Source organism: Hydra vulgaris, chromosome 15, assembly GCF_038396675.1.
Source record: "Hydra vulgaris chromosome 15, alternate assembly HydraT2T_AEP".
Taxonomy (NCBI): Eukaryota; Metazoa; Cnidaria; class Hydrozoa; order Anthoathecata; family Hydridae; genus Hydra; species Hydra vulgaris.
Window position 1 is genome coordinate 45080331 of NC_088934.1, and position 60948 is coordinate 45141278.

General features: G+C 27.1%; 1 protein-coding gene across 1 annotated transcript; it reads right to left on the bottom strand.

The window, feature by feature from the left end:
- Positions 1-6203: 6203 nt before the first annotated feature.
- Positions 6204-60702, bottom strand: LOC100205056 (3'-5' RNA helicase YTHDC2). Its single transcript, XM_065819975.1, has 16 exons — positions 59776-60702; positions 47716-48395; positions 31353-31591; positions 29186-29449; positions 27540-27707; positions 25200-25364; positions 22607-22780; positions 22187-22432; positions 18528-18677; positions 15753-15926; positions 11321-11493; positions 8421-8730; positions 8012-8348; positions 7364-7731; positions 6664-7010; positions 6204-6582 (listed from the first exon to the last, which is right to left on the bottom strand). The coding sequence occupies exons 1-16, from the start codon at positions 60412-60414 to the stop codon at positions 6298-6300; spliced, it is 4719 nt and encodes a 1572-aa protein (XP_065676047.1). The 5' UTR covers positions 60415-60702; the 3' UTR covers positions 6204-6297.
- Between the last annotated feature and the right edge of the window lie 246 nt (positions 60703-60948).

The window sequence follows — 60948 nt, forward strand, 5'->3', positions numbered from 1 at the left end:
AGCGAACATTATACTTTTCAATTTGGAAGCATTGTTTAAGATTAAAAATAGTAGTGGTCCGAGAATAGAACCTTGTGGAACACCACAGGTTATGCTCAGGGGTTCACTTTGCTTACCATCATTACTATACACAATTTTCGATTTGTTAAATAGCTTTTAAACCATTTTAAGATGTTATTGTTTAAACCATAATGTTTAACTTTTTTGATTAAAATTAGGTGATCAACCGTATCAAAAGCTTTTGATAGGTCAATAAAAACACCTAGTGTGTATTGAGATTTTTCAAAAGATTCAGAGATGTTATGTATAAATTGAATAATGGCATGTTCAGTTGAACTCCCTTTTCTGAAATCATACTGATTGTCATGAAATAAGTTGTTTTAATTAAAATAATTGTATACTCTGTTGAAGATAATTCTTTCTAAAATTTTAGAAAATGTAGAAAGAACAGAGGTAGGACGATAATTACTGATATTGGATCTGTCGCCTTCTTTATGGATAGGGGTAACCCTGGCAAATTTTAAATGTTCAGGAAAAATACCTTGATGAATAGATGCTCTGAAAATTTTAAAAAGAATATTTTCTAATTGTTCGTAGCAATCTATAACAATATTCCCGTTTATTTCATCTGCACCAGGTGCTTTATAATTTTTTAAGGATTTGAAAGCTTTTTCAAACTCATAAAATGATAGTTTGGCTGATAATTCTTCAGAGCAAATATCTTTGTCAATAGGTACCAAGAAATCATAAAATGAGGTTTGGGTATTTGGTATTTTTCTTGACAAAATTGATCCAATTTCAGTGAAATATTTATTGAATTCATGAGCTATTATCTGTGGTTCTTACTCGCATCGCATCTTACTCGCATCTATACGATCACTGATTCTTGTTACTCAAATGAATCTTACAACTACACTAATCTTAATTGTTAAATAATTAATAAATAAACGAAAATAATAAGAATATGATTGCACTAGGTACACCCAAATGCACTTTAAGGTTGTCCAAAAGATTGTGTAGAAGAATTTATCAAATGTTGATGCGTTTACGTTTACGCTTCCACCGACAAAAATGCTAAACCACTGTCAAAGGATGGTTAACTTCCAAAAGTATCATACATACAATATTTGTAGATACATCCATTCACATACATCAACTTTTTTTTTTTTTAATTAATTTTTTTTTTTTTTTATCTTTTTATATATTTTTTTATTACAAAATTAAATTCCATATTAAAAGTATATACCGTTCGTAATAAAAATAATTAACAAATATTACAAATTAAAATAAAAATTAAAGTAAACAAGTAAATTTTGAATCAATCTATTTGGTTTCAAGAAAAATAACTCAACTGAACATGCAATTATCCAAATTTGTACGTGAAATCTTCAAATCATTTGAAAAATTACAATATACACTAGGAGTTTTTATTGACCTATCAAAAGCTTTTGAAACGGTCTATCACCCTATTTTAATTTATAAACTTAAATACTACGGAATAAAAAATAAAATTTTAAAATGGTTTAAAAGTTATCTATTTAACCAAAAACAATTTGCACCATTTAAGAATGATTATCAAACCACTTTTCTTAACATAAACTGTGGAGTTCCACAAGGTTCAATTCTTGGACCTCTCCTAATTTTTAATTTATATAAATGACTTGAATAAAGTCTCTAACGAGCATTATGTATGCAGAAAATACAAACTTATTCCTTTCTAACTATAGTTAAAAACGAATAAGTTGTATTTTCTGCATACATAATGCATACAGGTTCGCTGACCTTTTTAAAACAGTAAACGAAGAACTCAGACATGTATAATTGATTCAAGTGTAATAAGTTAACCTTGAATAGTAATAAAATAAATTGAGTTTTATTCCATTCGATTACATAAAGGCGAAACATTACTTGGAATCACCATATTGATTATATTAATTTATATTAAATTTCATATTTTCGTATTTTAAATTCATATATTAAAATTCATATATTCATATTTTAAATTCATATTTACCATTAAATTCATAATAAAAACACATATTTACTTTAAATCAATTATAAAATAAAAACAATTAATAATAAAATATTTTGAATTCTTTTGCAAAGCATACATATAAGTTTCCATATTACTTCCACTCGATTACAAAAAAGCGATTTCTGCCATCAAAACTTACACAAATTTTTTATCGATCAAAAGGATAAAAAGAGATTACGTAATTATTAGGTGTCCTTAGTTTATCTTGATAGAAACCTGAAATCATCATATTGATTACATAAAAATAAATAATTTTATAAAATTATATAAAATAATTTTATAAAATTATTCGATAAAATTAATCTAATGAAAGAATGAGGTTTTTAAGTTTATTTTAAAAAAGCAACTAAAAAACCTCATTCTTTTATTAGATTAATTTTATTATTACTAAAACTAAAAACTTACTTATATAATTAAACTAAACATTACTACTAAAAAAAAAAATTATTACTAAAAAAAATTTTAAAATTTCGTTCTTTTATTAATATATCGAGTTACTATTAGTAGTGAAAGTTAAAAATATATTTTGGCCTACTTTTTTATTGTTTGTATACACGTCTACGTTTATAGACATGTGTATAAATAATAAAAAAAGGTTTATTCCTACTTATTTTTTTTATTTTTTATTTTTTTTACTTTTTATTTATTTAAGGTGCCCAAGTTGTCCTTACGGTCTTATTAAAGAGCAGCGCGGAAGAGCATTTGAAAGGAAGTTCACGCCTCCTTCCTAACCAATGTTATAAAACTTGCCCAGAGGTGGCGTTGAACAACCAATTTCTAGCTTCTGAGGCAAGCACGCTAACCAGTGTGCTACAGATGCTCACATGTTTGTTTATTATTGCTGTCCCACCTGTTATTGTTCTTATACTTTTACCTTTTAATTTATATGATAGTTTACGACTGTATAAAATCCTGATGAGAAGATCCACTTGATCTTTCTTCAGATACATAGATTATTTACCTTTCAATTTTGAAAAGTTTATTAATTTTTTTTTTCATCTTATCCTTGTTAAATGCTTATTTAAGGTTCTGAGGACAAGATCCTCGCGATCTTCTTTCTGATACCTTGTTTAAACTTGTTATATTTTCTATCATTGTAAGTATATATTATTATATTTATTATTAGTTATATAAATTTGTACAATAATCAACAAATGCAAAACCAAAATTAAAAAAAAAAAACTTTGTTTCTGATGACTATGAAGAGGCTCGAGTTTATTTTTGTTCGTACTGCCCCACGCAATATATGCATAGTTAATATGGTAGTGAATAAAAATATAATGCAGTTGAATTGAAGTAGGCATTCCTAAATAGCGTTTTGATTTATAAAATATTCCAAAATATTTAAACATTTTTTGCCTAATTTTTGATGTAATGGCTCCATATCAGATTTTCATCAATATAAATTCCTAATAACTGTGTATTTTAGTAAATTACACAGTATTACACAGTATTTATTATTAATTAAAAAGAGAACTTTTTTTTACTCTTTTTAAGTGAATATTATCAATGAATATAGAAGCAGCTTCCTGACATGGAGCAAACACCAAACATTTTTATGTTTATGCTTATTTCAAATAAAGATGATTTGTAAAAAGTTGCGATGATTGGAGTCTGGAAACAAAAAAGCGCGAAAAATTTTAGCCACAACTGCCCCAAACGTGAGAGCAACAAGTTAATAAAATCCTTTTTTTTACTATTCTTAACTAAAGTTAACTTCATCAATAAATTTTAAATTTCAAACAATAATCTTTGAACTTTCAAAAGTTATGGCTATATAAAATTTGTAACCCCCTCAAATTGAGGGGAATTGAATTTAAACATGACTTTTTAACTTTGTATATGTAGATAAAATTTTGTCTAAGAAAGTATACTTTCTTATTCATAATGCTTAAAATAAAATAAAAAAAAACAATTTTAGAATTTTCATTTTCATCCTATAGGATGAAAATGAAAACTCCCAAATTTTTTTTTTTTTTAAGCATGAAACAGAAGAAGACTTTAAATTCGTATCACAAAGTAACGCTTTTTTTGCCGTAGCTACAATCGTAGATATATAAATATAAAAAAAAGCAATTTTTTAGAATTTGACTAATTTTACAAAAATTTTATCAATTAAAAATGTAAAAATACAAAAACTCAATAAGTTTATGAAAATGTGTTTTTTGATTTATTTATATTTAATTTTCGTTTAATTTACATTTCTGCTTATCAGTTTATATTGTTCAAAAAAAAATATTTAAGATTTAAAAAACCTGAATTTTTCTATAAGATATATCATTTAGTTTTAGTTTTAAATTGCTGAAAGGAATTTTTTCAAGACTCAATGTTTAGAAATTGTTCCACAAAAGGTCCGCGATTTTGAATAAAATAAGAAAATAGTTTTGAACAAAATTTTGGAACATGGAAGTTGTTTTTTGAAAACTAACTAGTGTACATACGGTTAATTTATGTAAAATAGTAATCGGATACTTGATTACGAGTTAGTTTAGTGCGATTCGTGCTAGAACAAATTATGTTGCCATAGATTGAAGTGGTTGCACATAAACGAAAACAAAAAACTTTTTAAGAATTTTATATTTAGGAATTGCTTAACTTTATATATAATAACAATTTTTTTTCAATTTTTCTTTCAATTGATTTTATGTGAGGTTTCCAGGATAAAGTTTCATCAAAATTTACACTTGAAAATCTCACGGATGGTTGTCTTTTAATATAAGTTTTATTGATGAATAGTGAAGACAGCATTAGAAGGATATTTTTTGCTTTGTTCGATTTATGAAAGAAATGCGAGCTTTGATTTTATGACAGCAAAAGTTCGTTTCATATAAACACATTTAATTTCCATACGACTGTACACAGTTGATATGAAAGGTTCAATAAAATCAAGAACTACCCTGCTTGCTGAGACCGTTGCTAGGAAACTAGAAAATTATAAATATTTTTTAATGATAAATTAGATTGATTAAGATACTGTTTATTTTATCATTATTTTGGGATCAGCTGTGTCAAACTGACTATAAAAGTTAAAAATAAAAACTTTAAGGTATATGCAACCTTACTATAAATGATTGTTTTGACATTTTCAAGTTTAGTCAAAAAGTAATCTCCTACTCAGTCTAATATCTAGCCGTTGCTCTAAAAAATAGAGAATGGTTGCTATGAAAATAAGAGTGTTGAAAGTTAAGATCTAGACACATTAAAAATTAATAACGTAAAAATTTACGTTGGATATTAGGGGAAATTTGTGTACCTAGGGCCAACCCACTTTTTTTGAAAACTAAAAAGATTTAAGAAATGCTTCTCAGTCAGGTGATTATTTATAAAAATATTTATTTTTTAATCTTATTTTGATTTTCAGAGAGCGTTGTTAAGCCAAGTTATAATCGGAAAACGCTTTTGATGGTCGAAAGGAAGTTTTTGCCGCTTGTCTTAGATTGTTTTACTATCCTAGAAAAAATGCTTTACTATAAGTTTTTGTATATTATATTGTATGTTACTTATGTACTAAATGTTCAATAAGTTTCCTCTCAATCGGGGTTCGTTAATAGACGACGAGGCTATTATTTCTTGTTCCTAGGGCCATATAATTTACTAGTACCTAGGGCCATATGTGCGTAAAGAATTTATTTGATAACGAGGTAGATTGTTGAGTCTTGATTGGTGCAGAAGGTTTTTTCTCTCGCGGTTGTTTTAGAACTATCATTTCACACGTAGACTATTTGTCAGTTTTGCTTAGAATTATTAGTCAATTTTGTTATTTAATTAAGTGTTGCATTCAAGTAACACTAGATAAATTTGTTGTAAACAATCTGAGATAAAATAAATTTTAATTCAAATTTATGTCTCTACCTTTGTTGTCCTAGCCCTAGGTACAATAAGCTAGTGACCCTAATAATAATTAAAAGCTACTTGTACTTTGGGCCAATAGTTTTTAAACCCTTCTAAATGACGGACTTTTATATAAGTAATTAGTATAGAGATATGATCATATCAGTTTCGATATTTTTAGACAAGTCAAAGGTTTTAAATTTAGGCATTGAAAAAGTCCGCCCCTAGGCACACAAACTTCCCCTAATTTCGTCTCATTACACTGGATAGTTTTAATTCACCGCTCTGATCATCAATTTGATCTCACCGTACCGGAAACTAAAACTTCAGTTAAAGGTTTCTAAAATCGCTTTTTAATAAACAAATCATTCGTTTTTTAAAAAAAAAACTCAAAACGAGAAGAAAAATATAAAACTTTTTCGTCGATATATTTATTGACGATAATTTCCACGGCTATTTCTTGGATCCCAACCTTCATCGCGGTAATAATCGTGAGCTGTATTCCTACGTGGTGGTGGATACTGAGGAATGTAATAGTCTTGATGGCGGTATATTTGACTTCCAGGAGGAGCGTACATAGGGTAAGGTTGTTGGAATACTTGGGGATGACCGAATGGAGGTATATGTTGAAATTCAGGCATATATTGAGGACTAAACGGAGGAGGACTATAAAGCGTATATCCATCCATATAAGCAGGATCGTTCGACGAGTAAACCTGAAAGAAAAAGAATATTCAGTACATATTCAGACAAGATTTTTATAACCTTAACCCTAGAGAGGTAAAGAATGGTCAAACCTCATCAGAATAAAAAGCTTCTTCAACGACATTGTTTTTGGCTAAACTTGGTGAATTTAAATCTTGCTGTTCTAAATTTTCTTCATTCTGTTCTAAATCTTTAGTTAATGTACTATTATGAAGCCACATCTCTACTAAGGATTTGCCAACATTAGTTTCTAATTCTTGAGCATCACGGCTTATTTGAACTTTTTTGTTGTCGTTCCACGGATTACAAAGATGCTGAGTGTACTGAAAAGCGATTTCCTCCTGGTGAATCCATTCTATATTAAATAACCCTCCTAAATTCAATGATCCAAAATCTTCGCAGCGCCTATCGCCAATTTCAGAAGTCATTTTAGCAACGCCTAAAACACAATAATCAAAAATATAATATAATACGTTCAGAAAGTTTATTTCACGTTCTCAAATTATCACGAAATCGAACACACTATCTTATTTCAATGCTTAAATAAATCAGGCAGCGACTATCTGAAAACCTAATAAACTTTCTAGTTCCCCATAATAGTCATCAATATAACAGTTAATTTTCTAGAAATTTAACTGTATTTTCGTTTAAAACTTTTTCCCTCAAAATTTCAAATAATAATGTAACAAAGACTAATACTCTGAAATATAACACAACTTAAACATAGAAAAAGTATCAATATTCTAATTTAACTTACAACTTCATAAAAACTCACCCTAAAGAAATAATTACCTTGAAAATGTCCACTTCCTTGAACAGAAAAAATTAAAAACACTTCATCAGACTCATTAAACGCTCGATTTAATCTTTTTTCATTTCCTCTTGTTGTTGCCCATATATTTCTTTCAAATGAAATGCTCATATTTTTGTCATTATTACATTTCATAATGAAATAACTTGCAGGACGCCGTTTTACTTCCAAACAACCGGCTTCATTTTCTGAATTGATTTGTGCACCTTTTTCATCTCTTAAAAGTGAGTCATCTTTGTCGGTAACAACTTTTTTTCCGCGGGTTTGGCGTGTTCGCCAGTCAGGTATAGCAATCTCATAATTTCCAGTCTTTCTTAAGCCATCGTGTGGGCCAGACTTATAGCGAAACCTGGAACAAACGTTAAAATTAACTATTGGCTACAACTTTTTTTGGTATAGGAATAGCAAGTTCCTCTCATATTTTCCATTACCATCGTTTTAAAATTTAATTTTTTTTTGAGACAAATAAATTTGTCACTCATTTAGGCCTAATCCTATTAGATGATGGAACTTTGTGAAAAAACAAAGATGGCGGAGCTTAGTGAAAAACTTTTATAGAAACTAATAAAATTTAAATAATTTACTATGCTTCAAAATAAATGATCACACAAGTGTAAATTACTACATACTTATCAGATCGTTTTTCGTATGCCATTCTTCTATCGATATCTTTAGTAGCTGGATTCGTAACTCCAACACTTTGCTCCTCTTTGGTCAATATGTTGACTACACATTGAACAACATGGTCATCAACTTGGTTCCAAGATTTTGCAGGAATTTGAATACGTTTTGAAAACAGAGCAAGAAATTTTATTCTTAACATTGCTATGGAGTATAAAATGTGATCCTCTCCAGTGAAGGAGATCCAATCATCCAACTTAAAAGAACCAGTTTTTTCTTCGGTTGTATCTTCCTCCTCGCTGTCACTTTCTTGGAAAAATGCATCTTTAAGTTGTTCTTTTTGACCTAACACAAAAATCTATCATGAAGTATTTTAAGAATTTAATTCAACAAATTTTTTTACAATGAAAAATATACCTTGATTTTCTTTTCCAGATTTTATGCGCAAACTGCTATGTTCATAGGACATACATGGACCACACATTAAAGATAATGCAACTGGGGACAATATCGAAACACAACGAATTTGAACAGAGTAATAAAGACGTGATAGTTCTTCATAAACAACCCAATCAAAAGGTAAGCGTGAAATTGCAGATTTCATTCTTTTAACACGCGTTGCTTCACTATGTAGTTTGTCATCAACTTTAGCTAACAGTACAGATGAATTATGAATATTAACTTTTTTCGCTTGATCTGATATCAATGATAAATTTTCTCTGTCGACCTTTATTTTAAAAAAAAAGAAAAGATTTTAACAAAATGTGGATTTCGATTTTTTAAATAACTTTTTAAATAACTTTTTAAACCCTAATATACATTCATTATGCTTTAAAAAAATATTATGCATATAATATCAGGGCTTGTGATGAAGCGAGCGCGATCGCGCTCCGCTCGTAAAACGCGCCCGTAAACGGTATTTTCAAACTTTCTAGGCGCGATAAACAACGCTCGTTCAGCTTATAACGAGCGTATAAAATAACGCTCGTCCAATAGGGATTATTTTTTTATTTTCATAAAATATTTAAAAAAGATTTCTTATTAAAGATATTCTATTATCATGGCACTAATACAAAATATAAAAAAGCACTACGTCGTTCTCTTTTGCATTAACATAATGAATGAGCAGTTTGAAGTCGTTAATAGTCACTAATTTCAATTATGGAATGTGCACGTGGAAACACAATGTGAATACAAAAATGCGCAAATAAAATAAGAATAGAAAATTAGAAAACCACTATAAGAAAATTGAAACTGCAGAGTATTTTTAATCTTGTGAAAATATCAAGTAAGATTTATTTGATTTATTGTTTGTAATATTCCACACATCGTTTATAATCAAAATAAATATTAATAATACAGTAATTTTTAAAATTAGTTTTTGTTTATAGTATAGGTTTTTTTTATTAACTATTATTTATTTTAACTCAAATTTAAAACGATTCCGTTGTTTAGAACGTTCGCAATCGCATTCAAAAAGGAAACAAAGTAATGACGTCAACATTTATTAAATGGAAAGTTATTATTCTAATTTATTATTATTTCAAATTATTCTTGTGTTATTTTTTAAGATAAAAAAAACGTAATTTAAAAAAGAAATTTTAGAAAAAAATTAAATAATTAATTTGAATAAAAAATATCAATAAATATAAAAACCATTAACCGTTAATTAAGTTTACAGCGTAACATTTTAAAATACATATATCAAAACAACGAATAAAAACTATAACTAATAAGTCACTAAATTATACTTTAATACAAAATCAATAAGAAGTTGCGTTTTTGTTTGATATTATTTTTTTATAACATAAATAGTTAAAAATAAAATCGCGATCTGACAATATACAAGAAGTTTGGAAGTATAAAAATCTACTTCGTTGAAGTAGTTTCATGAGTGTGATACTAATTCAAACATTTTTTGACGAAAGAATTATGTAACAAATAAAAAAAGATAAAAAAAATAAAAAGCTTTTTATGAGCATCGCCTTCAGCAATTTTCATGATCGCGCTCGCCGACGTTATTTCGAGCGCACATAATCACGCTCGATGAAAACGTATTCTAATTTTACGAGCGCGATATAACACGCTTGACGATTTTCTTCATCACAAGCCCTGATATATTTACAAAAAGAGTATATATACTGTTAAAAGTATATTGTTAGAATATATTCTGTTAATAATTACAAAAAGAAGTGTACTATCTAAGCTGCGCTTGAAAATTTTTTTTTTTTTACAGAGAAAAGTAGAAACTGGTATTACTAGAATCTCTTAAAAAACTTGTTCTTTTTATCAATATTTCAATTTTCATGCTACGCAGGCAATTTTAGAAATCTTACAGGGCTAATATTGTCGTCTGTCAGGTAGTACCTTTTATGTGTCAAACATAGGTGTGTTTCTTGTTTTTTTAAATGCTCATAGTACTTTTAGTAAAATGTGCTGAAACACTGTAAGTACTGGTAACTAAGTACTGGTATTAGCAGTGTGTTAAAATTAAAAGAAATTGCAAAAATCCAATTAAATCAGATTACATTCTGTTAAATATAAAAAATGTTCAAAAATTAATAAATTGATGTTTCTTGAAATTAATAAATTGATGTTATCTTTTGTCTGTTGACTTTTTTTAGTTGTTTAAGATTTATGAGTTTTTACCAGTTTAATCTTCTTCATAAAAAAATGTTTTTTTAACACATGATAGAAAGTATTACCTGATAGACAACAACATATACAATTTAGATCAATGACCTGTAACAAAGTCTTTTCTGTTAAAAGTCAACATTGCTCATAGGCTTCAATGGTACAGTGCACATAAAACCTGAACTCTATGGAGACGAGTGACTTGATCTGATAAATCTTTTTTTGGCAAGATGTGCTTGAAGATTCTGTGTTTGAAGGTGTAGTAATGAAAAGCTCGAGTGTAATAAAGTCACCGTAAAGCATCATATAGAAAAATATTTTGCCACATATACTAAAGGAAAAATTCACAAGAAAAATGACAGATAAATCAATACTAGTTTTATGGAATCCATGTTTATCATACGAAACTAAGTTGCATGGAATTATTTCCAAATAATAACTACCTATTTCAACAAAATATTGATTCTAAGAACACCACAAAATAGTGAGTTTCTGACACCTACCATTGTCACTTCAAAATTTTTTTGTAAATTAGAGAAAAAAGAAAACTTTAAGAAAAAAATATGTTGTCAACAAAATTAGTAACTCCTTAATACAGCAACTTTAAAAAAAAATTATTTTTAAATTTATTTTACCTTGTGTAAATAGGTGAAATGCTAACAAAATATAAATTTTTTAAATACCTGCATTATATTTGGATACATTCCTGCACCTACAACTGCTTTTATAACAGCCCAATTTCTACTATTCAAATTTAAATCGCGAATATCACCAGCCCCATGGCTTCGCACAAAACCAAGATTTCTTAAATGTAATATTATTTGACGTCTCATTCCAGACACCATTTCCATAATACCTAAAATGAGATAATGTAAACCATTTTCATAAACAGTGGAAATATATATGCACATAAAAAGAAAAACTACTATTAAACAAAATATATAAATATTATGAAAATTACGAAGAAAAAAAAAGGTGTATGATAACGAGTGTTATAATAATAGGCATGCTAATCAACATTAAAAACAAAACAAAAACTTTGAATCAAAGTTGAAACTAGAAGTAACTATCTGCCTTATGAATTTAACAAAAAAGTTGAAAAAAAACAACAACAAAAAAAACAATGTTTGGTCATTGGCGTGTTCAAAAAAATAAAATTTTCAAAATGCAAATACACAAGAAGCCAAATTTGGGACAAATATAAAAAAAATATGATTACAAAAAAAATCCAGAAATATTAACATTTACCTTCGAGTTGCTGCTTGCTCAAGCAGCAAAATACCCCAAAAAATGCCCTAAATTGTTGGGGCATTAAAAAAAATTTTTTTCTAATGTAATCGTAATGGTCTCAAGTTTTATTTTAGATTGTTGTGTATCCTAGGTTTTTTATAATTGTTGTTTATATTAAAAAAAGATTTCACAAAAAGATAATATTGCGCAAATGCACAAAAAAAGAAATTTGCGCAAATATGCAAAAAAAAAAAGAATTTGTTTTTTTGCATAAATTATGTGAAATCTTTTTTTATTTGAAACAACAATTATGAAAAAACCAGGATACACAACATTCTAAAAAAAACTTAAGACCATTATGATCACACTAGGAAAAATATTTTTTACAAAATATTGAGATTTACCTTGCACTGAAAGCCAAATAATTTAGGAGCAATTTGGGCATTTTTCAGGGTATTTTGCCGCTCGAGCGCAAAGTAAACGTCAATATTTTTTTATTTTTTTTTGTAATCGTATTTTTTTTTAAATTTGCACCAAGTCTGGCTTCTTGTGTATTCGCGTTTTGCAATTTTTATTTTTTTGAACACCCTACCTTTGATATCCTTTTTATTATGCTTTAATAAATGTCAGCATTAAGTATCAAATATATTTATTACTATTTATCAAGTATATTTATCATTATTATCCAATAAATACTCTAATTTACAAATCAATTGTTAATGTCACTTTAACTAACTACTTATTTAAACATTAAACAAAACAAACTTTTAGTATCATATGAAATATAGTATAAAAAATACTGATATTTAAATCTGCTCATAATTTAGGAGTGCTTTTCTGAATAGAGCCCATTTTTTTCTAAATTGAGTTTTTTTTCCAATCAAATAAAAAATCTTACTACAGTTTACATGAATTGTTGATATGACAATTAAAATGACATGACTATTAAAACTAAAGGTATTAGTCAAGAACAAAAAACTTTATTTTAAAAATACAACATTATTTTTTTTAAATATTTAATTTTTCATTTTTTTAATTTCCTAAAGTTTTTTTGACTTTTAAGACTTTTATGTGAATACAAGTCTAAATAAAAGTACAAATATAGAAACAAAACGTTTATATTTGAACGAAAAAAGTTTAAATATAAACATTTATACCTAATTTACACGTGAGCAAAAAAAATACCTGGCTATGCATTAGTCAGAGTAATTTTTTGTCATTTAAAAATCACTAATAATGCTACATTGGTACTTAATTAAAATGACATCAATGCTACACCTGTTTTGTGGTATTGAATTAAAATGACATCAACTGTTGAGTAAATAAGTTACGAACCTATATGAAAAAATTAATAGAATAAAGGGTGAATAAAATAATAAAAAAAAAGGGGTGTGGAGATGGAACAAAAATATTTATACTTAGTTCCAAATTTTTTAGAACATATGATTCCACCTCCAATTTTTTCTATAATATACAGCACCCAAGTTTTTTACTCTAACTATGGCAACACTAAACATCTTTGGAAAATTTTGATTACATATTTTATGTATTAAAAAGTTTTTTTTTTGGGAAAAACTAGTAATACTATTACCAGCTAGTGCCCAAATCCCACATAGATAGATATACATATATATAGAATGGATGGAAGACCATTCCAGATAACTATTACACAAATTAATAAATTGAATAGAAAATTAAAACTAAAAGGAGCTTGAATATAAAGTCTAAACCTACTCGCGGGGTAAAGCATAAGTATCGTTTGTCTGATGGGATAGCTAGTTATTAGTGCTGATCTTCATCGAAACGCCAGTAATAATAGATGCAACTCTGAGGAGATGTTTATTACTTAACCACTTCGTTTTGGTGTATATCTTTGTTTTGGTGATGTTATAAATAAGACATGCAACCTAAACAATGCTTGCAAAAATAAAAAATAAATATTTTTTATAAAAGCTTAATATAAACAAAGATATACAACATCTTTGTTTATATTAAGTTTTTATAAAAAATATTTATTTTTTATTTTTGCAAGCATTGTTTAGGTTGCCTGTCTTATTTTTGTCATCATATGAGTACATTTTATAATATTCTTCTATTATCTTTATTTTTGCAAGCATTGTTTAGGTGTATTGCCTGTCTTATTTTTGTCATCATATGAGTACATTTTATAATATTCTTCTATTATCTTTATTTTTGTCTTGACAACTGTCAAAATAAGTTTTGTTTGAAAAACAATTCTTCTCTATTCTAATGTACTTCATATCTCCCTTAGGCGTTCACTGCTTTTGTGTGACAATTCGACAAATTTATATGCCAAAGTTTTTAAGTAACACATACAACTTTGGTTTACAGTACTTATGCTACATTTACAATATAAGCAAAGAAAGCAAACTTCAAAAGTTATATTACATTATTCTTGTTCCTGCACACAAAATTTTAACCTATAAAATATTAACATGATTAGCTTTAGTGATGACACACTGTTTAAATCTATATGCTCAATATTTATTAACAGTCTATGCATCTTCATGCATAATTAAGTGGAAGAAATTCAAGGTTTCCCTAAAATGTAACAATTATTCAAAACAGTTTGCAAGGACTTAAACATATTAGTTTTTAATTTTTCAAGTCAGAAAAAGTAATACAACAGAAGTGAATTCTAAAGCATTCATGTTCAAGATGATTTCATTTATGTTCAATAAAAAAAATCAGATAAACAAAAGATTTTTGAGCATGAAGAAAAACTTAAGAAAAAAGTAAAAACAGTAAAAAGATGAATGATGAATAATGCAGAATTAAGTTTTGGTAGATGAAACAAGAAACGATAGTACACACACACATCCAGATCTAAAAAATGCATTGAAAATGTAACTCAAACAGAAAAAGAGCATCAATAGTATTTTAAACAAGAAGAAATAAGAGATAAAAAAAATATATATATGAAATCAGAAATCATAATAAGAACCAGGATATCAGCATCAGGATAGAAACATCAACATTATTTCAACAATGGTTACCAGTTAACAACTTTTGTTTGAGATTATTTACCATTCACTGCAAGACCTTTCTTTCATAAAAAAAAAATCACAGTGAGATCACAAGACTGCAAGTTCTACTTTGTATTAGCAGTTATTGTTTTATTTTATAAGCTTTATTAGCAGTAAGTTTTAACTTTAGAGCTGAGATTGTCCAGAATGGATAATATAGATGAAAAATAACATGGGACTGAGGATAGAACCTTGTTTCCCACAGGTATTTTTTTCTAGAAATACTACATAAAGCTAATTTAGAAAACCAGCATACAAGACTTTATCAAATGTTTTTGATATGTCAAGAACAATAGCCTTTGCCTCAGCGCTACCATTTAATGCACAATAGAACCTTTCTGCTATTATACTAACTAACACACAATAGAAAAAATGGATCAACATCTGTATTGATTAGCAAATATTAAGTTGTTAGACACTAATAAGATATTAAAAGTTTGTTAATTAAAGACTCTATTACTGATAGAAAAGTGATAGGATGTTAGTTAGATGGATCAAAGCCATCTCTAGAGTTTTTTAAAATTTGGGACCGCACATCCAATTCTTAAAAATGTTATTAAGCCACAAGCCATAGGAAAGTTTAAGTAAAAAATTACTCTAGCAACTGAAGCCAAAGTGATTGAGATGTCTATCAATACCTATGTCTTTGAGATGTCAAGAGTCATTAAATTCTAGAAATGAATTTAAAAAAATTCTTTGCAAATAGTTCTCCCTGATTTCATTTTTAAACTAATATTAACTACTTCCAACAAAATTTAGTAGAAATTAAATAACTGTTATATAACATAACAATCACCTGTGAAAGTGTAAAAACTCCAATACAAATTTAATTTGTTACCTGGTGACAAAAAATTCTTGGAACAATATAACTTTTCACGACCTGCTCTTTTAGCATGCTGCCAGCCCTGAAACGCACGTAATAAACATATTTGATCACTGAATGAGTCAGCACTTAATCGAAACTTTACATTAGCTGCAAGACTCTTCTGAGATGCACTTATAGGAAGAACAACTAAAATAAAATCAATAGAAAAATAATTACATAATAAATCAAAAACATTTTAGGGCAGTGAAAAAGACTTTTCTATGTCACTAGTTTTTATATATTACTTATGAATTAAAAGAAAGGGGTAAGTTAAAAAAAAGACGCGTGCAGTCGCATGCCTTATATGACCACGCATATAATATTTTGTTTTGACAACTAGCCCGCATGTTTTAAGTTTTGACAACTAGCCTGCATGTTTTATGTTAGTTTAGAAAAATGCTTATGCCTGTTTAAAAAATGCGTTTAATAAACGAATAAAAGCTTAAACTAAAACTAAAAAAATAAACAAACTATTAACTAAAAAAAGAAATTAAAAAAATCTTAAAGAATGATAAAATGAATTAAAAAATAAACCCAAAAAAATAAAAGCATAAAGTTAATTTACTTTAATTCAAAAGAGTTTCATTACATGGAATTTTAAAAAAATTGAAGCTTTAAAAGTTTAATTACTTTGAAACTTAATTATTTTAAAATTTAAAACTTTGACATTTTCTAATGTCTACAAAGCAAATAATACATTAAAAAAAAAAAAAAATCGGTTTCTAGGATTTGAACCCTTGACCAATGCTGATATAACAGTCGCGCCTCATAAATGACAAAATTAATCAACTGATGCGCTACATCAACATGGCAATATAGGAAAAATCAATAGCTTTAAACTATTAACTGAAACACTTTTAAATTAAGTTTGAACTATTGAGACACTTTTAAATTAAAAATATAAAAGCTTTATGCTTTTATCTTCTCTGCATTATTCTTTACTTATTTTATCATTCGCTAAGTTTGTTTCTCTTTTCAGTTTATGGTTTTTTATGTTTATTTTTAATTATGCGGTATTGGTGTTTTTTATGTTTATTTTTATTTATGCGGTAGTGGTGTAGTGGTAGAGCGCTCGCTTCATAAGCGAGAGGTTCCGAGTTCGATTCCCATCACGTCCCTGGTAGTACCGTGCTCAACTTGTTTCTCCGCGCAGCGGCCTTGTTCGTCAAGGTTCGTGTTTCGGAGTTATAGAGTTGAGAGAGGGTGATAACCATAAGTAGCCTCCTCATCTGTAGTGGCCTTCTCGGCTTTGGGGAGGTGAATTATATTAAAAAAAAAAAAAATTTTCTTGTTAAATTAGTCTGATTTTTCAGCGCATTTTTTAAAACATACAAATTATCAATATATGCACACACAAAAAATGAATGCGAGGTCATATAAGACATGTGACCACATGCGTCTCCTGAGAAGACTTGATACATACATACATGCAAAAGGTAAACCATTCTTTTAATTTATTTTTAAAATTAACTCCATGTAGTGTAATTTGCTGGAGTGCATTTATCTCTTACTGATCTTGTTATATGCTTAGTTTTATAATTTTTATTTGAGTTTTTGTTATTGTTTATTTAATAGAATATAACATATAATGTTTAATAGAATGTGGCATATAAAAGACTGCCAAGCATAATACTTCACACAGGCACACTCAAATTTGATGGGATGACATATATTACCTGGGAAGCTCAGAAAGTTTCAAGGAGAAGGCTGCGGTCAAACCACTAGTCAGTTAAATTTCATATTCCTTACAACATCTCTACATCCTATAACCTTTGGCGTTGATTACATTTGAGTGAAAAAAATCCTGAGGACTTACCAAGCAATTGTGAGCATTTAATGATTTGTTTATTCATCATTTTTTTTGGGGGGTTCTTTATATTTAGTTGAGACAGTCATAAAAATAATGTCAATAATAAAAATTAACAAATAATTGCATCATAAATGATGAAATGCAAAATTGATGAATGATTATATGAACCAAGTAACATAAGTTAAAATTATACCTTTAACAACATTATCAAGTTGACCAAACACGGTTTTTTTAAACTTTGGTTGTTTTATATGGAGTATGCAGAGGCACTCTACTGACCTTATTTGGTAAAAATATTTTGTAGTATTAATGGTCCCTGTTTCCAACATTTGTAAATTTATAATAGTTCTAGGCAAGAATCTAGATTTTTTTAAATTTTTTACAAACTTATAACAAAACATTAGAAGATTCTAAAGTAAAAAATTGCCAGTTTTTACTGTAGTAGTTAATTCTGCACAAAAAATTTAAAAGAATATTTTTCAAAGAATTATCAAATTTACTGTTCAAAAAGCATGCAATCTCTCCAATAAATTTTAAATACCAAAACTTTGAGGAAGATACCAATAGAAGATTTTGTTTGATACATTTATTAAACAAGAAAATGGATTCAAAACAAAAATAAAAATCTAATGAAAATCTAGCACAAACTATGTTCCACTGCACTATGTTGCCAAGGCAATTGCATAAAGGAATAAGTTCAGCTTTGAAATACCAGAAATATGGCGAGGTTTGTTCATGGTACCGTGAACAAAAACAACAACAAAATGAAAAAAAAAAAAAACAGTAATTAATAAAACATAAAACTAAAAGAAACTAAACATAGTTAGCAAAATTCTTCATATAAGAAAACAATTATCATATTATATTATAGCAATTAACAAACTAATATATAACTTTAAACCATATATTAAAAAAATTAAATGAATGAATAAACTTACAAAGATCTTTAAATGATGAGCAACAAGCAATAATGATAGCTGGTTCTAAACATTTCAATGTAAGTCCCATTAAAATCAATTTTCCTGCCTGTGGCTCAATTGGAATTTCAACCAAAACTTTCCCAAGATCAGTCATGTCTTCATTTTCATCTAAAATTATTAAATAGTATAAATGACAAAACAATTATAACAAATATAAAAGAACCATTTATATAAATAAATAAATATATATATATATATATATATATATATATATATATATATATATATATATATATATATATATATATATATATATATATATATTAACCCTTGGAATTAGGAAAAATGAGATTGGCAATAATTTGGCAAACTCAATCTTTTAGAGGACGGCAAAAACATTTATAAACGTCGGCTGTAAACATTTATTATTTAGTTATAAGCATACAAAATTATTTTTTTTTAAGCTATTGTTATGTATAATAAAAACAATATTTTATTAATGATATTTATTATGTATAAATATTTTATGCTTTTTTTTTAATGGATTCTTCAAGTCATTGAAATATTAAAATTTTATGGATTAAATTTTCTATGGATTACTCAAACCTATAAACATCAAAAACTTTAAAATCAAAAATTTTATCAATGGATTATAAAATAAATATCTTAATCTTCTATATATATAAAGGGCAATGTGTGTGTGTGTGTTTGTTTGTTTGTTCTCTATAGAAATCCAAACCGCCGGACCGATCTCGATGAAATTTGGCATGGGGGTAGTCCTCGAGGGGGAGAAGGTTCTTAGCTGGGTTTTGACCCCGTACCCCGACCTCCGGGGTCAGGGGGGCCCAAAAATGGGCCCCCTGACCCCGGGGTCAAGGGGACCCCTTTTTTGGGCCCATTTTTGTGTACAGACATCAGGTAAGCCAGTTTAAATATTGGCCCGGGCAACGCCGGGTAACTCCAGCTATATATATAAAGGGCAATGTGTGTTTGTGTGTGTGTTTGTTTGTTTGTTCTCTATAGAAATCCAAACCGCCGGACCGATCTAGATGAAATTTGGCATAGGGGTAGTCCTCGAGGGGGAGAAGGTTCTTAGCTGGGTTTTGACCCCGTACCCCGACCTCCGGGGTCAGGGGGGCCCAAAAATGGGCCCCCTAACCCCGGGGTCAAGGGGACCCCTTTTTTGGGCCCATTTTTGTGTACAGACATCAGGTAAGCCAGTTTAAATATTGGCCCGGGCAACGCCGGGTAACTCCAGCTATATATATAAAGGGCAATGTGTGTTTGTGTGTGTGTTTGTTTGTTTGTTCTCTATAGAAATCCAAACCGCCGGACCGATCTCGATGAAATTTGGCATGGGGTAGTCCTCGAGGGGGAGAAGGTTCTTAGCTGGGTTTTGACCCTGTACCCCAATCCCCGGGGTCAAGGGGGGACCGTTTTTTGGGCCCATTTTTGGGCCTATTTTTGTGTACAGATATCAGGTAAGCCAGTTTAAATATTGGCCCGGGCAACGCCGGGTAACTCCAGCTATCTTATCTTCTTCTTCTTAATATATATAAAGGGCAATGTGTGTTTGTGTGTGTGTTTGTTTGTTTGTTCTCTATAGAAATCCAAACCGCCGGACTAATCTCGGTGAAATTTGGCATGGGGTAGACCTCGAGGGGGAGAAGGTTCTTAGCTGGATTTTGACCCCGTACCCCGACCCCCGGGGTCAGGGGGGCCCATTTTTGTGTACAGATATCAGGTAAGCCAGTTTAAATATTGGCCCGGGCAACGCCGGGTAACTCCAGCTATCAGGTAAGCCAGTTTAAATATTGGCCCGGGCAACGCCGGTTAACTCCAGCTAGTTAACTATATTATTAAATAAATATTAACTATATTATATTTCATTGCTTATCAAAAAAAAATTGTAAGCGATGAAATATAAAATAGTTTCATAAATATAATATACAATTAATAAATATAAAAAAGTCATCTTAAATGAGACTTTTAATTTACAATTAAGTCTGTAGTGATAAACTTCATTGGCTTTTTTCTTCAAAGTTTAGATTAAGTGAAACTTTTAATAGAATAAAATTGTTTTTATTATTTGGTTTTTTTATATGTGCAAAATGCACATTTATCAAATTATATAAGAATAGCCACAGTAAGTTTACATATATTGACTAATTATTAAGAATAAACACAGCAGAGTGTACATATATCAACTGATTTTTGTAGAAATTGGTGCAGTAAATGAACATGTATCAAATGAGGGGTTGGTAAGAGACAGTTACCAGAGAGAAAACAGTTTTAAGTTCAAACAGATATGAAAGGTTATACAGCTAAAGAAACAGAATAATTTATCACAGTTTTTTAAATGAGTTTTTTTACTATATACCCAAATGTCTTACTACAAGATTCTAAAAAAAAAAAGGTTTTATGAAATGCAGCATTATGTAAAGAGGTATGTTCAGGTATGAACATATTTTAGAAATGACTCTTTTGACACCAGTAAAAAATTTACAAATGTTGAGCAAAATGCCTGAAAAAATTATTTAAGTTTTATATGAGTAACATCGAAGCTTGACTGTATAGCAGATATAACAACATTTGCAATGTATTTTAAAACCTTATTTAAAAGAGAGGAACTCATTAGAAAAACCAGTTCAAATATGACAATATTCCATTGTAATCCATAGGACAAATAATAGATTTATGGAATGAATGGAACAATGAATGGAATCAGGATTAAACAAGTAAGTACAATAAATAAAATCTTAGCTATTTTTATGATGCTAACTTTGATAAAGACTGTACATACGGTTTCCATGAAAGGTCTGTAATGAATAATAATTCTAGAAGCTTTAATGTAGAGACTATTAATAATAACTGTTTCTTTTTTTTGAACAAAATAAGCAATCTTACTTTAGCCACCATTTGAATAAACAGTAGTTAAGATATTGGAGTAAACAGTATTTAAAATCAAAATCGTAAACAAATTTTTGCACATCACTGCAAAAATGTTCAACATGATGTAGCAATTGTTATAGTGACATTATTCTTGTCATGGTGACATCATTTTTCAAGTAAAGATAATAACATTTTTCATGTCATGGTAAAAACATTTTTCATGTCATGGTGATAAAATTTCTCTGTTATGGTGACAAGATTTTTCTTTGTTATGGTGACATTTTTTTTTTGTTGCTAATATTTAGATTATTTAAAAATAAAACAAAAAAGAACAAAAATTGAAAACAAAATTATGTATTAAATTTAATAAAACTTTTTAATAAGACAATTCAAAATATATGGGTACCAACAACTGTTGGTACCATTTTTCAATGGGGTAATTTAATCTAACTTTGATATATAATTTTATTCGAAATTTCCTATTTTTTAAATTTAAGAAAACCCCTAACTTTACAGCTTTTATTTTTAGATTTTTTCGGAATTCAGATAAGTTGGCTACTTATTCAACTCTTCAGAAAGACTTATGATTAAAACTTATATTATATGATTAAAATAAATTTTGGGTTTAAAAATGACTTAAAAATAAGAATTAAAGTACTAAGCTTAAAAACATTTATATCTGATCTAAAAACTATAAAACTAACATTTAAGCTATTTAATATTTAAAAACTGTCTAAAAACTTTTGTTTAAAAAAGTATTGTTATGAAATCTAATCAAAGTATACCTAAAGCACCAATTGCTTTTAAAAGATGAATTGAATTTCTAATCATGAGGATAGAAGGGGGTTCTGGTGCTTTAGACAAATAGTCAGCAATGGAAATGTTTACAGGAGCTAACATTTTTGACTGCAAACATAAACTGTGGATTGGTATACGCAGTATCTCAGCATCTTGATATAGTTGCAAATGCTGAAAGCGATCTTTGCTGAATAAATGATAACAAATACCATTTGAACAACGACCAGCTCGACCTGATTAAAAAAAATTGAACATATTTTTGAAAAACTATTTCATCTTAAAACTTTTTGTTTTTATCCACCATGTTTATCAAGAAAAACAGAAATAAAAAGTAGAGAAGAGAAAAAGTTATACAACATTGCAATGAGAGTTAAACTATTTATAAAAAATCTTAATGAGGTTATTACCTCTACGCTGCATAGCACTGGCTTTCGAAATCCAAACTGTTCGCAATGTTGAAGCACAATTTATAGGATCGTGACTGTTTTCTTTAACTTTTCCCGAGTCAATTACATAAACCACATCATCAATTGTAATGCTTGTTTCTGCCAGATTTGTTGAAAGAATTATTTTTCGCACACCTGCCATAAAATAATAATGTTAAATAAAAATAAAATACACATAACTAAAACAACTGAAACAAAAAATAAATATGAAAAACTTCCAAAAACATGTTTGAAAAAAACTCAGATATTTTTATTTGTAACTGACAGAAGTTTGATAAAAACTTGAAAAATCAAGGCACATGATCTTTTTAGAGGCTGATTAGTCATAACAAAATACAAAAAAAACATTTATTTAATAATAAATGTTGTATATCATTAATTAGGAGATACTCAGCTGTAATGAAGTTAGGGGTTTAAACCTTAAGATACCTCATGCATATGTCCTAGATTGTTCATTTCTTCACTAACATTTTTCTTCATTAAAATTATTAAATTAAATATAAAAATAATAATTTAAGTACAAATATACTTGTTCACATTTAAGGAGACAATCTTTATTTAATTAATGAACTTGTAAATAATAAAGAGATACCAAAGTTCCGAGACATTTTATAATATAAAATATTTTATTTTAAGGAGGAATTTTTCGTTATTAAATGCCTATTATAGTGTTAACCTGTTTTACAGACCAGAGCTGAGTATTTTATTTGTTCAGTAATATTAGATATATTATGTTCATTAATATTAGATCTATATGAACAGTTGATCTATTCTAAAAAATCTCTTTTGCAACAATCTAGACTTTATTTTAGACAAAATAAAAATTTAAACTTTTATTTATATTTGGATATAACTAGGTAAGGTGAACACTAACATAAGTGAAGTTCAAGAAACTGTTACTGCTATTACATAAGTATAAGGGGTTTAGATTCTGGTGTATACCTTTTCTTTTTGTTTCCTCTATTACTTTCCTTTCCTCTTTATTTTCCTCCTACCCAAATAAAAAGTTAAATTTTGGAGTTTATATCAGAGTTTTCCTTTTTCTAGGTTAGTTGCCTTTAACACAGCTAAGAAGTTGTCACAGCCCCCTTTAAAGCTGGATAACATGTTACTAGTAGCAGGGTGACCTGAGCTGACAACAATTAATTCAGGGATACAAACTCAAACAAAGCTTAAGAATGTATTTTATTTATTTACTTAACTGATATATTATTTTGATAAATACTAAAATTCAAACTATCTTCTGAACAAGATGATCTGATCTGACTGATTTCAATAAAATGATTAACTATAACTTACACTGCAATAATATTTTTTTCAAAAAGTACTTAGACTAGACATACTAGTTTTTTGGAAATATACTTTTTGAAAACATCTTAAAAATATCTATTTTTCATAGCTTTCAATAAAAACTTAAGAATTCCTTAGATTTAGGAATGAAAATCTATAAAGCTTTCAGGGTTTAAAAGTTTATTATTTTTAATTGTTGTATTTAACAGCAAACATTTCTATTTCTACTTAGTTTTTAGTTGTTTTTCTTTTTTTTTTTCCTTCAATCTTTTCATTTATAAAACCTTCAATATTTCTTTGTTCTAATTTCATTTGTTAAACTTTTCTATTCCTCGGAACTATTTTTTTTTTTTTCTTTGTTAAATAGTTGGTTTTGCTAATGCAATGTCATTTCAATATCATTGCAATGTCATTGCAAGGAATAAATGATCTTTAAACAAATATAAAACTTCCTACAAAATTTACAAACTTTTCTTCTAATAAATTCTCTTTAAAGCTTTTTAGAAGGCCTTTAATAAATTTATTGTGGAAAGAGTTTTATCATAGTAAATTAAACTCTCCTTTTTAATGAAATATTATAAAAATATATTTAATATAATATGTAGTACCTTAAATATTAGTTTTATAATAATTCATCATTTTTAATAAATTCTCTAAAAAGTAGGAAAAGCTTATGTAAAAGACAGGTAAAAAAAAAAAATTTCATATTTAACACAACCAGAATCTGAATTTAAACCACCTGTTAAAATAAAAAAGAACTACAATACTAATTTTACAACAGAAATTTACAGCTCAAAACAACATATCAAAAAATAATTAACACTACGCTTTTAGTAACAGTATTAAAATGTACATAATATTTTTATATTATTTATGTTTCACGTTGTTTATATTATTTATGTTTCACGTTGTTTATATTATTTATGTTTCACGTTGTTTATATTATTTATATTTCACGTTGTTTATATTATTTATGTTTTACGCTGCTTACGTTATATATGTATTACATTTTTTTATTATGTTTCACATTGTTTACGTTATTTTTGTTTCACGTTTATGTAATTTATGTTTCGAGTTGTTTATGTTATGTTCCATAATTAAACAACTAAAATATTTTGATATAAAATACAATAATATTTATAAAAGTTTTGATATTGTTTTTTTTTTAAACTTGAAATGTTATTTCTAACTTTATATGTCAAACTTTTGTAGTATTAAGTCATTTTGCAGCCTTTAATAACTGATGTTGTGCTGATGATCTTACCTGAAGGAGGTTTTGCAAACACTTTACGCTGACTTGATGGTGGAATCATTGAATGTAAAAGTAATATTTGATACTTTGCTCTTGAAGAGAACTCAGGACTTGTAATCAATGAATCTCGTAGAGTAATTATTTCATCATAACCAGGTAGAAACACCAAAATTGCACCTGCAAAATACATATATTAAAACAATATCATCATAAAATAGCATTATAATTGAAAATCAGTATCATTGTAAAACAAAAATCATATATTGAAAATCAGTTATCCCAAAACAAGATTTTCATAAAAAACATCATAATTGAAAGTCAATATAGTATAGAGTTTTTCAAGAGATTTTTAATACGATTATGAATTATGTATATCGTATAACAAGAATATGACCAAACCCTCAGTCCATGTAGCAGCACTCCCTTGCGGGTCAGGCTAAAAGATAGTAGATGTAGCAGCACTCCCTTGCGAGTCAGGCTTTAAGATAGTTGATGTAGCAATATTCCGCGCATGATTTACAGTAAAAAAAATAAAAATAAAAACATTTTATTAAAAAAATAAAAACAAAAACATTGTTTATGTTGTTAAATTAATATTGTTCAGAATGTTTTAAAAACATTCAGAATGTTTTTAAAAACATTCTGGTCAATTAAATTTGCGTTTTTGTGGGTTTTTTAAAAAACGATTAATTTGTAATTAAATTAATGGTTTTGACTTTCGTCCAACACGCAAATGTTGGACGAAAGTCAAAAAGTAATTAAAAGTGACGTATGTGTTGGCGTAAGAATCATTTTTTTCCTTCCATGCTTTCCAAATGCAACAAACTATAGAACTATATATATACATATATATATAATGTTTAAAAAGTCTGAATTTTTAAAAAATTCTTATTGTTTTTATTTTATTTATTATATATTTATTAGTTTATTATTTTCTTAACTAAAATAACAATTCTGATTGTTCTACATTTTTAATAAGACTGCCAAATTTAAGTCTTAGAAATGTCAAAAAATTGTTTTAAAAATAAAAAAAAATTAACCAGATAGTTCACATTTCCTTCCTTACTAATGTCTTTTATTTGGCCAGCTATAAGATTGCTTTGGAATTCCTAATATAAAGATAATTTTATGATTATTTTAAAAGTTTTACTTGAAAATAAACTTTTTCTAATGTATAACAAATGGCAACTTGTGAAATGTCACTCAACAAACACTTGCTAAGATAATAAAGAAAATTTTTTAAAAATGCAATAAAACCATTTTATCTATTAATATGATTACAGATTTAAACCCAAATAGCTTGGCAGAGCAATTCCAAATTAAATTTCCTTCAATAAAAGTTACCACAGATGGTCATATTGCTAACCTTTATTAAGATATCAGCACCACTTTTTTAAAATGACTTTAAATTTATTTTTGATTATTATCTGTGGTTAGCCGTTAAACTTTAAATTTTTGAAGATTTTTTGTTATCTTATCTTAGCTGGTGTAAACCTGTTACGGTTCGTCTAAGAATTAAATTCTACATATAACTCATTTATTTCATGGTGAAAAATTTAAAAACATTGCATCTGCATTCTGCTATTTCATAATTTTAGATGAAAAAGTATATTAAAAGCAGCATAAATTATTTTTTAACTTGTGATAAACTACTTAATATTTGCTGAACCTAACTATTAGACATTACTTTGTTTAATGGAATTATTGTTTAGAAATAATTCTATTCATGAAACATTTAATGCCATTGATACATACAACTTGTCTTCACAAATATCTTCCCAAGAAACTCTGAATACGTGGAGAGTGGTCTCAATCTAAGTATCTACTTTCCATCCCTCAGTCACTTTACCTACAATGCAGTTATTCAACCTCATCAACCAATAAAACTAAATCCAAAATGTCATTTTTTTAAATTGCAACTGATGCAACAATCAATCCTAATGATGCAACCTACCATAGTATCTTTCTAATTGATGAACATCTTGATTTTGTACCCCTAAGCTACTCAAACACATCTTAAATAAACTAGACATCCATATATATTTAGCAAATACAAAAGCAATATTCCAATATTGGGATTCAACATCCAACCTGCAAATTTAACTATGTATTTAAACACATATCCAACGAAATTTATCTACGGTCTGCATATGTTCTCTTTAGGGTCAAATGCAATGACAAAAACACAGTGCTAACTAAAGTCTTTATGTTGATTAAAAAATTATTATGTAAACAGATTACTTGAAAATATTTTAGTTTTAATAAATTCAAATCAATAGTTATTTTATTATAAAACTAAAAAAATAATAATCTGAAAAACAATAATACTATTGAATTAAATAAATTTTGAACCTTGTAATGCTGTTGTTTTTTTAGTTATTGAGGAAATCAAAGCCATAATCAAATTAATATCAACTCTTTGATCATCAAAAGATTTGTGGTACAACTCTAGTCGTCTATGATCTTCTTCATTGTTTGAACAATTGTTGACAACAGGTTGCGAATTACCAGATATGAGAGCTAAATTTACCACAAAAAATTTCGTAAAAACAAAACAATAAAAAATAAAAATAAAAAAAAACTAATGAGAAAATAAAACATATATAAAATTTTAATCAATTTTTTATTTCTTTAAATTTTGTCAACAGTCAGCTGCTAACAAACAGTTTATTATTAAAAAAATTAAAAATATTTAATTAAATTCAAAGTTTATTAATTTTATTTGGCAATTTTCCTGAGACATTTTAAATTTAATATTAGCTTCAAATACATCCTTAATTTACTAGATGTTTTTATCCAATTTGTCTTGTGTTACTTTTAATAAATTAAAGATGAACTTTTTAGCTCAATAAAAACTTTAATTTTTTAAATTATACACATTTATTTCAATAATTGCTTCTAAATCAGTTTTTATTTATGAAAACTAATTTATTTTGGTGTTTGATGAAATTTAAGAGCAAATCACAATTTATCTACAAGTAAGCAAATTTAAGAGCAAACTGCAACTTATTTACAAGTAAGCATTTATCAGTAAACCAAATAAAAAAAAAACTCTTTCATTTAAATAACACAATTTCTAATTATTTTTCTTAGTAATGGCAACCTCACTTATCTTTAGATAAAAATTAGAATATTGTTTATTTTAAATTAAAACATTATGATTAAGAAATTTTATTGCTTGAATTTCGATGTGCAACATAAATTAGTTAAAACTTTGGATATATTTAGCATTTTTCTTAACAATTTGTATCCTTACATATAATTCATAAACGATGTAAAACTATCCGGGCTAAACTGAAAAATTAATGCTTATACCACTTTTAGCATATCATAATTTGTAATTTTTTTTTCAAAAGCCAGACAAATAACATAGATAAAAAGCTCCCAGACTTGTATAGCTTCTTTAACTATTATTGAGACTTAAAAGAGACAAGTTCTTATGCCTAAGCTTCAGAGTGGTATATCGAAAACTCTTCAAGTTTTTGTTTTTAAAATACTTCATCTTCGTTAATATCAAACAATTTGATTTACTTTTTAATTTCTTGGCAACTAATCTTTTCTCTTTTAATAGACTTTCTAATGACAATTTAGTTTTTATTCTCTTTGTTTTAGTATTTACTATATTCTTCAAAATATTATAATATTTTTGAACACTTTCTAGCTGAAAATAGTATTCTAGTTTTGGATATTTTTTTAAAATTTATTGACTTTTTGTTACTTTTATATTTCTTTTATAAAAAATATATCTTTTCTTTATTTGGTATCTATCTTGTATCTATTTGGTATCTATTTATTTTATTTGGTATCTATCTTGTTGTTAGAAACTAATTTTTTTGTTAAATCTGAAAATGACGACTTTATTAAAATTATGATTTTAAAATTACAATTGCATTAATAATATATTAAAAACTTTTACAAATTCCAAAAAAAATATATATATACATAATATGGAAAAAAATAAATACAAAAAGTACAAAAATTTCAAAAATAATACATACAATGTAAGAACTCAACTACATAGTCTTGATTAAAATGACTTGCCCATTCAAATGCATCTCGCTTGTTATTGGGATCTCTTATATGTAAATTAGCACCAAGTTCAACCAATTGTTCAGTAAGGGCAAGATTTCCTCTTGCAGCTGCAACAATTAGTGCAGTCATTTTAGTATGAGAGTGTTGATAATTAATGTTAACATTCTCATTTAGGATCATATGTATAATTTGATCAAAAGCTTCATCATCGCCATTTAACCAAGCTTGAGCTATAGTGATAAAAATAATGTAAAAAAATATTTACCTGAAATTCAAAACATTTTAATAAAATTTTATCAAGTTTACAACACTTAAGTACATCTATTTTATTAAAAATAGATTTTATTTAAAATAGGGAAACTTTTGTGGTTTTGATCATCAGGACTTATTCATCTTAAATTCATGTTAAATGAATATACAAATAGTTAGAGTTAATCCCATACCTGGAAGAATATAAAATCTAAGTTATTCCAATAACCCATGTCATACTAAATTTAAATGGCCCAGGTTAAAACGAAACAGAAAAAAACTGTTTTTATTCAGGTTATCCGAGTATCATGCACCAAATAGTAATGATGTTTCTAAAGACATAAAAACAAAACACTTTTTTTGCTCTCTCTATATCGCATTGCATCAACATGTAAAACAAGACTTTTAAATTATGAATTAACTGAGGGTTTGGTTTAAAGCAGGTACAATCTAGAAATCTAGAAGAACATTTATTACAGCAAAAAAACAAAAAAAACTTGTGTTTCTTATTTTTCTTTTTTGTGTGTGTGCAAAATATACTAGGACAGTGCATACTAAGTATACAGGGATAACAATTTATTTGCGTATAGATATTGGAATAACTATAAAACACTGTATCTACACAAATATTTATTGGATATTAAATAGAGTTGTGAAGATAGAATGTAACATTGAGTGGGGATAGGGTGTAACATACAGGAATTAATAAAATAATTTGTGAAATTAATGTTGTACTTAAATGGATTTTATGCTAGATATCTTTGATAGATAGCTTTATCATCTTCAACTTATGACCTTTATAAACATTATAATAAATGAAAAATAATCCTGTGAATAAGAAAACAATCTTGGTTAATTTGTTGATTAAGCTTGGTTAATTAAAACAGCTTAAAATTGCAACTTGTAACTTTGCTAGTATTCAAATTAAAAGGACATGGATTCTAATATGTGGATTCTAAAAATGTTTTCAAAAAGAGCTCTGCATTATTGACTGAAAAACTTGAAATTTTTTGATAAATGGCATTGTCTATTATTACTTTTGATAAATGGTATTGTGTATTATTGACAAATGATAAATGGTATTGTCTATTATTGGACTTAAAACACAGTAAGGAAGATAGGTTGAAGATGGTAAAGAAGTTCACAAGTCTTGCAGCTGTTCTGAGGACCTTTTTTTTCTTTTTTTGTCACATTTAATCATAATTTTTGCTTTCTTATTGACAAGGGAGCATGTTATATACACTTTTTTTCTAGTTTTGCTAGTACCTTTAGTACATCTGCTAGTACATTTTTATGTACTTGTTGAGACTATTACATAGTTGACACTACTGCATGGTTGACACTAAGGCATGGTTAACACTAATGCATGGTTGACACTAATGCATGGTTACAGTATAAAGTTCTATATTTAAAAAATTTAATAAAAATTGTAAATGTTTAGCGCATTGTTTTTGCAATCAAAAAACATGCCCTTTATACGCAATTGGAACAAAAACTACTTACGTCTTGTTAACAATTTTATTAGAGTTCTTACTCATAGTTTATACTTTAACAGATATTTTTTTTTTTATATCATCAAAATTTTATAATCAACATTTTATATTTTACATAAATTACTATTTTTATAAGAAATGCGTCAAAATACACTTTTCATATTTTTTAAAATATTAATGTACTAATATTTAATATATTATTATTTAATATATAATATTTTTACTTAATGATATATTTTACCATCAAAGTTTTATAAAAATATTCTACACTTAAGCTTATGTAATATTGTCATCTTTTTATTGGGTCAAAATTTTCATATTTTTATCTAGCTCATATGTTTATAAAAAGAAAACTTGTCCTTTATGTAAAGTAACAGGTAAAACAAATTACCAAGGTATGAATCCATTTCCTCAGAAAAGTTAATATCACACTCTTGTTCTTCTAAACCTGGATTTTCATCATCTTCTATAATTATTTCTTCACCATCCTCATCATGAATTGATTCCTCGCTGCTATGTTTTAAGTCATCATCTTGAGCAATACCAAGTAATTCAACTTTTTTATTAATTTGATTCATTTCTAATTCTTCGCTTTCTACCAATGCATTTGATTCTTTTTCTGATAATAAACTATTGATAAAAATGAAGTCATTAAACAACAGCATTAACTAGACAATAAAATATATATGTTACACAAAAATATTCATGACTTATTGTTTTATACTTCTACAACTATAAATAAAAAAAGGAATATATAAAAACAAAAAAGAAAAAGCTTAAACTAAAAAAGTTGCTTGCAATTAGTTTCTTTAGAGCCTAACCACCTTTTATGAAATGACTTCATAGATTCCATAGACTTCATGAATTTTACAAGTGGATTCCATAAATGTCCAGCATGGATAGATTCCATAGATAAATTCAATAGATTTATTTTTTCAGTTACTAACATGCTTCTAACAAACTTATCACCAAGTCTGAGGAGGAGTATTTAACAAGGAAGTTAACACTGCTTTTGTAACCAATGTCATACATATGGCCAAACCAGACTTTAAACCCTTAACTCTGAGATCTTTAAGCACTTTAAGAACCACTTTAGAACTTTAAGATAACCTCGGTATATAGATTTTATAAATTGATTTCATAGATAGACCATCTATGAAATCAACTTATATAAGGATTTAAAACTCATCAACTTAAACAATAGGTTCAACTGACTTTTCAAACTATCCTTCAAAAGTAATTTGATAGTAATGGGAACCTGGTTGTAATTTTTTATTTTTATATTGATTATTTTTATTTTAATTCATTCTTTCTGTGACTTATAACTGGCTTCAAAGACAAATGTAGAAGCCAGACTTTGCCCTAGTGTTAGCGCTGCTAGAATAAAAGGTTTTGTTCTGGGTTCCATTCTGTGAATGTTGAATTTCTATGAAAAGCTAAAGTAATTTTATGTGCAAAAGGTGTATAAAAGGTGTATAAAAGGTGTATAAAGGTGTATAAAAGGTGTATAAAGGTGTATAAAAGGTGTATAAAAGGTGTATAAAAGGTGTATAAAAGAGCTTAAAGAGTTGATTTAGATGAAAAGGCCAGAGGTTGATTAATATTAAAATCAAGCTTAAATCAAAAAAAAAGATTTTATAAATGTCAAATTGTCACACCTTCACTGACCTTGCCAGTAAGGATTTAAAGTTAGGACAGAGGTATATCGAGGTGCAATAGAGGTTTAAACTTAACTTAGTTAGAATCATATCATAATATAGCGAGATAAATTTGTATTATGGATATTATGGAGCTTTAAATCAGAAATTGATTTTGGAAGATTAGAAGTTTTGATCTATTCTCTCCAGATACTTTTTAATTGTTAATCATAACAAAAATCTAAATTTAGAATGCTTCACATTCTATCGAAATTAAGAGCAGTAATGTATTAAAATAAATAAATTTCTTTGAGTTTTTAAAAGTTAAATAAAACATTTAATAAAAGTTATTTAAAACTTTTATTAAATAGAAATCTTGAAATTTGAATGGAAAATCTTGGTTTTGACAATCCAATGCAAATCACTATATATTATTGCTGAACTTAGTAGTATTAGTATTAGTAGTAATAGTAATAGTAATAGTAGTAGTAAGTAGTTTGTGTGAGCCTTCAAGTTACCTTTTAAGCTCCCTGATGTTATGCAAAGGGCTGTTATGTTACAATTCTGTTTACGTTTCAGCATAACATGTGGGCTCATGAGCCCTTAAGTTACGCGTTTTGATAATGAAAGTAACAAGTTTAAAATGAGTTTTAGAACAATTACCTTTAGAGCGCAAAGCGTAAAATTTGAACCTGTGGAAATTATAAGTAACTCCTATATAAGTAACATTAAATAATTGATAGCAATACTATTCTCTAAAATTTAGAGTAAATAACGAATCATTTAAAAGGTATATATATATATATGTGTGTGTGTGTGTGTGTGTGTGTGCGTGTGTGTTCTTATATGATAGATATCTAATTTTCTTATACTATATACTATATAGCTTAAGAAAATTAGAAATGGATCAAGAATCTGTTTCAAGTTCACCCTGTGTATTATGCACATGTGTTGTGAACATCGAATTTCAAGGTGGTACTGTTGGTGAAGGAAATTTTGTTTGTAAAACTTGTTATGGTAACTTTTTATTATTTTTTTTTATAATAAACTTTTTCATAATTTAGAAATAAAAATGTACACATATATTTATTAAAAATTTTTTTTCTCCATTTATGTTCAAAAATGTTTCTTTTGTGATATGCTTTAATGATTCTTTTATTGTTTCAGTCTTACCGAAACAAATATAATTCTATATGTTTAAGTTTAAAATAATATAGGTTTTAAACACACAGATCAACATAAAATAAGAAATACAGACACAAATAAAATAAAAAAAGTGCTGCAAATTTTGTACACTTTTTTTATTTGATTTGTGTCTGTATTTCTCTTATTTTATATAAACAGCATTGAAGTTATGGCAAATCCAGAAAAAGTCGTTTCCGAAGGCGAGTTTTCAATGATTTTGATTTTTATATCTAAATTTGTATATATATACATATATATATATATATATATATATATATATATATATATATATATATATATATATATATATATATATATATATATATATATATATATATATATATAAGTTCTGGAAAAATTTACAAAACAGGAGTTTGATGAAATTTTTTCTGGAAAAGTATAATTTTTATAGTTTTTCATCTTAGTTTATTGAAACAAATAACAAGTTGTTTAAATATTGTTCGAATTGTTAGGTATATGCATAAATTTTATGATATACTATCACTTATGGCCCTGCGAATCTTCAAAATTTTGAATCAAATTGTTTTTTCGTAAGGGATTTGAGATTCAATTTGAAAATCGAAAATTGTAAATCGTAAATCAAAAATGATTTGAGTTTTTTGAATCCTTATTTTATTTTTTTTGTGGTTTTTTAAGATAATCAGCGCTTTGGCAAACTTGAAATAGTGTTATTTATCTTTAAATACCTTATTAATCAATCAATAAAAGGGTAGCACCAAAAAACTAATTTATAAAAATTTATTATCGAAATATTTATTTTATGAAATATATATTTAAAAAAAAGTTTTAAACTCAGATTTCCTTTAATTGCTGATTCATTTCTCAAATCAAGACCTGCTTTTTGGAGATTTGAAACAAAAACAAAAAAAAAACAGATTCGCAGGGCCCTAATATTACTACATGGTATTTAAATAAAAATGTTGAATTTTTTGCTAAATTAGTTTCACTATGTTATCAAAGTTTGAATATAATAACAATAGTTAATAAATTTATGATTGGTTGCCACTTTTAACGAAACAATTAACAAGTATGCTTGTGCACTTAATTGTCTTTTTTGTTTTATAGTTGCATAGCTATAGGCATAACATATATAAAGAAGGAGGTTCAAGAAAAAGGAGGTTTCAAAAAAAAGATTATTTTAATATAAAATGATATTGCAAAAAAAATTAAATTATCATAATAAATTTAAGTTGGTCATTAGATATTAATTATTTTATTTAAGTGTCTATTTAAATTTTTTTAGAAAATATGATCAATTTTGAAAATAGATCAAACTTTGTTGAGCTGCTGTCTAAGGATCAATCCAGTTTTTTAAATATGGCATTAGGCTCAAATATTCGTGAAACTGAGTTATAATTAAATACACAATTAAGTTACCAATATGTTTCAATAGTTGTATAATTTTTTTCATTATTTTTTTTCCCTACAACGATTACATCTACAAAGTTATTGTTCCAGAATGCTTTGTTAGTCTTTTTTCAAAATTTATGCCGTGGTCCAGAATTCAGGTAAGAAAATCATATTTTAAAAATTTTAACAAGTAACAAATTTTTTTTAATTTTTATATCTTTTATTTTATTTTAAAATTCTCATTTTATAATATTTTGAAAAATTGTTTGTTCATAATTATTTTGTTTTTATTTTTGGTATTCATGTTAAAAAAAATATTTTTTAGGCTGAAGTTTTTTTGGAGAAGTTTTTTTCTGCGAGTTAAATCAGAATAATTTATTTATTTTACAATTTAGTTACAAAAAATGTAGAATAATTTTATTTACTTAATAAGTTAAATATATAAGTTGTATTTCTTTATATTGATATAAAGGAATAAACCTTTGGAAAAGAAAGCAGCTTCACAGGTGCCAAATGAAAGGCAGATATGCTGTATATAACTTTGATTTTTCTAACCAATCCTATCAACTTAAAAATTATTTATTTTATAAACTTTATTTAATTAAGCATGAAAAGTGAAATAATGAGAACTCTTGAGAATGATGATTTCCATTCTGCATCAAGGGTATTATTTATTTTGATATATGTATTATTTTCTAATATATAGTTATATAATTTGATATACATTTTTTTATCATGTTTTTGTTATCTTACTTTACATGAAAGTTGCAAAAGTTCATCGTTAATTTCTTAAATAATTTATATTCTTTAAATGATAAAAACTAACCAACAACAAATTGAACATGTCAGCTACACTTTTACACAAAAATAACATGGATTATGCAGATAAATTCATTGTATAAATATCATTTTACAGTGACACTTTTTTTATTATCTTTTATTATCATTTTTATATCAATTTTCATATATCTACATCAATAACCATTTGCTAGAAGTTGATAAAAAGACAATTATATTAGACTACTTTTAAATTTTCTGCCGTGGAAAATCACAGAAAAAGTTTTAACTATTTCTTTTGTTGTTTTTTGAAAAGGTCATTTCAAAGCTTCTGCTTCAAAAAATGTGTCTGGTTCAAAAGAGGTTGAAACTCGTCGAAAAGTTAAACGCCCTATATGTAATGAGTAAGTATCTTAATAAATAATTTTTTATTATAACTATGATAATATCGAAGGTTATTTTAATAATTTAATAATTATAATTATAAATTATTAATTTCCACTTATTAAATTGTATGAAGTAATAGCTTATTTAGGTTCTTAACAAAGTTATGAAAGTGTTTTTCAATACTTTTATTTAAATTTTAAGTTAGATAAATTATTGTTTAATATAGTAATAAGTATATATGTTTGTCTAGTTTGTCTAGTATATATGTTTGTCAGGTTTGATCTCACCAGATGGTGAGATCAAACCTGAGCGTACAGCTAAAAAACATAAAAATGTCATTATGGTTGTTGTGCGACACCTGCAGATGATAAAATTAATTATAAGCATCTTGGATGCACTTCTTTTTTAAACTCCTGGATGTTAAAAATGGAACACAACCAGAAACAACCTGGAACAATTAAAACTTATTTAGGTTCAATACAAGTATTTTTAGATTTTTGTATTTTGAGAGAAAGAAATGATATCATTACTAATGATGAGTATGTTAAGCTAAAAGTTTTGATTAAAAAATGGACTCGTACCTTATGGAAGGGCATCCAAGAGAGGCAGTATGAGAAAGATTTAGAAGACTTTCACAGCTTTCCATCTGAAGAGGAAATCATTAAATTTTATGCTTTAGATTATGTAAAAAGTGCAAAAAAAGTTTTAAAAAGCTGCAATAACAGTAACTTTGAATTAAATAAGTCTAATTATTGTTAAGCCAGATCATCTTTATTGACCTATATACTATTCAATAATGCATCAAGACCAAGAGCTCTTTATAATACTAGCAGCTATACAGTCAGCGTTAAAAAACACAAAACAAGCTATAAAGAACCTGCTAACAAAGCAATGACTGTAGAACTGTACAATGAAGTTGCTGTTTACATAGAGTCTTTCAGCAATAAGCTTGAAGGCATATCTCAGCTAACTGATATGGAACCTGTTTTTCTAAGTTTCAGTGGTGTAGCTATGGATTTATCAATGATATCCTCTCAATTTACTCTATTTTGGAACCGTGCTTTGGGCAAAACAAATTCTGATTCTTCTGCAATGAATCCAACCCTGGTGAGGAAATACACTACAACTAAAGTACATAGTAAATTTCCTCATTTAAAGGAAAAAACAGCACAACACTTGTGTCACAGCTTGAAAGTTGCTGAAACAATTTATGCATTGTATGACACACAAAGTTCTGCATCAAACATATGTACTGCGTTAACTTCTGTACAAAGATCAACTAATGGAGTTTTAAAAGATGCCACAGATAAAATAGACACTACTATGGATTTGTTTAATGATGAGATAAGCAAAGGCTTGATTAAAATAGCTGATGTTCAAAAAAAGATTACAGGTGCAGATTGTGATTTGAAGAAAGTATTAGATAAAGTAAGGCATACAATCTGTAAAAGAAATATAACTGCAGGATCCATACCAACTGTTGACAAAGTTCATTTCTCAATTGAGCCTACAATTGAAAGAGTTAAAAAAGATGATGAAATTGTTGAAGAAAAAAATAAGAAAGAAAAACCTGAGCCTTTTAAAAAATTATATAGTTTTAGAGATAAAAAAGAAAAAAAAAGAAATGTATATGATGAGTTATTGGAAAGTGCAGAACATGTCGAAACTGCCAATTTTTCTGATCTTGATTATGTTGCACCATCTCCTGAAGTCTCATTCAAAAGAATACGAAAAGAATTTACAGAAGATGATAATCGACTTATATAAAGTGTCTATCATCAGTTATATTTTCAAATGAGCCTATTGTTAAAAGTAAGTTTACGTCAACTTTAAAAAGTCAACCAGAATTAGTTAATATTGTAAATCGGTTTAAGGTTCAATCGTTGATTGTAAAGATGAGAACTGAAAGACAAAAGAATTTTAAGGGATTGTAATATACTCTTGATATTAAAATTTAGTAACATATTTTTTATTTGTCTTTATGTTATGTGAGTCAAATATTGAAGTTTACTTTTAAAATTTAAATATAATACTAAAGCAGTTTTTATTTATTATACGCTATGGTATTGAGTTTTTCTATGCATAAAGTAAATGATGATTTTTTTATAAATAAAGTAGATTCTGTCTATATTTATATTATAATAGTTTATATAATAATAATATAAATTTCTGTTATTTTTTAAAGTGAACTTTTTTTTTTTACTTCATATTGTTTATATCACCATGTCTAAAAATAAAATAACTCTAACTTATATTTTTTGCAGAGAGAGTATTTGCCCTTCGCATTTATTATTATTTAGCAGACAAAACGTTATTCTTGGTGTTTTTTAGCCAACAAAACGTTATATTCTGATCGTTGCACCAATACTGGTGGCGTATATACTCAAAATTATTTGCAATACTTTGACCTGTTGGACATGTTGGCTAAAATAAGTACTACAGTTAGCATTGGCATAATAGAATTTCCAATTTCACTATGTTGGTGTTACATTAGGTCAGCATCAATCATTTTACACTATTTAGAAGCTTATTGCTTAAAAAATAAACTCTCACTAAAAAAGTTATAAATATGTTTTTACAAATAACGCATTTTTTACTCTAATATCCCCCTCCTTCGGTATCATCCTGAGCCTGATGTTACACGAAATGCCCTCGGGTTACATTATGCGCCTAAATGTTACTAAGTGATCTCTCGTGTTACTATTTTCTTAAACTAATTATATAATATTTATATCAAAGAGACGCAAAGTTGACTTTTTACATGCAAAAAAACTCATTTAAATCATAAAATTTGTTAAAAAATTGCAAAAACGTAAATTAAAACTGAAATCGAGTGAAAGGCTTCAATTTGATATCGGTACTACTGTGTCGTAAAACAAATATAAAATAAAAAGGACATATAAAAAGAGATTTCTGAATTAATAAAAATAGAATCGGATCATTTCCGCATCACATCATACAAATAATAAGGTAATAATAAACTCAATTATAATTGAAAACAATTTTGAAACGCTTATTATATGTGATATGTCTTCTTTGGCCATAATTTGCGATATCAGAAGATGAAATGAACATCTTATTTAAATGTCATTCTGCGGTGCATATACTAGACTTCTTGTAGCACCTAAAAACATATACACATATGTTCTATTGTTCAATTCCCCAAAGCCGAGGGGGCCACTTCATATAATTCAATTTTTTATTCTCTACTATTTATTATTTATTTTTCTACTCCTAGAATGTTGAAGTTGCATTTAGATCAATTTTTTCGAGTCTATTTCAAAAATAGCTTTAGTATTGGGGTAGCCGTGTCTTCCACCTTTTTTTATCTTATATTGCAATTTCCACATGTAGATGTAGAAAACAACATGTAGACAACATGTCAAATTAACATTGCACATGGTTAGGGTCATATTTTTGGGGGCCCAGGGCTATTTATAAAAAGAATTTTATAATCCTTTTTTATAGAAAAGTTTCTAACCAGCCTAACCCAATCAGCACAATCTACTATCCCTATCATATTTTTTATTTAATACTTAACAAAACGTTATAGTTGGCCATATCCATCTTCTTGTTGCATTTACGCTGACTTTGTATATACTCAAAATTGTTGGCAATACTTTGACCTGTTGGCTATATTAAAGTACTACAGTTGGCGACAAATCAATATAATGCATGTTTTACTAGGTTGGTGTTACATTAGTGTTACATTACATCAATATAATAATTGCATAGTATGCAATTATTATGCAATGCATATGTCTCAATCTTTACGAAGCTTATTGCTTAACCTACAAAAAAAATTGATAACATATTTTTTACTCTAACACCAATTACAAATAATCCATACCTGAATTTTGTGTTGGGAAATTTAAGACACATTGCGGTCAGTCTACCTGCATATACAATACAATTGCGCAAGTTGACGCAAAATGGGTTTAGCCCAACTGCAAACCTAGTTAAAAAACTAACAAAAACAGTGTTTGTTTAATGATAAACACTGCTTGATAATGGCCTGACAACGGAGAAAGCTTTAATTTTAATAAAAGATTTTATATATTTACTCAAACAGTTGTTCCAAAAGAACTTGCTTATTTTTATAATCATTTAAAAGTGAGCCTGCGTGTTACCTTTTTTAAACTCAAAATTATGATGAATTTCAAATAAAATCTTAAATATTGTAATTCAAAATATGTTCATTATAAATAAATATGCTTGCCTAATATTCATCGATAACCCTTTAAACCTAGAAACATGAAAAAACAACGTTTTATAATAGCAAATTTTTTAAAAAAGTGCACCCCTATGCTACTTAAATCAAGAAATTTATATCAATAAATATATTGTCATAAATTTAATTAAAATCAAAAACTTTAATAAAATTAGGAAGAGTAATAGTAGAAATTAAAAACTTCATAAAAACATTTATTTACTAGTGCATGAAAATGACGAAACAAAGAGAGCATCAACTTCTGCTTTTATACTTTCTTGATTGAAAAGTTTTCACCAAAACCAAACCGATCTAACACATTTTCATAAATTTTAATTTTACATTTAAATTAAACCATTTTATGAAATTCATTATTTTTAAAAATAATTAAAAGTTAAAACTATTTAATATTGATATAACAAGAAAATTTAGAGTTTTACAGTTATTTTACCACGCTCGCATTAAACATTCTAAACTGCGTGCGCAACAATGACAGAATTTAGAAAACCATAAAAATAGTGTTATACTCCATATAGTATTGGAAGAGTCAACTCGGACGCCTTTAACTTATAATGCACAAGGCATTGTACACGCGATAAGTATTTCTTATTTAACTTTCATAAATCTTTAAAATATCTTTGAATCACTTTTATCATTATCATAAATATTATAATTATTGAATATACTTTTATTTATAAATTGTGTGTATATTTTCTAATTTTTCAATCTGTTTTTAAAGTTACTAAAGTTTGGTTTTTTGGTGTTTTGGTTGATGAAACATGTTCTGTTTTGTAGATGATGTGTTGAAATTGTTTCTCGACAAGCTGTTAATTTTATAGAAGCTGAAGTTGACCTTATTTTAGATATAAGTTGTTTTTTTGTTTTTTTTATTGCTTTTGGTTTGTTAGATATTCAATCATGTTTTATATGAATCTAATTATTTAGTACAGTGGTATTGTCTGGTAGTGATATTCAGGTTAGATTTTATAAAGTTAAATATACTTTTAAAGAATCTTTCAAATTTACTTCTTAAAAATTTTACATTTGCTTTTTTTTTAGTTTCTAATTCAACAAATTTTTTTGTACAGAATGTTTAAAAATGAATAACAATATTCAATTGTTATTTTAATTTTAGTGTCATAGCTTATCACATATTGTAAGTTTTAAATTCTAATTTATCTTTATCTTCAGTTTTAAAGTTTGTATTTATCTTAATGTAATGAAGTTATAAATTTACTTATAGGTTGTTTAAATAACATGTGTTTGATTTTTTAAGTTGTTGTGAAGTTTTCCTGTCATGGCCAATGGCATGGGTTTCAAAGTGAAGGGGCACAATCCTCAAATTCTAAAAAAAGTCCTCTATATCTGGAATAGGCAATAAGATTTTCCCTCAATTTATTAAAGGGAAGGGATTATCCTTACCAAAAGTGATATTTGAGAAGTTATAGTGGGCAGTGGAAAATAAGTAACTGCATATACAAATAGAAGTGGTATTTGAATGTTTTTAATTTAATATGTATATTTTTATTGATCTATTCTTAAAATTTTGTTTGTAAATAAATAAATTTGTTAAAAAATACTAATTTTTTTTCTTTTAATATTAATTTAATTAAATATCGTGTTTACAAAAAAATTTATTGATAAGTTGTACATTTTGTTTTTACACTAAACACCATCAAAATTTAAGTCAGGAGAACATGCAAAATATTAAAATGATTCAAGAGCTGCTGTGACAGTGTTTATGATTCTCTGCATCAAAATAATATATTGTCATTTAAAAATTCGTGAATACTTTAAATTGCAGTTAATAATTTTTGTAATAATCACCAGTTATCACTGAATTAGGTATTCATAGGTATTCATAAGTCTATTAAGTAATTACAATATGAAAGAACTTAAAAATTTTTCATTGTGTATGTTCTTTATCAATGTGTCCTTATCTGATCAAGAAAATATTATTGCTTTTTAATTAAAAGGATTATACTTTTAAAAAAAATTAACATTTTACTGAATTCTTTTTTTAATTTTTATAACTTTACCTTTATTATCTAGTAATGGAAGTGTTATTTTTTATGTTTAACTGCAAATATTATGAATTAAAAACATTTTCAATTTAGTTGTTGTTCTATTTCTTCCGTTCTACTTTGGTGCTCTACTGACTATCATATGTTTACTTTGTCTACTGTTAAAATATGGTTTTAACTTAGTAAACTTTAATTATTTTAAATTTACTATGTTGATCATTAGCTAATAGTTTGAAAAGAAATTTGTTTTTTGCAAGTAAGGTAAGAATAATTTTAATTTCTGGTTGAATTACAATATTTATTTGCACCATTAGCTATGTTTTGTTATTTTGTGTTATAGCTATTTTGTCTTTGCAATAAATGTTTTTATATATAAAATAAATTTTCTTTTCTTACAGATTTTGATTATTTTTAACAATACTCTAGAAAAAAACATCAGCAACAGGTAAATAGGTTTGCAGTGTTATTCTTTAATAATTTTACTTATTTTATCATGTCGTTACTATTTTTTTTCATTTTAGACACCTTACAATGCTTTTTCAGCCTTTTGCAGAACAAATAGAAGACCCACATCTCACAAGGTGTGAGCTTAAATTTAGGGCAAAAGCACCCCTCCCCCACTTTATATATATATATTTTTAATATAGTGTGGATCTTGCAGAAAGTAAAGTATGAGGAGAGAGTGGTGGATAAAAAAATGCTGCATTTATAATTAGTATTTATGTAATTGGTTAATCTACCAATTATTAATTGATAATGCAAATTTAGTTAAGTTTTTTTTGTAAACATTTACTTTTCTTTATATATTTTGTTTTGTTATTATGTATAAATAAACTGATTTCCAGCTAATACAAGTGGTGTATTTCTTTAATTCAGTTACTTTTTTTAGATTAATCAGATGATGTGTTTGTTCAATATAGACATGCAATTTAAAACTATTGAAATTGTTGTGGTAGTGGTGTAGTGGTAAAGCGCTCGCTTCATAAGCGAGAGGTTCCGAGTTCGATCCCAACGACGTCCCTGGTAGTACCGCGCTCAACTTGTTTCTCCGTGCAGCGGCTTTGTTCGTTAAGGTTGGTGTTTCGGAGTTAAAGAGTTGAGAGAGGGTTATAACCACTATTAAGTAGCCTCCTCATCTGTAGTGGCCTTCTTGGCCTTTAGGAGTTGAATAACAAAAAAAAAAAAAAATAATGTTTTGTTAATTTGTTAATAAATGTGTAAATTAAAATAACTTTACTTTTACAAAGCAATTAGATATTTTTTTGAAACCACGACCCGTAATGGTTCGTGTTTTATATATGTGAACAAAAGTCTATGCAAATATCTAACATAGGGTGTCTGCCAGATCAGGGAATTCAGAAATCTGAAAAAAATTAGGTCAAATCAGAGAAATTAGGTCAAATTTTGGAGAAATCAGGGAAAATGGCTCTTCACCAAACTTACGTAATTTAAGTAAGTTTTATATTAAATAAGTTTTATATACATAATACAAAATTTTATTCAGCAAATAGTTTTATAGACTTATCTTAATACTTCAAATCCGGTTTGTGTAATTGTTTACATTTTTGCAATTAAAGAGGTTTTTTCCAAAAGAATCCAAGTCTGGTTTTTCTGAAGTTAAGTTTTTGTGGCTTTAAATTGGATCAGGGGGAGCAGGTAGCAGATCAGGTAAAAATCAAGGAAATCCACCTTAAAATATTGGGAGTAAAATGTAAACTTTAAGTTATGTAAATTAATAAAATTTATAACAAATTTTACAGATTTACTTTTACTTAAAAAATGTTACTGCGGCAACATCTCCTTAAATTTGATTTATAGCATTTATATGCTGTTTTATAAAATTTAATAAATAAATAATAAGTTTTTTGTTTATTAAACAGTGTTAAAAGATGATATTATAGCATGCCAAAGTGGTTGAAGTGCTTTTGTTTACACTTAATTTTTTTTTAAATCTTTTCCAATTTTCTAGAATACAAAGCAAAATATTTTTCAAGGCGTATATATATTATATGCATAACATATATAAAGATATTATATACTATAATAAACTAAAGTGAGAGAATTTTTTATAAAACTTTTTTAAAATTTCTAAAAACATTAAAAAGCTTTAAAAACTTCTAAAAACATGATTACACTGTTAAAAATATGTTTGAGCATGTCATGATTGAGATACTTAAGTTATTAATGTGCTTAGTAATAAGTTTGCACATTAAAGAGGCATTTTTCTTTCTAATAGAAAAAGATTTTACATGCAAACTTGATTTTTCTTTAAAATTAACGGGGCAAGAGTCCTAATAAGCTGCAGAACTGAAAAAAAAATTTAATAGAAACTTATTAAAGAAAAAAATAATCCCCCTCCCCAGTTTTTGTTTTTTTTAATAGAAATTTGTAGAAGTTATGAATTATTGAATATTTATTATTAACTCAAAGTGAAGATTTTTACATTTATCTCTTTTTTAAAAATTATTGAAATAAAGTGAAGTTACTAAAATGATAAGCAAACAAAATTTAAATAAATTTAACTGCTTGTAAAGTAATAAAGGAACTTTTTTTATATATAAACAAATTTTTACTTTTGAATTTTTTATTTAAATTTTTATTTTCATGTGGTGCATGGAAATGAAAATTTATCCCTTTTCATACTGGATCGCAACATAAATTTAAACCACTAATTTTTCTTGCGCATAACCGCCTTTGTTAAAATTTTTGACTTTTCATAATATACTATACTAGACCATTTCCAGCATTAATGCGTAAATGAAGGGATCTCACAGTGTTCTTATTACAGTCTTGTCAATGACACCCTCCAACATAAACTTTTAAAAACTTCACTTAGCAGCATTTTTATTGATTATAACTCAATTTTACAACTTTTTGAACACATTTTTTTGTGATATAAGCAAACAAAGGTGTATTTCTGCAGAAGATGATATAGTAAATATTCTCAACTTTGTTAAGAGTTCTGATGTTAAAAGCAATGATTTAGTTGAACTGGATGGAGAATCAGATATACAAAATTTAAATAAACTTGTATTATGTGAAAAAGCTTTTTAGTATTAAAAATTGCCTCAATAAATTAAATTTTGAAGATGAATCTAATAATGACATTGAAGACAATGAGGATGTTGAGAGCAAGAGACCGAATAGAAATCTTAAGCAATTAATGACATACAAAAAAAAAAGTTCACTCAATAGTTCATTTGCATATAATATAAACACAAGCTTCATTTTTAACAGTTTGAGCGGTTAAGAGGTTACCTGCTTATTTTTTGTCAAATTGTTTAAATCTTTTATAGGTGTTGTTCTATCTGTTATTTTCTAGTAATGAAAAAATCATTATTGCTTAACATAAATAGCTAAATATGATTTAGGTTAGATTTTAAAATAGATTTAATTTAGGTTACTTTAAAACTATTCAAAATTTTAAGTTCAATTGCTTTGTTGTTTCCAATGCTTCACGCTCCAAGAGCGCAACCCACTATCAACTTGTTCCCCGAAACCTAGAATGAATAGGGTTAAAACAGATGCAACTTAAAGAGACAGAAAACAAAAAAATATACTGCCATTTGTTGTTATACACCATATAACCAACTCCAAACTTTGGAGTTGCCAAACATTTATATGGTGATAGTCTGATTTATAGAACAAACACACAGGCAAAATAAAAAGCAAATGCCAGCCTAATAATGTTTTCAAGAAAGTTATTGAGAAAACCATGAGCACTGTGATAGGTATCAGCTCAAACAATAATTTAGTCCCAGTAGGTTATCACTACATCTTTCATTAAACATGATAATATTATATCCATCTAAACTTTGATAGAAAGCTTATCAAAACATAGTTTATGGAATTGACTGGTTAGGATCATATTATATACATATATATATATATATATATATATATATATATATATATATATATATATATATATATATATATATATATATTATGGAATTATAAATATATATATATATTTTTTATTCTATATTATATTATATTATATATATATATATATATATTTTATTTAATGTTATTATATATATATATATATTCCATATATATAATATTTTCTTTTGACTGGTTTTTGACTGATATATATAATATTTTCTTTTGACTGGAATTGACTGGTTAGGATCATATTATATACATATATATATATATATATATATATATATATATATATATATATATATATATATATATATATATATATATATATATATATATATATATATATATATATATATATATATATATATATAATATGATCCTAACCTATATGTATATAGGCCTTGTTAAAAAGCAAAATGCCATCCGAATTTCATATACCAAATGGCAATTTCACCCACAATTCGTTTTATAATTTTTTTTACTGTTAAAATTTCAAACTATGTTAAAGAAAATTCTTTTTAATGAATTTATTCAAGTAACTTTAAAAATACTTGCTCATTATTTAAAAATGTTCATTAATTGTACTATTTCGTTTATTTATTTATAGTTTTATAAATAAATAAACGAAATAAGTTTAAATAACTATAAGTTTAAGTTTAAAAAATATTTTTTTAAATAAGAAGTTTTTTTTCAAATAACATATTTAAATTTTACTAATAACTTTTGTTCTTGGAATTAGGGTCAGCATTCGGCAGTGCCAACCTAACTGCCGACCCAAAAGTGTTTGATCAGCAAAAAATTGTCGACCTCGTTTCTACGTTTTATGGTAAGACCTTTGTATCAAATTTTTTTTGCGACTTTTAAAAGATTGAGATCGGCAAATTATTGCCAAGAGTTGTGCATCTATATTTATATACTACTAATAAAAATTAAATGTGCACTAAAACATCTATTTGAAATATTGTATAAAAAACCTGTTGTGAGCCTGCAGTATAGATTCAATAAAAGTAAAATATGTCTGAAGATTATATTAATTATATTTATATTTATACATATATACAATATATATATATATATATATATATATATATATATATATATATATATATATATATATATATATATATAGAGAGAGAGAGAGAGAGAGAGAGAGAGAGAGAGAGAGAGAGAGATAGATAAAATAATTACACAAAGCAATAAGTTTTTAAAACTGTTATTAGAACATAGGTAAATATAAGTGTAAATGTAAAATTTTATTCAAAATTAATTTACCTATTATCAACAGAATCACTTTTTGCTTCACATTTGTCTATATTTTCAATATTTGATATGGTATCCGCTTTAAATGATTCATTTTGATCATGGCTTTTATCTTCAACACTTTCTTGATTAGCTAAGTCGTCTCCCCAAAAAAGATTTTTATCAGAGTCCCTCATTAACTTTTTCATAGCTTTATTAACATAGCCAGTGTGTCTCAAAGCATCCTCAAGAAAAAATGTCTGTACATTAAATTGATTTCCTGACACATGAATTGTTGGACAGTCTTCAAAATAGTCTTTAAACAAATTAACATTGAGTGCAGCACTCATTAGAATAAGTTTAAGCTTTTTGTATGACTTAAGCAAGTCTCTTAGACATAAAAGTAAAAAGTCAGTAAATGAATCTCTTTCATGAATTTCATCAACTATTACATGAGAGACATTGACCAAACTTTTGTGCCCAACCATTAGTAACCGTAACAAAACACCAGTTGTACAAAACTGTAAAACCGTTTTGGGTGATAACTTACTGTCAAGTCTAACTTGATATCCCACCGTTTGACCAATCCTTTCACCTCGCTCAGAAGCAACACGTTCAGAAACAGATATTGCAGATAATCTTCTTGGTTGCGAACAAATAATATGACATGGCTTTTGAGCTTGTCTACAACTTTCTAAAATATATTGCCCAACCTATAAAAAAACATACAGATATATTGAAAAATTCATTAAACATCAAATATATTATTGATTGTCAATATAAGGTACAAATACATTATTTTTTTCTATAAACTATTTTAAGCTTTTATTGGAAAATTATAAATCATCAGAAATTTAAACTAAAAATAAAAATTTAGAAAAATTGGGCTCTTCATAACTTTATATTAATACATGAGTATTAAACAAACTTGTTTACTCATATTAATAAACTTTGATGCTTCATGTGATGTTATCTTATAAAAATACTTTGATGTTTCGTGTAATGTTGTCGTATACTTTGTAACATATTTGATGCTTGTTTTTAGTTACGTTATTTAAATATTTGTTTCAAGCTTCAGATTCAAGCTTTACTGAATTTCCATTAATAATTTGTCAACTTAGTTATTTTCTTATGAAACTGCTAGCTCTCTATAATTGATTGGGTGTAAGACCTAATCAATAGATTTAAGCTCTCTTTAGTTATTATGAAACTGCTAGCTCACTATAATTGATTGGGTGTAAGATCAATAGCATAATTAAGATTTACATGCCTAAACTACCTCTAAAATAATAAAATTAAGTCTAGTCTCTGTTCTTTCATGATAATGGACATCTTGAATTTTATTGCCCTACATCATAAAACCACTTAGTATATAATTTTACTTTCATCACTAGTCATGCCCCTCTTGCTGTTAAAAGAGGACATAACTTTCTGAACTTGGCCCAGATACACTCTTGTCCATCCCCACCACCTAACTGTTTCAATATATCTTCCACAAATATTCCTGATCTTTGAAGTAACTTTCCATTAGTTAAATCTTACTTCTTGCAAAATTCACCAGACTTACTTGATATTTGTGAGATTATTCAGTTGTTCCTTCTTCAGATCTCATTATTGATGGGTACTATCCTTTGATTTGCAAAGACTTCTATAGTTACATGCTTGGCTTAGGAGTATTCTTATGCATTAACTCGCCTGTTTGTCAAGAAATCAAGTTTGAAATATTTTACCATTCCTTAATGTGCTTCTGCTTAGCATCTTCTCAAAACTGCACCCTTTTAGGTGTAACTTCTGATCAAATTGACTATACCCTTTCTCTTTACCCCTCTGCCAATATTGTTGTTATTGGTGACTTAAATGCTCATCACACTGGATGGCTTGGCTAACACCACTGACCCTGCTGGCAATAAAGCCCACATTTTTGCATTACTCAATCTCTTACTCAGATAGTTAACTTTGTGACTTATTTTCCTGACAACCTTTACTCCTTGATTTATTTTGCTAATGAATAAAACTTCTGATAAAAAACAAAACAAAAGTTGAATAGACTTTTGGAGAATAAAGAACTTTATGACGCGTAAATAAAACTTCTTCGATGACGCGTAAATAAAGTACCCTTAACATTTAATCAAGTATTTGCGTGCAAATAATGATAATAAAGTTATAATGAGAGAAGATTATTATCAGAGAAGGTTCTAAAAAAATTTATTTTTTAGAAATAAATAGCTACATGATTTCGACAACACCTTAACTTAGCTAAAATAAAGTAGCTTTTTTTGCTTTATTTGCTTATTTGATTACTTCGGACTCTTTGATCATCACGCTACTTACAACTACCCTAAAGCTGACTGGGATTCTTTTCATGATTTTCTTCGTGATGATCCTCCTGAATCCAGGTATGAAAGCTTTTATTCCTTTCAGTTTCAAGTCAAGCCTCATTCCACTTTTTCATCTTTTCAAAAAAACAACTCCTTTGAGAACAAAAACCTATTTATTATTGCAGGAAATCAATGTAAAAAGGTGTTTTCTAATGCTCCATTATTCCCAGTTTACAAATTCTCATATCTTATGTCAGAAGTTAGACATTAGAGAGTTTTGAAAATCTTTAATAGTGTCATTAAAAAAGTTTAACAATCTTTATTTCATGGGACTGATCTTATTAAATCTCCCAAGGATAAGGCTGAAATATTTGTGAAGAACTTTTCTTCTGATTCAGTTCTTGAACCTTATGGCCATACTCTTCCTTCCATTTCTGTTAAACAGGTTAACCCATTGTTAGACATTCAAATCACTTCAGCTTCCGTTGCTAAAGTCATATCTCAATTAAACTCTTCTAAGGCTTGTGGTCCAGACAAAATTCCTGTCATAGTCTTACAAAGTTGTTCTTTAAAACTCTCTTCAATTTTCTCTAAAGTATTTAATAAGTGCTTGACTGGATCTTGTTATCCTGCCTGCTGGAAAATGGCATCTGTGGTTCCAATTTTTAAAAACTCTGGAGAACCTTCTGACCCCTTTAATTGTCCGATCAGACTTCTTTCTGTTATTAGCAAAGTCTTTTAGTCTCTGATCAACCAATTCTAACATCTCATCTTGATTCAAATAACTTACTATCAGAAATTAATACCATTATCAATCTTCTTGCTCTATGGCTGCCTTGCTTACTATTGTGACTGAAAATTTTTATCATGCATTAGATGGAGGCAGCAAGGCAATGGCTATTGCTCTTGACATATAAAGCTTTTGATAAGGTTTGGCATGCTGGTCTTCTCCACAAGCTTGCTTTATATGGTGTATCTGAGAAAGTTTTTGAGATTATCAAACATTTTCTTTCTAATCACTTTATCAAAGTCATTTTCAAAGGCCATCTTCTTTGTTTCCAGTAACTTCTGGGGTACCTCAAAGTTCTATCCTTGCTCCTTTTTTGTTTTTACATATTGGTTGTCAGGAAAATCATTAATGTAATTTACATTAATGATTTTCCTGACAACCTTTGTTTAAAGTGGTTTTATTTGCTGATAACTTAACTTTATACTACTGTCTTGACAAAAAGTCTTCTCTTTTCAATTTCTTAGAACAGGCAACTTTCTCAACAGATTGGGGCTTGCAGTGGCTTGTGAACTTTAATTCCAACAAAACTCTATTATTTACTGCAAACAACTATCATAATCCAGTCGACATCCCTATATTGTTGAATAGCAACCCTCTCACTGAGTCCTCTTCTTTATGTCTTTTTGGATTATCTTTCACTACTGACTTCTCATAAAAGCCATATTAAAATTAAGTGCAGAGTTAGCATCTGCTAAGATTCTTTTTATTGTGCTTGCCATTGTAAATGTAGTTGTACCTTTTCTATCTGCCAAGCTAGAGCCTCTCTCCCATCGTTGTAAAGTTGCATCTCTTTCTCTTTTCTACAAATATTATTGCTGCTCAAAGAAGCTATTATCACTAGTTTGATCAACCTCATACTCAGGCTCATACTGTTTTACTGCACCTAATATCACTGCTAAAGTTAGATTTATCAAACTAAAATAGCTTATACTTATTAATATTGTGAAAATAAAGAGCTGCTAAAGTTAGATTTATCAAACAAAAATAGCTTATACATATTAATTTTGTTTCTTATGCAAGAAATGCAGGTATAGTTACTAATCATATTTGCATGAGATTAATTTTGTTTTGAACAATAGTCCAAATCAAAGAGGTTGGTAAACCTAGTATAAGGCTTAATAAAGTTATCTTTATTATATACCATTGCTATATAAAAAAAAAATTCATAAAAAAAAAGGAGATGGTCACTATGTTTAAGTCTTTGGATTATTGGTTTTTTCTTGAATAACTTTAAAGGACTATGTTAAACTTAACTATGAACTAAAACTATGTTGAATAGAAATGTATTACATAAATATTTTTTGATAAATAAAAAGATCTAAAGAAAGAGGCTGAGCTGATTGCAAACCACCTATACGATGAAATTTTAAAAATCTTTTTGTTATCTTTTTGTATTATAAGTCTGGCAGGAAGGATAAGATTTGGTAATAGTCATCAAAAGCAGGTACTTATTTTGGAAAAGGCACTACTTGCTAGTAGCAAGTGTAGGTGCTTTAAGTAATATTACCTTTTAAAACATCAGTACAAACATCAAACATAGAACAAAATCAGCAAGCAAAATAAAATAAGAAAAACTTATTAAATCCAGAATTTAGTTTGCACATCATATAAGTTTTATTATCATACTATACCAAAAGCTGTACCAGCATAGCTGACTGTACCAACATAAATGTCTGAATCATTGTAATAATAAGGAAATAACACAAAAGATATAATTGGAATGAAAGTACATTGAAGCAACTTTTCAATATTTCAAAATATTTTTATTATTTCAAAAAGAACTATTAAAATTTATAGTCCGAGAAATATTTATAGTTTATAGAGCGAAACAAATTAAACTTATTTTTCTTTTGCACAACTAAAGGTATTATGGGTACTATAATCTCATTTTACCTTGTAAATGTAATAACACTAAATATTTTGCTAGGGGGGGGGGGGCAGAACTACCCCGAAATAGTTTTAAGGACCTTTTTTTTTAAGTCAATTTCTTCAAAATTATTTATTTGAAAAATTATGGGGGGGGGGGGACAAATGCCCCTGCATCCCACTTGGTTGCTACGGGCCTGTATTTATTTATCCTATATTTCTAGTTTCAAGAGATCAGTAACATCTTATGGAAGAATATGTTTTCTTTTTAGATTTTAACGTGAAAATATAATTGGATCTGATGAGTTCATTGGACGCTTGAATGCATTAAATAGATTGTCTTCCCTTAAGATCTTGCAAGCAATGTTATAACCAATAAGCAATGTAACTAAAAATGTAACCAATATCTTTGAGTGATTTTGTTGCATCACTTTTGTGCTTCCTTACCTAAAGCTCATATGGAAACAGGAGAATTTGAAATATTTTTTTCTCCATGTACCAATATTTAACAGACTATTGCAGGAATTTTGAACCAACTCATGTCTTTAAGACATAATTTTGTCTTCAAGACAGAACTTTAATTATCATTTCATTAAGAAAACTAAATATGTTCCATCACAATAACAGCTAAATTTCTGAGGATGATAAGCATGGCTATCAAAATTGGTTATTGAAAAAGTTCGAAACCTTATGAGTTCTAATTATTAAATGAGAATGCTTTTAAGAAACATTGGTGATTGTGATTGGAGCCTAGAAATAAGTCCCCCAACTTTAAAAGACTCAGAGATTAGATCTAAATACAAGGGCAATGAGAATAGCTTATAATTACAAAAACCATACATGCAAATCTATTATGTGGCATATATTTTTCAAAATTTAATTTTCAAAATCTGTGAAGCATTGATAAGCTATTGCAAATATATACAACACAATGTCAGACAAATTTGCAGTTAACCATCTTACTATAAGCAAAGTTGTAAAACCTGGAGGAAGAACTTGGATGAACTTGCAATTGTGTTTGAAAGGTACAAATGAACTATCATTTGTACCTTTTAAAAGCACAAAAGCTATTTGTCATTTAAAAATGATTTGTATGATGATCAAAATGATTTTAGCTATGAACAAAATGCAGTTTATAGATGTCAAAGGTGATCCAAAAGGTCTTATAAATTTTTTTGATGACAACAAACTAACTACAGCTATCATGGAAACCGCCTTTATACTTATATTCATACTTGTTTCATTTTAATGAAATATTGCAGTGGCAATACTTCTATAAAAAGGCAATGAGTTTAAACTTTTTATCACCATTAGAATAGCATAATGTAAAAGTTTACAAGCAAATTGCGAGCAGCATTTTAAAATATAGATTTATAGCATCTACAATGAGAGATATTTATAAATGTGTGAGCATACACATTTTGAGAATTGTATAAAGTTTATGTTAATATTTTATAAATTTAAAGATACATAATTTTAAATATTACAAGCACTCCCAGAAAGCGCATGCGTTTGCACGTTTTGTTCATCCAGGTTTAAAGTAATTTTTTTAGACTAACTGACCACGACAGTTCGCATCTTTTAACTTTTTAAGTGTTTCAATAATTCGTGGATAAAAGATAAACTTATCTACTGAGAAAAAAAAACTAATACTAAAAAAAGGAAACTAGAAATAATAAACTAGAAAAATTTAATAATTAAAAAAAGAAAACTAAACAACAACAAAAAAAAATTTATAAAATTTCCATACAGCTTTTGTATTCTTTTTTTTAAGGTGGTTGTTAATTTTAGCTACTGAACTTGATACAAATCGAGGAAAAAAACATATTTTATAACAATTTAATAACAATTTAAAGTTTTGTTATGCAATTTAACAACAATTGAAAGTTTTGTTACCCAATTCACGATTTTATAAGTCTATATATTAAGAAACTAATTTGCTATGTACACTAGAACTAAGAGAAATATTGTTACTTTTTTTCCTTATATTTATTAGTTTTCACCTCTTTTTGCTTTTAAAAATGTTTTTGCTATATTTGACATTTTTTCTCAATACTTATATAATAGGAAAATAAGAAAATTAAATTGCTATTTATTTGTAAAATATATTAATTGATTAACAAATTTTGTAATGAAGGTAGGAATTAAATAAAAGAATAGCATGGTTTCTTTTATAAATGTATTTACCACATTTGATGCATGTCTGTAATTGTTTCTATTATATTGCCCAATTTCGACCGTTAATACAAATTACTAGAGATAATGAGCAGTCGTAATGACTGCTCTATTTGAATAAATGTATTTAAAAACTTAAAAAATAGCTTTAAATAGGCTCCTAAAAATTTCATTAAAAATGTTTAGTAAATTAACAATGCACTAGTCCACAAGCTTTTGGAGCATCCTCAATAACAATAGTTCATCAGGAAATAAACTCAGGTTTAAGTGCACTATTTGGAGAATCCAATGAAAGTGCAGACTTCAATGGGGGTAGTAAAAACAACAAAATTTTTAATATTTGAAAATTAGTATTAATTTTCTTATTTTTATTTTACATGAAAAACTTGTTAAAAAATAAATATTTATACAAATAAATAGCGATTAGTTTTCTCGCTTTCCTGTGCATTGATAGAAACAATAAAGTTTTGCAAAAACATTTGAAAAACAAATTTAAAATTTTTTGCGTATTTCAAGCGCAAATAATAAAATGTTTCCATAATATACTGACCAACAAAAGTCGTAAATGATTTGTATATCAAATAATGTTTTTGTTTTTCTTATATGCTTGTATGCTTTTTTATTCAACTTGTATCAATTTTGGTAATGGAAAATAACGCACCTAAAAAAAAAAACAATAAATTATTTTTAGGACAAAATTTTTCTTTTTTCAATTTTCAATTTTTACTAGTTAATTTGGTTTAGATTTTCTATTTCATATAGTCTTCATTTCCTTTCTTCGAGTGTGGCATTAATTATTTCCTCGGTATGTTATTTTTTTAACAAAATTTATCTTTTTTTAATTTTTTTTAGTTAATTTTATTTAGATTTTCTATTTAGTATCTGTTTCTAATAGCTTTTTTTGCTGCAAATTCTAAAAACTCTTACTATATAAAAACATGGTCAAGTTGTCTAAAAAAATTACTTTAAACGTGAACGAACAAAGCATGCAACCACACACGCTTCCTGGGTAGGCTTGTATTAAGTTTATAAATGTCCTTGGGTATGCGGATACCCACAATTTACAAAATCAAATTTTATGCTAAGGCTCTTATGCTTAGACTATTCTGTGTTTTTTAAAGTCTATTTTAAAGTTGAGTGGAACAAACATTCTTTTATTTTCTTTTTAGATATCAACTTGAACTTTTTTTATAAAACTACAACAGTTTAGCTTTATTTTTCAGTATATTTTGTATTGACTTTGTTATATTCAAAATTTATTTGTTGTTCTCATATTAAACTGTTGTTGAAGTAAAGCTGAGAACTATTCAAATTTATTAAGATAGTTTTCTCTAGCTGCCAAATGCCATTGAAATTTTATGTTGAAGATACCCTAAAATATGTTGCACTTTTGGTATCTGAATTCTGTTTTTCTAAACTTGGAAATAGGTGGCTAAAGGAAATGGGATACACTAAATTCATAATTTTATTAGATTAACCCTTTCAGTACCAGTCAACCGCTATGCAAGTTATGATATTTTTTAGTAAATGTGGCTTCACTAAAAACGGCATTTAATTATGTAACTTAGGCTTTACAAAGATAGACTTTTAAAAAAATAGTTTGGCGGCTGTTTTCCTGACAAACAAAACAAGGTCTCATTTGTGAAATTCTAACAAATATTTTTTATTTTATAGCTTTTTAATCGATGATAACATTTCACTTACAATCATTTTACTGTATTTTGTCTGGTAATGAAAGGGTTAATGTGGTACTTTCATAATTATTATAAGCTATACATATATACATAAATTCAATTTTCTTCAATTCACTCTTGCCGAAGCCAATATACAATTTTATAGAGTTAATTTGTAAGAAAATAATGCATTTGTGAACAAAATGTTTTGATAAGCATTTTCTATTTATAGGGTAAGCGATTTTTTGTTTAAAGTTTTCAATACTTTTTTATTTAAGAAACTTATTTTTATTAATTAATGCAATGAGACCATTAATAATTCTTTTTATACTATTTGTACAGCTATAACTTAGTTTAATAAATTATAAATTAATAAATAAATTTTTTTCTGCCTAATACACTTTATACTAGTTTTAAAATTTTGTACAACTTATTAGAAGGGAGGAAATGTTTGTTTACTAATTTTAAGAAGGTTTTTTTCATATTAGTCAAAACATTTTTACTGATCAGGGGGTTGAAACAAATTATACTTCTATATATTTATTTTGCTTTTTGCTATTTTCTTTTTGAATTGAAAATGGTCTTGATTGATATGCAACTAAAGTTACAATTAAATAGTCTATTAACAATTGTTTACTATTTACCTTAATCACTGTTGATGATAGTGTTAACAATAGTATTATTAATAGCGATAAATAAAAAAGTGAATATGATTCACTATTATAGTTATTTATACATATATATATATATATATATATATATATATATATATATATATATATATATATATATATATATATATATATATATATATATATATATATATATATATATATATATATATAGTTAATAAGGTAATCTTATTATAATCTTAAATATAGTTATACTCTATAGTCAACAGACTTTTTGAAATCATTTTAAATAGTTTTTTTTCCCCAGGTTTTTGAAACCTTTTTTATGTATACTGCAGTCTAATTTCGCAGAAACTACAGTTGCAAAATGTTTTTTTAACTTTTTAGGTTAGATGGGATGACAAAACATAACTCTAAAGCCAATGGATACACTGCTGATTTTTTAATTTTTATAATAATTTTCTTATTTTAATTATAATAGGATTAAAACATTTTGTAATATTAAGGGTGTATATTTTTGCAATATTATGATGTGTGCCTCAAATGTAAACTAAGCCACATCTAATGTACATCTCTAATATGTGTATGTATAAAAATATAAGTATAAAATCATCATTTTTTATATATAAAAATCTCTGATAATCCTACATTTAAGCGGCGTAAAATAATTTTTTGTTTTTTGTTTAGCGCACTCTCATCAGTGGAGACCTTTGTGGCATTCCCATGCGGCAGCAGGCCATAAGATAGTCAGTGTATGTACTAAAACCAATAAATATTCCTTAATGTTTAATAAGTCTCCACGGATGAGATAATACAGTGCAATAAACAAACAAAATAAATTAATTTAGAACGCTTAACTGTAGGATTACCGAATCTCAAATTAAAAAAAAAAAAAAATAATTATTTTAATAATAAATTGTGCATTTTTAGACAGTGATGTTTATTGATTTAAGACCCTTCCTGGCATCCTGGAAATACCCGGAGACCTGAAGTCAAAATAAGTCTGTAACCCAATCTTCCACCTACTTCTTAATACCAAGTTATAGGCATTATAGAGTTAGATAAAAATTGACAAAGTTTTAACAATTTTAGTCATTATTATTAGTAAATTTTGACAACAGTTTCTTTTTTCAACAAATTTATATATTCAAAATTAAATACTTCAAAATGAGTAGGTGCAATCAACAGAGTAGATTATCTGAGCAGATCATTTTCATGATACAAACAGCAGAGCAGATTATAAAATGAGCTGAACTCTTATTAGAGACATTCTTTTGGATTATAAAATAAGCTGAGTTCTTCAGTGATAGATCCAGGAGGAGAATAAATTTTTTTTGTTGCTTTTTTTTGCGTTAGAGGCCTTTTGTAAATTTAAGGGGTAAATCTGCAGTTAAGCGGAATAAAATAAATATATTATTTTATTCCGCTTAATTGCAGATTAAAAACAAAAGAAACTGAAAATGAACTTTAATCTTTGATTTATTACTTTGTTTAAATGAAGACTTTAATTCAAATTTTTTTATTGTTTTGAAAAGAAATATATTAAACAATATTTTCCCTTTGAAATCTTAAAAATATATATAATAATGTAATGTAATATATATATATATATATATATATATATATATATATATATATATATATATATATATATATATATATATATATATATATATATATATGTATATATATATATATATATATATATATATATATATATATATATATATATATATATATATATATATATGTTTTTGAAAATATGTGGCTTTGAAAAGAGCCATTTTATAAATTTATAAATCAGCCTACGCTTTACTAACCACTGTAAAGCACTTAGTGGTTCTCTTATGTTGTGGCTAAGCTCTGTTAAACACCAACTTTCATGTAAAGACAATCTGTTCATGAAGAACTTTATTAACTCCAACAATAGTCGTAGGGACATTTGGACAACCACAACCTACTCCTTGCATAGCAATCAGCCATAAATACAAGACTTTGAAATTAAAATAATAAACTTTAACGCACCTCAAATAAACCTATTAAAAAAAACCTCAACAAAAAAAAATTATAAAAAAAACAACAACCTATTAATTACTTTTGAATTTATTTTTTAATTGCATAACGTAACTAACTTTAACACGCTCGCCATCATTGATTTTTTTAAGTATAAAATATAATTCTGTTTTACGCCATTTAACTGCAAATTTACCATTTAAAGACCATTTTAATTGTTTTGTTTTTTTTTAGTTTTGGTATCAAAATCCCTTACCCCACCCTCACCCCCACCCCTCCAACAAAAAATTCTGAATCTGTCATTCGAATCATAAGTGATCTGCTAAATAATTCGACAGATTAAATGTTAGAATTATTGTACTTTGATCCACCAAATACGCTTTGAAAATTGATGCAGTCGATATTGCAATTAAATGGAAGAAAGAATCTATAGAGGTTATTTAGCTAATTTGATGATGACGCTCTGCCCTTTGTATCATGAAAATCTGCTCAGTAAATCTGCTCTGCACTGTCGACTATACCTACCCCTTAAAAACTCAATTTTAATTCAGCACCTTACCCCCAGTTTATTTAATCACAGCACCACAACATTAAACAATATAAAAACATATTTAAAACTATATTACCTGAGTTGTTTTTCCAGAACCTGTATCTCCAGATATTAAAAGAACTTGTTTGTCTTTTAAAGCTTTTAGTATTTGCTCTTTAAAATGAAATATTGGTAGATTTTTGGCACATTTTCCAGCTTCAGTTTCTTTAGGCTCAGGCGGAATAATAGTACCGCTACTTCCTAATACTAACCTATTCTCTTTGTTTAAAATCTTATTTTGTTCGCTGATAATACCTTTGTGAAGCTTCTGACCAGAAAGCTCGTGTCTATCTCTACTTGTGACTGGAAAATTGCTTAGTAATGTTGAGATAGCATTTACACTAATTTTCGTCATATCTAATTTTACTTTAACATTAGAACTTTGTTTTTCTGTTTTTAAAACTGTCAAATATCGCTTGTTTCCTTTTCCTCGACTTTTAGATATAAGATTTAAGTCTCTACAATATCGATGGACATAAGCTCGTTCTTGGGCAGTAAATGAAGAAGGAAACTCTAATTCTTTTTCCGCTTCATTTTTTTTAAAGCGATCTACAGCTATAGCTACTGCAATCTTAACCTCTTCACCAATGCAAATTTCTTTCTTAGAAGAAGGCTTGTTATGATCAATTTTCATTTTCCCATCTCGTTTATTTGGAATATTTTTTCGATCATCCATGTTTCGTACCTAAACATTACGGACGTGTAACTATGTCAGAAATCACGAAAACGTTATAAACAGCAAAATTTGACTGATATCCTCACAGTTGCTATCCCATGTTATTTGCAAATAAAAAAATAAAAAAATCTGTTCATCATATATAATTATTTAAATGATTTTTTATTGTTGTTGTCGTTTTTTAAAAAAAAACCTAATAAAAGAATGATTAAAATATATTCGTTTATACAAACAACAATGGCTAGCAAAACGCGCGCGTATGCAAACAACGCTTGCGTAAGTCATTTTACACGCGCAAGTATGTTGTTTTTTTTTGAAAATATTTTTAACCAATGAAAAATCTACATATTATAAGTAGTCATTTTTGATACTTTTTAGCTGCTCCCTCACGGTGCATAGGAACATACTCTAAGACCTTGTAACACATCCCCAGAAATTTTTTTTTTCATTATCATTAGAAAACATTACCTTATTCAAAAAATGTAAACGACAACTTTTTTTGTTGTTCAAGATAGGTAACTAAGAGGCATGGGA

Excerpts from the sequence above, each read along its gene's own strand:
- LOC100205056 (XM_065819975.1), bottom strand. The coding sequence starts at position 60,414 with ATGGATGATCGAAAAAATATTCCAAATAAACGAGATGGGAAAATGAAA. Across the intron at positions 11,494-15,752 it reads CAAGAATTTTTTGTCACCAG|GTATTATGGAAATGGTGTCT; the intron begins GTAACAAATTAA and ends ATCTCATTTTAG. Across the intron at positions 7,011-7,363 it reads AGGAAGTGGACATTTTCAAG|GCGTTGCTAAAATGACTTCT; the intron begins GTAATTATTTCT and ends ATTGTGTTTTAG.